The 72,089-nt window shown below is 35.9% G+C and overlaps 2 protein-coding genes across 2 annotated transcripts in view; both read right to left on the reverse strand.

Annotated features, from left to right (window-relative positions):
- Positions 1 to 541: 541 nt before the first annotated feature.
- LOC138697018 (gustatory receptor for sugar taste 64f-like) lies at positions 542 to 39,111 on the reverse strand. Its single transcript, XM_069822611.1, has 9 exons — positions 39,081 to 39,111; positions 37,244 to 37,496; positions 35,198 to 35,316; positions 32,070 to 32,255; positions 11,546 to 11,820; positions 9,881 to 10,035; positions 5,357 to 5,519; positions 1,520 to 1,609; positions 542 to 1,431 (listed from the first exon to the last, which is right to left on the reverse strand). The coding sequence occupies exons 1-9, from the start codon at positions 39,109 to 39,111 to the stop codon at positions 1,327 to 1,329; spliced, it is 1,377 nt and encodes a 458-aa protein (XP_069678712.1). The 3' UTR covers positions 542 to 1,326.
- A 21,860-nt stretch (positions 39,112 to 60,971) lies between these two features.
- Positions 60,972 to 72,089, reverse strand: part of LOC138697019 (gustatory receptor for sugar taste 64f-like) — a 19,532-nt gene continuing 8,414 nt past the window's right edge. Inside the window, exons 2-4 of the mRNA XM_069822612.1 lie at positions 68,435 to 68,732; positions 66,743 to 66,832; positions 60,972 to 61,088 (exon numbers count right to left, since the gene is read on the reverse strand). Coding sequence (XP_069678713.1) covers positions 60,972 to 61,088; positions 66,743 to 66,832; positions 68,435 to 68,732 — 505 coding nt within the window. The remainder of the gene's footprint in view (positions 61,089 to 66,742; positions 66,833 to 68,434; positions 68,733 to 72,089) is intronic.

Below are 72,089 nucleotides of genomic sequence, written 5' to 3' on the forward strand. Positions count from 1 at the left end.
AAGAATGATGTATAGTTGTAGTTATTATGGAATTTTTGTGAATATTCCTTCTTTACTCTTTATTATGTTATTAACGTTTAAAACACAACTGCAATATTAGGCTAAGAAATGGTGTTAGAACTTTTGTTTTACAGACAATATAGAAAATAACAAACAGAAAGAAGTTATATAAAAATAACGACATAAAATTTCACGTTCCGTTTGGAGTTTGTGCACATTTGTTTTCTTAATCCAACAGGTTGTCGACCTGGTTGGCGAGTTGGTATAGCGCTGGCCTTCTATGTTCAAGGTTGCGGGCTCGATCCCGGGCCAGGTCGATGGCATTTAGTAGATTTACTGGCATGTAAAAGAACTCCTGCGGGACAAAATTCCGGCACATCCGGCGACGCTGATATAACCTCTGCAGTTGCGAGCGTCGTTAAATAAAAAAACATAACATCCAACAGGTTCCTTATTCCTCCTAGCATACCTAGCGCTTAATGCCCGCGCATGACGTCAAGGTCATAAAAATGCGCTTGCTTTCACATCACTGTTGTGGACTAATACCTGACAATGCTCAACTTTACTGACAATGTTTAGAAAAGCATTTTCAGTCTTCACTCACTTTCTTAGGGACTTTTTTTTACCACTATAGTTAATGTGTTCTTGACTATAAATTCTGGCATTTTAAGCAACGTTTCTTCTATATTCGGAAGTATGTTTCCCTCTTTTTTGGAATACACACTAGTAAGCTTCTTCATTGTGAACTTATCCTTCTGCATTAAGCGGGTGAAGAGCTTTCCTCCAGTAGAGTCAACTGCTGGCTGTTGAGTGCAAAAACAACTGGAATCCTGCACTTTGGGTGTTTTTACGCTCAACGCCGTGTGCTTCAGGGTACTTAATTGTCACTTCGGTTATTTTTCTACTGAGACTGATGCATCTATGTGCGAAGTAGCCATTACAATGCTCAATTCATTTTCAGCCAAAATATGACAGTGTGTTTTTGCAATCAGCGATTCAATTATAAAGAATCTTTTTGTAGTCAAATCAGAATACGAAAATTCAGCTTTTTATTTGGATCCATACTAAATATTTATTTTGTTTAATTATTTTGACCACTAGTAAAAAAAAATAGCAGTGACATTTCCCGCACCATAAAGAAGGAATTGTTTCTAAACGTGAGGAACCTATAACGAGAAGGTATGTGTCATCTGTCATCTTCGTAGCACTCTTTGTAAGTTGCACCAGTAGTGGCGGAGTAATCAAGCTCCCATACGTCAGTGTATCTCGACGACTCTTGTAGACACTATCTAGTCGGGATTCTTTGAGATCTCATTCTGCTATTGGTTACTCCAGTTCCAGGCACAAAGCCGTGACGTTCTGAATTGTATCCTTCGAGGTGTTCCCAAACTGCACCAAAACGATCTCATAGGTGACAATGGTGCCAGCGAGCTGTAAGCAGAGCAGCAGATAAAAATATCACACTCAGTACTGAATCCGAACTCAGGCAGAATGAGATGTCTCATGAGGCATGACTCACGGTAAGCAACAGCGTCCGAGTCACGGGGAAGAAGTTGAGTCCCGTCAGCGCCACTGTGTCTGTGGTGGCCTGTGCTAGGAACCGGTGGACCTGCGGTGTAATTAAGTCAGCAATGAGGTGTTGCCTTAGCAGTAGCAATACTAGTACCGGTGGTTAATTTTAAAACTACACAATTGCTTTGCTCTTTCGGGGTACTTTCATGTAGCGTTTTTAGATAAGGTATGTTATTATTAAATAAATAAATAAAATAATAAATAAATAAAAATCAATTAATAAAATAAAATAAAATTAAATCAAATAATTCATTAAACAAGTAAATAAATAAGTAATTAAACAAGTAAATAAATAAATAAGTAAATAATAAATAAACAAGTAAATAAGTAAATAAAAAATAAAGAATAAAATAAATAAATAAAAATAACAAAAAATAAAATAAATTGAATAAATAAATAAAATTAATAAATAAATTAAATAATGAAATAAATTAAATGAAAGAAATTAAATTACATAAATTGAATAAATTAAATTGCATTAATAAAATAAAATAAATTAAAATAAATTCTATAAAATAAATAAAATAAAATAAATTAAATTAAATTAAATAAATAATATGAAATAAAACAAATAAATTATTTAATAGATAAATAAATAAATAAATAAATTTAAGGTAGATCACGTACTGTCATTGATCTGTTCGCAAAACATGACGGCATATCTTTCAATAGAAAAGGTGAAGTTTGGCTTTTACCAACACCTTAACACTATTTATCACATAGCATTTGCTGGAAATGTGTTCTGCCTGCAACCAGGCATGAGTAACACCACCTTAGATGGTCGTGAAAATGATAAAAAAAAATTCTATTTTTTTTCTACTCTCATTTTGAAAAGCGGGTCATCCTGAACAAGAATACATAGTAAAAAATACAATATATGAACACTGTTGAAAATTGACCAAATTGTGTATTGTATTCTCAAGAATATGTAGGCCTATAATGTATATGCCTCCATATGCGAATTCACCAAGAAATTTAAAATAAATATATGAAATATTTAGATATTAAACCTGGGGGTAATATGTTGAGGGCATCGACGTCAATCGTGTTAAACATGCAAAAAGACAAATGGAGAATCCACTAAGAATGACAGAATAGAAAAAAAAAGAAACAAAAAAAGGAAGAGAGAACATGAGGAGAGCCAGTAGAATGAAGAAAATAGTCCTGGAATGTTTTAAAACGGGGAGTGTGTTACACAAACGTGCAGTTTTCCGCAATCTAAGAGTATTTTTCTTTCATCTTTAGGTATACATAACATGTGAACTTTTAAACCTAGAAGTCTGAACTTTGCACACTCTTTTATGACTATACTATAATGCTGAAACTCTAGAATTTTTAATGTAGCTTAAAAATTGTGCTGGTTTATAAAAATTTTTTGTTGGATTAGTATTAATTTTTTAGTAATAACAATTTAAACAATTATTAAATTGTAATATAAAATATGACATAAAATAATTGAAAAAATCCTTCAATATCTTAGTTTATTAGGCTAATGGATTAATATAAATAAAAAACATTAGGTCATATTTACAATTGTAACGTGACTAGCGCTTTCGCCGTGTGTGGCATGATCAAGTCTAAAAGAGTAACATATATCAATATTATGAATATAAAAACATGAACAGTGTGCAAATATAATACGACCTTGAGAAATATATGACGAAGATTATAAAAGCATTGGTTAGAAACAATGTTATATAGCTGACTGCACAAACACAGAATTACGAGCAAATCCAATTATTTGGATGTACAATTATTTAAAAGATAGGTTTCAATATTTTGAATGTAAGTAATGAAAATTCTCACAAAGTCAGTGTATTAAAATTGCCAGATAGCATACGTTAAAATATGTCAGTAATTTTCCTGAAGCAATGGCTCTACTAGCACTTCTTTACAGTAATGGGAGCTGGTGTTGAGAAAGGACCAAGAACACAGAATTGTAGCATATGAAATGAAGTTCTTAAGATATGTTGAAAGTTGTACACTAATGGATGAGAAGAGAAATGACGACACAAGAAAAAAATTAAGTATAGGAAATTTAATTGGAGCAATATAAATCGAACCGCTATGTCTATGATTCGTAACAATCACTTGAGATATAGTAAGGAATCATCAAAATTTATCACCAAGGTAATTAGAGCATATGAAGGGTTCAGAGCCATAGTGGACCAAGCGCCATATATTAAAAGCAGAGAAAGCAAGAGTTAAAATTAAGTGAATACCATAATTTAATGAAACATAATAGCAAGTAATATAAAGTATGCACATTACAACTAAATGATATGTCAATTTTCATTAAACTATGTTATTCACTTAACTTTAACCCTTGCTTTCTCCGATTTTAATAAATGGCGCTTGGCCCACTATGGCTCTGAACCCTTCATATGATGCAAGTCTTTAGATACTTGTATTACATGCTCTCAACAACGACACTCTATCACAGATGGCTTTATGGTTTGAATCTAATGGTTTCTTCTTAATTAAGAAAAAACTATCAACATAACTTTCAGCCTAAATTATCTAATAGGCTAAATAAGGACGACAGACTCAGCTACACAACATTTCTAGGACTTTTTATAGACTCCAGTTTAACATGGGATAAGCACATCGAATACATATGCACAAAGGTATCAAGAGTTTTATATTTCTTAAAGAAGTTAACGACTTGCGTTTCTCAAAATTATTTAAGATGTGCCTACTTTTCTTTCTTTCAGTCGATAATCCGATATACCCTAATTTTCTGGGGAAATGGAACCAAAATTGGAAGCGTCTTGATTTTACAAAAGAAAGGCATTATAATTTTATGTAAATCAAACTATCTGGAACATTGTCGGCTACTTTTCAGACAATCATGGATTTTAACAATCATAAATTTGTATATATATATATATATATATATATATATATATATATATATATATATATAGAAATTAGAAATAGTGAACAAATTAATATTCCATATTGTAGATTACACAAGAGCAACACAAACATTTTAATTATGGGGATGAAATTATATAATAAGCTCCCAAGTCAATATTATAAATTACCAATCAATAGCTTCAAAACTAGATTTTACAATTGGTTATTAAATAATCCTTCTTAATCTGTTGCTGAGTTTTTCAACACAAATTTGCATGAAATTGTATTTTAATAAATAAGTTTAATTGCAATTTAGTTAGTTTTCTTTAATTTAAAATTTCAAATTATTTCATGTTTTCATTGTAGGCTATTATTTAAATTTTACTGTTTTTATTAGTGTTTTTTTTAAATGTATTTATATGTTTTTCAGTGTATTCTGACGAAGCCTAAAACTGTATGTCTAATGGCCAAATAAATTGAATTGAATTGAATTGTAAGAAGCCGGATTCAACGCCAATGGCACTTTCTTGACTGATGTTTCGTGAACAGTGGACCACAATCTAGTATATACAGTCGCGAAGCTCAATACGTAGTAAATGTGCAAACATTAGGTAGTTGCTCACCACTAGGATCGCTAATATCTCCTCATTATAGGCAATGCAAAATAGTACCGTCACAGTCTATTGTTCCTAGCACCCTCAAAACTCAAGCTTCGTGACTGTATATCAGCTTTGTCAGACACAGCCTAAACGGAGCGGAGCGCTCCACTATAACTCGTTGCGTGCCCCGGTGCTTCCACAGACATAAGCAAGTTCACGCTCCGACTGGACGTCTCTAGCACCACAACCGGTTTCGGAGCTTACAACTCTGACACTACTGCTGTATATAGTAGACTGTGAGTGTACCAAATTCTGTGTGCACTGACCTCTATGTCGTAGGCCTCAGTAGGCACGAAGTACAGCAGCTGCTTGGGGATCTGGCTCTGCTCGTACACCGTGGACATGAAGAGGGCCATCGCCACGGTGCGCATTGCTAGGTACCCGAACGAGTAGTAGAAGTACACGGTCGCTACGGCGCTCCTCGTCGTTCTGAGGTGCAATAATTAATATCGTCACCAAGTATGAATTTCTTAAGAATAAAATTAAACAATATAAATAAACTGTGATGCAGCATCCTGTACTACAGGGACATCATTTTATTTTTACTTCAATTTTTATTGTACCTGAGTTTTTGAATGTACTTCACTCCCACCCCTTCTACTAATGACGTTCAACCGTCCTCCACACAGATCCAAGACCGCATATACAGTCATAGTAGCCTTACGGTCAGAGTAAACAGTACGTTCCAAAAACATGTTCGCGTTTTCCAGTGACAAAATAACTTTCAATATTGAATCATTTTCGCACAGGTACTGTCGTCCATTTGCCTACGTCGCATTCCGGTTTCCCCCACCTCCTTATATTCGCCTCTCTGTAAAGACTAGTAGCTGGACTGTCTTAGCTCTTTTCTGAGAACATTAATTTCTGTTAGGAATTGGACGTCTACGTAATATTATACCGATACAATTGTTTAAAGTAACTTAAATAAAAGGACCTCGTTAAGTAATTAATTATCACGTGATTTCCTCCCTTTCTACGACCCTGCGACATAACCACTTGGACAGACAGTAGATAGCATGTCTGAGTAATTTTATCTTTTCGGATCGGGCAGAAGTGAAGATTGAATTTACAGTACGTAAGGTACTCTTTTATAGAGTAGGTACAGAATTATTTCAACATGAGTTTCTGATATGAAGTACGAACCTGGTAATTGGAATTACGTACAATAGTCTACAGTGCGATAATGTGTACATTAGAACTGAAGCCTGTATCGAAATGAACAGCCACCATTTTCAAAATGTGTTTAAATATCCATATTATGATTATTTTTCAATTTAACTTCATTCTCTATAGTGTACGCTAATGTGCTGTAGATAGTATAATATACACAGCATAATGAATACGTCCGCATGGACAGCTCAGTTCGTGAGTAAAAACACTTATTGTTAATACTGTACTGTATTTTGATTAAACAAAAACCTAATGAAAATTATCAAACTCAAAAGCGTGATATTGCCTAGTTTACGTAAATTGATGAAATATATTTCTTTCCTCCTATACCTTGTCAAGTGAATTGTTTCTATAATTTACGCCAGTATCATCGAACTCCAGTCGTGGAAGAGGGTAGCAAATGGTGTTTCTGATTGTCAATCGTTGATCCAAAGGTATAGCCAAGTTAATATTAGAAATGTTAGTAAAAATAAAATGATGTCCCTGTATATTGAGGGGCAGGCAGATGCAGCGCTGTGTGATATCTGTTTGGTAACTTAAAACTATATTAATATACTTATTCTTTGTTTTTTTTTTAGTCATAGCCTATTATGATAGAATGCTGGAAGATGGACTGATAAATCCGTGATTCATAAAAATCGGTCCTCTCTTTAAAATTTATGGCAAATATAATTAATCTCCAAGGTGCATGTATATCCGCTTAATGGCCAAACCATGGATAAATTATCTCATAGATAACATTTATCAAATGATAATTGTTTGTGTTTCTACAAAATAAAAAGTTAAATTTATCCTTATATAGTTATCTGTGGATAAGTTAGTTCCAAAATCTGCCAGTAGAGGACTAATACAAGGCTGTTCTTGAAATTGAACAGTTTATTGAATTAAAGGCTGATTAGTGTAAATAGCTTTGTTTGAATTTATTGGTGTTAAATTGTATTAATAAGTGATAATTTTCTAGTAAGTTAATATTCAAATTAAAATCATGTAGGGAATTATTTCATAAATTAAATTCAATCACTTTTTATATGGGCCTGATTACATATGTTTTCAGAGTCATTTGAGTGCATCCTAATGTGTCTATGACATTTGGTCATGAAATTTATTAAGGATGATCTTAGCTTCATGTCATGTGGGGATTGTAACATATTTATTGGTCGTACTAGGAATTAAAATGAAATTCTTTTTATGATTCTGTTGTTTTGTAAATTTGTAAACCATTCCCAATTATAATATTTGAAAGATCAATTTGCTCCTTAAACCATAAAGTTGTCAGTATGCGGGAAATTGGCTTAGACCTTCTACATTTTAGGGTAATATTAGGTTCAATTCTTTCTAAAATGTTGAGGACTGTGGTTTTTGATAAACGGTATCTTCCAAAAAAAGTTTGAATATAATTCGAAGGGGTTAGGGGAGAGTCGGGTAGTATCGGACATCGGGTAGTATCGGACAGCGCGTTTCTTTCATCTACCACCATACAGTATGGTAGTACCTGAATGACATGGTTACGTTCCTCTATGCGACATCACAGAAACGTAACCATGTCAATCAGGTACTATCATCGTGTGGTAGATGAAAGAATCTCACTGTCCGATATTACCCGATGTCCGATACTACACGACTCTCCCCTACATATAAAATACACACACACACACACACACACACACACACATAAATGTATATGTAACATATAATTGGGACTACATAACTAGCCCAACAATTTAGAATTAAATCATAAAATGAAATGATTACATTTCTTATCTTTCTCGGAATATTTTTGACTTAACATTTTTTTACTTGGTTATTTAACGACCGTATAGGTCAGTTTCTATCTGATCCTTTTCCAATTCACTGCGGGCTAAAGCAGGGAGATGCACTATCACCTTTACTTTTTAACTTCGCTTTAGAATATGCCATTAGGAAAGTTCAGGATAACAGGCAGGGTTTGGAATTGAACGGGCTACATCAGCTTCTTGTCTATGCAGATGACGTGAATATGTTAGGAGAAAATACACAAACGGTTAGGGAAAACACGGAAATTTTACTTGAAGCAAGTAAAGCGATCGGTTTGGAAGTAAATCCCGAAAAGACAAAGTATATGATTATGTCTCGTGACGGGAATATTGTACGAAATGGAAATATAAATATTGGAGATTTATCCTTCGAAGAGGTGGAAAAATTCAAATATCTTGGAGCAACAGTAACAAATGTAAATGACACTCGGGAGGAAATTAAACGCAGAATAAATATGGGAAATGCGTGTTATTATTCGGTTGAGAAGCTCTTATCATCCAGTCTGCTGTCCAAAAATCTGAAAGTTAGAATTTATAAAACAGTTATATTACCGGTTCTTCTATATGACTGTGAAACTTGGACTCTCACTCTGAGAGAGGAACATAGGTTAAGGGTGTTTGAGAATAAGGTGCTTAGGAAAATATTTGGGGCTAAGCGGGATGAAGTTACAGGAGAATGGAGAAAGTTACACAACACAGAACTGCACGCATTGTATTCTTCACCTGACATAATTAGGAACTTGAAATCCAGACGTTTGAGATGGGCAGGGCATGTAGCACGTATGGGCGAATCCAGAAATGCATATAGAGTGTTAGTTGGGAGACCGGAGGGAAAAAGACCTTTAGGGAGGCCGAGACGTAGATGGGAGGATAATATTAAAATGGATTTGAGGGAGGTGGGGTATGATGATAGAGACTGGCTTAATCTTGCACAGGATAGGGACCGATGGCGGGCTTATGTGAGGGCGGCAATGAACCTTCGGGTTCCTTAAAAGCCATTTGTAAGTAAGTAAGTAAGTATCAACTACGAGTTTATTTAGCGTCGATGAGATTGGTGATATCGAGATGATATTTGGCGAGATGAGGCCGAGGATTCGCCATAGATTACCTGACATTTGCCTTACGGTTGGGGAAGACCTCGGAAAAAACCCAACCAGGTAATTAGCTCAAGCGGGGATCGAACCCGCGCCCGAGCGCAACTCCGGATCGGTAGGCAAGCGCCTTAGCTGACTGAGCTACACCGGTGGGTCTTAACAATTATTCTTTCAAGTATTTGTGTAAGGTCTTCAAAAGATCTAAGATAATACACGGAAAAAACAAACACAACATTAACATGGTGCCTTGGCTAACAGCTGTTTCATATCCGCCATGTCGAATATTTGTTCTTACATAAATAGATGTACAACCATCTATGAGTGGATAATTTATCCAATGATTTAGCACGGGATAAAGTTATCTTGAGTTTCTGGAAACATTTTACAGTAATTTTAATATTTATCAATGGAATGGAAATTATCCAGAGTTGTAGAAACCGATCATTAGAGAAATTACTTGAATTTTAATGGATTGAACGTAGCTATGTATTTTAAGTTGTTATTACAATAACAATGTATGGTAATGATTTATTGTCCAAAATAACATGTAGAGACTATTTTGTCAACCGTGTATTGAAAGACAATAGCATAGCTGCCGATAGTGAAAATTGATCTTAGCGGCAAAGACATAAAACGTACTTACTATAAAATTTGTGTTTTCTATACTACCTTTACATGAGTAAATTTAACTGAAACAGTGGTTCTTAGAGTGTATCTTTTCTTTAAGACTTACTTCATAGTGTTGAGCAGTTGCTGGCAGATGTAAAAGAGATTGGTTCCGAAACAAAGGAGTGTGACACCGGAGACGCAGGAGTCGAGACGCCGTGTGAGGTGTGCCAGGTGGTTGAAATCCTCGCGCGCTGCACGCCAGAAAGACTCGGGCATCGCCTGCAACCAACCATCAACTGTTAATCTGCAAGACACGTTGCAGTGTCGTGTTCTTACCACATCAAGGGAGACCTACTTCAAAAGTCTAAAAAATACTCATCATTTAGAGACGAATTCACTTACGCCCATGCTTATTCCGTCTCATAAAAATTGAGACAACATAGATACCTTCACTAGTCAACACAATTAAATACGAACGTTTTAAAAGCTTTCTTTTCCTGTGTCAAACAATTTAAGACCAAGCGCGGAAAAAAATGACAACACAAAGTGTCTTATTCTACACGTGAGGACAAATAAAAATCGATATACTAGTTGGTCAGTTCATAATTCGTGTAATACACTATCGTTACATAGCAAATTAATCATTTGGGTACTTAGTTCATAAGAATTCAACTGTTTTTGTTTCTACGTGTTCGTATGGAACAAAGAAAATATTAAACAGCCCAAGGAATATCCCATGGAATTGGAGCCCTGACCGTGGTATTGTACAATCGCACAAGAAAATATTAGTAAATAATAAGTTTGTAAAGTAAAAAATGAAATTTACTTAACATACTGCTTCACCTACCGTTTCACTCCCCTCCAAATCTATTCCTGCTGTCTTCCATCATGCATTCATCTTGCTATAACTTTTTTCCTTCATAGTTCCATTCATATGTACGTATACATCATACCACTTATCTTTATGTAATCAATTTGCAAATTTGTTCACTTCTCATTTCTTTCATTGCTCTGCATTATTTCCCTCTTCCTTTCGCCCACACAGTCACACATTGTCAGTCAGTCACATAGTCTGTCAGTCAGTCACTCAGTGTGTCAGTAAGTCATTCAGTCAGTCAGTAAGTCATTCAGTCAGTCAGTAAGTAACTCAGTAAGTCAGTCACTCAGTCTGTCAGTAAATCATTCAGTCACTCAGTAAGTCATTCAGTCAGTTAGTAAGTCGCTCAGTAAGTCAGTCACTCAGTCTGTCAGTAAATCATTCAGTCAGTCAGTAAGTCATTCAGTCAGTCAGTAAGTCAGTCTGTCAGTCATTCAGTCAGTCAGTACGTCATTCAGTCAGTCACTCACTCACTCAGTCAGTCAGTAAGTCATTCAGACAGTCAGTAAGTCACTCAATAAGTCAGTCACTCAGTCAGTCAGTCAGTCAGTAAGTCACTCAGTCTGTCAGTCACTCAGTCAGTAACTCAGTCAGCAACTCAGTCACTCACTCGCTCAGTCAGTCAGTAACTCAGTCAGTCACTCAGTCAGTAGTCAGTTGCTCAGTCTGTCAGTTACTCAGTCAGTCAGTCACTCAGTCAGTCTGTCTGTCAGTCAGTCAGTCTGTCAGTCACTCAGTCACTCAGTCAGTCACTCAGTCTGTCAATCACTCAGTCAGTCTGTCTGTCTGTCTGTCTGTCTGTCTGTCTGTCTGTCAGTCAGTCATTCAAATCTATTCTAACTTCCCTTATGTCCACCGATTCATCCATTCATTTATCCATCCATCCCATTCAGTCAGTCAGTCAAATGTTACCTTGCGCCCCGCGTGCCGTAGGGTATTGTTGAGCTGCCTGAACCGGCTGGCCAGTGCGACGCTGATCAGCATCATGAACAGGTCCGCGAAGTTCCAGCAGAAGGTGCCCGCTACGTTGGACAGCGTGGCGAACACCGCAGCGGCAGTGCTGTACGGCACCACGTCGAACACATGCTTGTGGTTCTGCTTGTAGTAGCGCCGTGTTAAGTCTTCGGAGTCCGTCGCGCACTGCGCCGCGATGTTCCACGACGACACGTTGGCCAGCAGGTTCTCCACTGCGACAGCACGCATTGTATGAATACTAGCATATACAGTCACGAAGCTTGAATTGATCAGGTTGCTAGGAGCAATACACTGTGCAGGTACTATTTCGCATTGTCTGTAATGAGGCGACAGTAGCGATCCTAGTGGTCAGCAACTATCTATGGATGCATATTTATTACATACTGAGCTTCGTGACTATATATATTAGACTGTGGTACTACTGTACTCTATCCAGATGCCACATCTGTACCCCATTCTGTATTTCACTTGTGATGGACAGGAATGGTGTGTATGGGGAAGCCGATATTTTCAGAAAAAGGAATCGGATTTAAAATTATGAAAATCTTCAGTGGCCGCTGTCAATGACTCGTCCATTTTTAACCTGATGAATTGAACTATTGAACGTATTATTACTAAGTATAATGTGGATATTTCTCCTAACATAATCACTGGGTAAAGGTACTGAACATTTTTTTAAATTTTAAATATAATCTTACTTACTTACTGGCTTTTAAGGAACCCGGAGGTTCATTGCCGCCCTCACATAAGCCCGCCATTGGTCCCTATCCTGAGCAAGATTAATCCAGTCTCTACCATCATATCCCACCTTCCTCAAATCCATTTCAATATTATCTTCCCATCTACGTCTCGGCCTCCCCAAAGGTCTTTTTCCCTCCGGCATCCCAACTAACACTCTATATGCATTTCTGGATTCGCCCATACGTGCTACATGTCCTGCCCATCTCAAACGTCTGGATTTTATGTTCCTAATTATGTCAGGTGAATTACACAATGCGTGCAGCTATGCATTGTGTTACTTTCTCCATTCTCCTGTAACTTCATCCCTCTTAGCCCCAGATATTTTTCTAAGAACCTTATTCTCATACACCCTTAATCTCTGTTCCTCTCTCAAAGTGAGAGTCCAAGTTTCACAACCATACAGAACAACAGGTAATATAACTGTTTTATAAATTATAACTTTCACATTTTTTGACAGAAGACTAGATGACAAAAGCTTCTCAACCGAATAATAACAGGCATTTCCCATATTTATTCTGCGTTTAATTTCCTCCCGAGTGTCATTTACATTTGTTACTGTTGCTCCAAGATATGTGAATTTTTCCACCTCTTCGAAGGATAAATCTCCACTTTTTATATTTCCATTTCGTACAATATTCTGGTCACGAGATATAATCATATACTATTATTTTCGGGATTTACTTCCAACCCTATCGCTTTACTTGCTTCAACTAAAATTTCCGCGTTTTCCCTAATCGTTTGTGGATTTTCTCCTAACATATTCACGTCATCCGCATAAACAAGAAGCTGATGTAAACCTTTCAATTCCAAACCCTCTGTGTTTTCCTGAACTTTCCTAATGGCATATTCTAGATCAAAGTTAAAAAGTAAAGGTGATAGTGCATCTCCCTGCTTTAGCCCGCAGTGAATTGGAAAAGCATCAGATAGAAACTGGCCTATACGGACTCTGCTGTAAGTTTCAGTAAGACACATTTTAATTAATCGAACTAGTTTCTTGGGAAAAAATATAATCTATGAACTTAATTCAATGAAAAGTGTACGATATAGTCACAATTTTACATTGCAAATCCTAATGTAGTTCTCCTGTCTGTGAAGTACAGTACGATTATTTAGTTCTGACGTCGCCGGCGATGTGCGCCTGAGACAGGCAAATCCATTTAGTTACGCCAAGGGGTGTTTGGGTTCGTCACTAGCTTGCCTTCGGAGCGATCGGATGTCATGCGTGCGGTAGAGCACATGTTTCTAGTACAATTAAGTTGTACTGCATTTCTTTACCAATCGCTCACCCTTATCTCTACTTCGGAACTCTCTTCACTACTCCCATTACTTCCCCTCTTTCGCGTCGCCGAGCTGTCAGAACGAAATAATAGGTATGTGTCTCAAAATGGTGTGACGTCACAGCACATATTGATCTTTATGCAGAAACAGTCAACTTTATCCAAGGTCTGAATGTATTGTTTGCTGCATTTAATTGTCTACTATTCTGGTATCTAAACAAAGCGGTGGTTTTATAACAGTGGTTGCCGAACACAAAGATGGTGACGTAATAGAAATGGAAATCCGCGCACCACTATCGCAGAGAGAGAAGTGGAGTGGGTGTCTCCTTAGATAATGCAGTGAATGACAGTGCAGAGACGGGCTGAGACCAAAAGAAAAACAATATAATATTCTTCTACTTAATAGCTACGATACATGCACTTTATTCGTCTTAACTTCCCCCCCATGAATTTTTTTTTATTATTTATAAAACAAAATATATTTTCTTATTCATCATGAAAGAAAACGCGTACTTTACATCAGCAGACTTTCCAAATTAGGGGACGTACCAAGCTCATCATGAAGTTAGAAATGACACTACATCACTCGAAAAAACGCTGATGCATTTTACCCCCATTAAGCCATTTGATTTCAGTATAAAAAGTTGTATCTTGGTGTTCGTTTTCTATGTTCACCAAAGTTTTCGAAATTTGCTGTTTCAGAATTGATGATTTAGTTTTTCGATGCTATGGATATCCACATTCGTAACATGTTCCATATTTTACAATGTTATAATATTTGTTGGTAAATGATCCAATGCATATATATTTTACATCTTCACATAGCTTATTTCCATATTCCCTAATTTTTTGGGGCGACTAACTAAACCTTTCCTTTCTTCAGTCCTTCCAGGAGCCCCAGTTGTTACTACTGATATCAGTTTTCCTGAGATTATTATAATACAACGGAAAATAAATTACGAAAATGAAATTTGTAGTCATAAGCGTAACATCATTGAATATATGTATGCCTTCTTCCTAAAGATCCCACGCACCCCGGAGCCGTGTCTATAAGGCTACCATTTTGAATAATAATAATAATAATAATAATAATAATAATAATAATAATAATAATAATAATAATAATACTTTTTGTTTGTTTGTTTGTTTGTTTGTTTCTTTCTTTCTTTCTTTACCTTAGTTTAACCTCTCCATTTTAGGTTCATTTATACGACCCAAGTCACACGGGCCTTACTGTACAGGGCCGCGACCTGTCGGGAGAGGAATTAATCTATTGGATCACATACTGTACATACTTTTTTGACCACACAAGGACATGGAGGGCCTCCCCGGATGAGGGATCAGCTCAATGCCAGGGCCACCTCCGATACAACACAAACATTTAAGACATTACACAGCATTCACTCACACATATTAAAGGATTAAGGGAAGGATCGCCGTCCATGGCCGGACTTTCAAGAGGTACAATCCCGGAATTTGCCTGGAAATAACTGAGGAAACCATGAAAACCTCAGTTAGGATTGCCGGCCCCTGAGATCGAACCCCGGACCTCCCGAATGCAAGGCTAGCCCTCTACTCCGCCGCTTGGCCGCTCGGTATAATAATAATAATAATAATAATAATAATAATAATAATAATAATAATAATAATAATGTGATAAATTTGAAGTAAAAAATTAGTAGGCCTACTGAAAAAAAGTTTCTGTGACATATGAACTACATTCAATTCTTCCGTCCACATCTGTGGAGTAACGTTTAGCGCGTCTGGCTGCGAAACCAGGTTGCCCGGGTTCGAGTACCGGTCGGGGCAAGTTACCTGGTTGAGGTTTTTTTCCGGGGTTTTCCCTCAACCCAATATGAGCAAATGCTGGATAACTTTCGGTGCTGGACTCCAGACTCATTTTACCGGCATTATCATCTCATTCAGTCGCTAAATAACCTAAGATGTTGATAAAGCTTCGTAAAATAACCTACTAATAAAGAAACATTCCATGCAAGCCGGGGCCGTGTCTATGAGGCTACCATTATCGAATAATTAATAATAATAATAATAATAATAATACTAATAATAATAATAATAATAATAATATAAATATGAAGTAGAAAAAATTTGTAGGCCTACTGAATAAAGTTTCTGTGACTTATGAACTACATTAAATTCTTCCCTCCAGAAGAAATCTTTTGAAATCACTACTGTCCCCGAAATTTCAGTGATAAACCTGAGATACAAATTAAATTTACTTTAAATATTGTTTTAAGTGATCGTGCTTCATTTAATTTAGGATGCTTCCTGTTATTATTATTATTATTATTATTATTATTATTATTATTATTATTATTATTATTAATTTATTAGTCTATTAATTGTATTTTTTATTAATTGTGTTTATTATTAATTGCCACTATTGAGTGTAATTAATGTTATCACTGCCACCGGGTATATACCCATTTGCAGTGTGAATAAATACACATACATACATACATACATACATACATTCATGCATTACATACATACCTTAACCACTGCACCATCGATGGTTTGAGATGAGGTTTCGGCACATATTAACCACAAGAATATCTAGTATTACTTACAAAATTTATGAATAAGTTCAATTATTTTCATCGGTTATTTAACGACTTTGTATCAACTGTGAGGATGTAGGGTAAAGTTGCTTAATCCCGTGATACCCCTAATCTCGTGATACTTTTTTAAAAACTATGTCAGTCAAAGCTTTGTCTTTCGATCATAGCGCCAGACATATTTCTCGAAAGAGTGCCTACTTTTGAGACATCGGTGAACTTCATAGCAAAATACCCAATCCCGTGATAGTCAAGGAAAAAAAAACGTATCACGGAATTAGGGGTATCACGGCATTAGGCAACTTTACTCTATAGCGCGGTGAAAATGGTGATAGCGAGATGATATTTTGACAGGATGAAGAAGATTCGCCTGGATTCTATCTGATATCATAGTTCTGAAAATCTAAGCACGTGAACAGTCCAAGCGGGATTCAAACTACGCCCGACCACATCCTCATATCAGGAGACCAGCTTCTTACCTCGCAGCTACACCAATAGTTGAGGTTTATTTACAAAATAATTAATACTGATACTATAATACTACTAGTTCTACTACTACTTCTGCTACCTCTGTTTACAAGCAATAGTTTGCATTGAGGTAGGTACTAGAAATTCACTCCCTGGTCATGGTGTCAGCATAACGCTGTTACTGCTGATGACAAGATACATGATTTACAGAGACTCGAAGTCGCTTCTAGTGCTTTTGTTGTAGCAAATATTACCAAATTATCTGTAGGATTATATAACCTATTTTGTACAAAACCTCTATAGTGTTGGCATCTACGACCACAATTTCATATGTCCGCTATCTAGCGACGTCTAAATAAGTTCAAAAGATTTATGTTTGTGTGTCTTCAGTCAATGAAAGCTTAATCCTTTTTTATAAAATAGCAACATTTAAGTTTCTGAAGCTCTTTTACTGCTGAACGTGTCTGACCGTCACCTGCCGGCCAGAAAAGTAACTATGACATTCTTTCCGACTTGTTCGGACGTTCTGCTGTGTGAGTTTCCTGTGCCCTTCATTTCGTGTATAATTCTTTATTAATCCGATATTTTCTTGTGTTTTATCGCTGGACAGTAACTGTAAATACGTGTATATGTGGTTTGTTCAGTGTTACGTTCATAAACGGAGTTTGTAGGTTTGAACACTTAAAATGTTGAAGTACTTTTTTAATTTCGACTCCAGAAGCCATATTGTCGTAGTCATATGTTTGATGTTTCTTGGCTAGAAGCGCAGCGTTTACTGAATTTGAGTATTGTGATGGGTGGCATTAAGACTGAAACTTTTTAGGAATGGTTTGACGATTCTATTATGGTGAGTGTTAATATTTGCATTAACTTTGTACCTGTATGAAATGAGTGCTTTTAATTCAATTAGTAGACAAAGTATCAGTGTTAGCATGCAATACTTTCCCACTACCATGTCTGAAAGCTTTGACGTCGACGCCATTTTTAGTAATATCCATAATTCACTTGCTCCATTAAATCGTTTGCAGTAATGAGTCATAAAATTTGTTTCTCCGAGAAGATGGAACGGTACACCTGTGTTTAATTGTTAATGTACTGGTGACAAAGATTGTAATGAATACTAAGGAAAATGATAGGGATGAAGTTTACTACGTGAGTCTTAAATCGACATGAGTCCTTATTGCACGCACTTACCTGCAGTTTCATATTGTAACCGGTTTTTTTTTTTTTTTCGTAAGTAGTTATCATGTAAGCAACGATTGTAACGCTATACCGCCACATGGGATTCTACATACAGATCGTTCATTTCAAAACTTCCCAGTCTAAATAACTATATAATTTAAATAGGATTTTATTAAACACAAACACCTCAATTTAGATATTAAGGGAGAAGTTTAAAATAAGTCTTAATCCCATATTAGTTTTCACCCCCTTACCCCCAGCCACTCCAACTTTGATATTTCAAGTGGCACCCCATCTTGTGATACTTAAATTTAAAAAAGTATTCAATTTTTTACACACCTCATTCATTTGTTTCCGTATCGTTTGTTTTCTATCGTCGCCCGGCAACTGGATTGTTGTTATTGTCAGTTGATTGTAGGATGAAAACACAGTTTAGTGCAAATATTAAATTATATTCTCGTACATATATGAAGCTAAACTCTGATAATTTTGTATTCTCGTACACATACGAGGCTAAATTCTGATAATTTTGTATTCTCATACACATATAGAGCTCAATTATGATACACATCTACTGTGAATTTGTATGAAGCTAAACTCAGATAATGTTGTATCTTCGTACACATGAAACTGAACGCAATTGTTACATTAATCTGAATTACACAGTTTTTTGATTACGTCAATCACACTTCTTCTTAATTAAACAATTTATATTTCTGTGGGAAATGGAAACATTATTGACACGTACTTGAGCCTTTATTACATTTTTAATTTCATTGAAATTTCTCCATGTGTTTTCGTGAGCAGGATTACTTCATGCATATTACTTCGTTTGAGACAGTCAGTTTTTTTTTATGTCTGTTTGCAAATGCTAGGTTTTCAAAAATACGTTCTACTTTACATTTATCTTTATTTAAAAACTGCGTAAGTCTGATTTTTTACTATTACGCGATCAAGAAACTTTTAAAATCATGATAATGTTATGAAATTCTCCACAACTTGAATAAGAGATTCTCTTTTTATTTGGATCACTATTGTTGAAATTGTAAGCTTCAATTCTTCGTCATTGTCCGGATTATCCCTTCAGAGAGTATGATTCAAGAAATTCTATGAGAACTAAACACATGCATTGAGATCAAGTGGATATGGTAGCAAGAACAAATTATATATACAGTATTGGATCGAACCCTGACCTTTTGAAGACGCGTTATCTCAAAATTAATACCCCTTTCTTAGAGAAAAGGAAGAGAGTCTTTTGCAAGTAAACCGCTATAATGAAAGATACTGAATGTATCGGTGAACCTTGTGCCATCTTTGGTCCTTTACGTATAATATACAGTGCAACTCCACAAATAGACTCTCACTCTCGTATACTTCACGATACAACGCACCCTGTCCCGCGCTGCACGCCCAGTTGAACCAGCGAATAGGGATTATAAAGAATGGACACTTCCACTGCCATCGTGATCTAATACAGGCCGTAAGGCAGACCACGTGACTCGCTTAACAGCTGATTGCGAAGGGCGGTCTTTCAACCATATCTATTAGTTGCAGTACACGAAAAATAACATGTATTTCTCTGAAATGCAGTGTAATTGCGTCAGTAAAATTTTAAACAGTGATTGTGAGACACTTGAGACACAATTCACCTGCAACGTAAGGTATAATATTATTTTTGGTGTAAAAATTACGTTGTTGCAGGCAAATTTCGTATGTGTAATACCTGCCTTTATTTCGATTAAACATTGCGCCCTTATGTGGTTAAGTGAATTTTTGGTGTTATAAACAGTAAGTATGTGTAATAATATACACGTGAAAGTGAAACATTGACTGGGATGTAAAGTAAATTATGATTATGCCTAAGTGCAGCGTTACTGATGTTACTCTTGTCTAATCCATTATTGTTAGTTTACCGTATTTGTTTTATTAAATTTAAATTATTGCGCCCTTCTTATGTGTGAATAATCTACATTATAAATAATACGACGTTTGATAATATACACAATTTGAACTAAAGCGAGATACATATTAGTATATTGTGAAAAATTATACCTTATAGTTTTCATTACTGTTACAGTATCTAGTATTGTAATTAATTGAAATAAAGCACGCTCACTTCATTACGAAATTCTTGCACATTCATTTAAGCACGTTTCAACAATTTTCAGTTGCATCGCACGCATATTTTGATGTGTTGAAAATCTAGGTTATCTTTACTCTATCAGTACTTGCCTTATTTCTATATTCGCAATTATGCATCATAATTAAGCATAACGTATAACTTGTAAATGCAATTTGTCTACACTTCAATTGTATTTATTCGTTTCATACGGTACTCCAGTCTGATTAGTTTAATATGTTACCAGGCCTAAACTAGCGCTGAGGTAGTTCCCTTCGTATTCATATACCTTGCATATACTAATTAGTTCGGTTAGTTCAGGCTTTTATTATGCCTTGTTTAGAGGATTAAATGCATCTCCACAAAAAATAAATTCATCTGTTTTCAGTTCAGAAATTATCGGAACTATACCTCAGCGCTAGTAAGTAATATAACCGTATGTACATTTCATAGCAGGGAGTGTGATGAATTTTCTACCTTTAAGTAAGGAAGATAACCGTGTTCTGAAGTTTATCCTAAATATATTCTTCTTTATTAAATCTCAAAATAGCTTTAGTTCTCAACTTAAAATGTTGACGCAAATAGGTTATGTTAACATGCTGAATTCTCTTCACATAAAAATAACAGTTTTATAATCCTGCCACATTATACAACAAATAAATGGAACTTATGCACTCATTACATTGAATAACAATTTAATTGTTTTAATTATTTGTTCCCTACTATACTGGGTCGTATTTAATTCTGTTTATCTAACCTACCAGATGAAGTAACACACAACCGTACGTACCTACACTAATTTCATAGGAGGGACTGTGGTAAATTTTCTACCTACAAGTAAGGAAGAGAGATGTGCTAAATTAAAATCACAATATAAATAATTCTTCTTTATTAAATCTCAAAATAGCTTCCATTCAAAACTTAAAATTTTGATGCAAACAGGTTATGTTAACATGTAAAACTCCGTTCACAATAAAATAACACAGTTTTGTAATTATCTCTGCAACATATTATGCAGTAAGATGTGAACGTATCTTATACACACATTACACTAAATAAAATTGAGCACCGACACGCATTAAAGTAATATATTTCACTCAGCTCCGTGTACTCAAACAGAAAAGCCCGACCCATCGAGTGACGTCACACATCCTGCATTACGGCCTGGTCTAGATCACGATGGCAGTGACAATTCGCGTTGGTACCTTTGATGTAGCCGGACTGATTTCAATGACCTTCAAGCCAGCTACAGCGTCAGATTCTGCTTTCTCCCTAGAGTTGGCGCTGACATCACACCAGCTAGCAGTCGACACAGCGGAAATATAACATATACAATTAATACATCTAGGTACATTATGTACTCAAATAAAATAAATTGGATCCATAAAATAATAAATCCTTCATTAACTGCAATGTTTAGACTCTAGAGTTCCTTTATAATGAGAGTTGAGACGTTGACCCCAACAACAATTAAAATATGTAATGATTTGATAGCACTGAAAATGGAAAAACAAAACTCTTACGAGAAGTAAAACCATATACCTATATTATATTATTATACAAATATTAAACGAATTCGATACTTAATTTTATAATGTATTATATCTGAAAAATAATATATTAATATTACAACTAGTTTGTCACTGAGAAATAAGGAAAAGCTGTTAACTTTAATTTATTTGAAGCAAAGCGTTACTGGATTATGCAATAAGGTAGGCGATGTTTGGATCCTGTGCCTTAACTCTATTCTCAATTAATTATCTTAGCGTATGCTCGATTACACTAACCTCTAGCTCTTGAAAGTGGAACTAGCCGTGGCGCACAGAGAAACAAAACACAGGAAAATTCGCTCAGTGTCCATTCTTTATAATCCCTATTCGCTGGTTGAACCAGTGTAGTAGTGTGCAGATACTCGTACACGTTGGTAGCATGGCAGGGAACAGAAAATGTGTACTTATGTTGAAGCAGAAGTTACAAATAATATTGGAACGTTTTAAAAAAAGGTGAATCAATCAGAGCCATCGCTCAAGAATTTGACATTTCGATCAGAACAGTGTATGGGATAAAACAAAATTCATCTAAATACGAGGCATTCTGTAGTGACTATAAGAAGCTTTGTTATTATCAGTTGATTGTAGGATAAAAACACAGCTTATTTTCTTAATTTCCTAAATTTCATCAATAAGGGTGATTTATGTTCCTTCTTGAAGAGTATACACCATTTTAAAATAATTTAATACACAAGCACAACTATTACATTAAATGCACAATAAGGTTTTGTAGCTTTATTCTCTTCAGCTCTAACCAACAATAATCCAAGTTGCCAGGCGACGATAGAAAAGATGCGAAAACAAATGAATGAGGTGTATAAATAATTGAATGCTCTATCATGTTTAAGTATAAAAACATAGGGGTGCCATTTGAAATTTCAAAGTGGTGGTGGCTGGGGGTGGGAGGTGAAATCTAAAATGCAATTAAGCCTTGTTTAAGACTAACTCCTCATTATCGAAATTTACGTGTTTCTTTGTTGAAATTGAATTCAATTTAAATAACTAGTTATTTAGAGTGGAATGTTTTGAAATGAAAGCCCTGTATGTAGATATATTTAGAGAGTTTTTCCTCCAGAACTTTGTTTTATGTTTCAAATGTATCACGTATACTATACTTAATCATGAAGTTGTTTTGTTATATATTTTGCATATACTATAATATATTATTTAAAATTATGTACGTTAATTATTTATGTTTCGGTCCGCACGCCATAAAAACATTGTACAGCCCTTATGTTTACCAATGTCCGCAGTACTCCGTAGAAAGACAGAGTTCGTACCTCGTCTCGCACACGTACCATTGCTGTGTCTATTTGTGGAGTTCCACTGTATTATTTTGCACTCTGCTGGCCGTTTTTCGTCAGTCGAGTGAATTTAACTAATAAATGCCCCATAGTCTTGATGCCAGACTATTTCTATCATTAATTGCAGCAACAGACGTGGCAAACATAGTCTACCAGCGTATGAAAACATATTATAATCTAATCTTTACATTTCCGTCACAATAAAAATACTGTTTTCCTTCAGTTATTGTAATGTAAACATTATAAACATAATATATTTGCTGTAAACTTGATAGTAGACCGCAAGAAGACATTACTTAAGAACACGTTAACAATAGATATTGTATTAAATTGTACGTTCGCTAAGAGAAAATCCAGGGGGTGGGGCTGAATGCAGAAGGCTACATAAGTTACTGCTGTTTCTTTCCTTCCTTCCGCACAGAGGTAAACGCTACATAGTTGCCGGTTCTGTAACGACTTGGAGTGCACGTAGTTTGCATTATCTGTTTAGTTATCTCAGCATACATTAAAACTAGTGAAATATGTGGCGACCATGAGAGTCTGTTGAGAGTGAACAACATAGTGATGACAATATTAATAATAAAATGGTAATGTTCGTACTTCTCCTGTTGGAAGAGATCATTCATTAGAGAAACAAGCTGCACATATTATAAAAAATGTATAGTTATTTTTCACTGAAGAAATGTGATTGACCAATTGCTAAAACTGTTCCAAGATCATTAGTGAAGAAAATAATTTCTATCAATATAACATAGTTTAACACCCCTAAAAAGAAAACTCCTATTGTATTACAAACAGTTACGAAATTCAAGAAATGTGATGATTTCGGACGTGATATAATACGACGCACCATTTGCGAATGTTACAACAACCATATATCCCCGACATTGGACATCATTTTAAGTGCAGTGCAAGAAAAACCACAAAGCACAGATTGCGAATTGCTGTATTGGTAAAAAAAATATATTATATGTCTCAGTTGTTATAGGTTAGTCTATACTATTTTCAAATTTGTGAAATTCACAAATTTATTACGTTAACTGTATAAAAGAATAAAACTATTATTATATGACGGAAATAAATATACTGAATATATAATAATAATAATAATAATAATAATAATAATAATAATAATAATAATAATAATAATAATAATAATAATAATAATAATAATTAGGCTTCGTATTTCAGTTACCTATAAACTGGAATGAGGTTGCCTGATTCGAAGTATATGTGACGTCACAGCGCAGGTACAGGTACGTTCATATACAAAATAGTTACGCATCGTTTGCCCTCTTCCTCTTGAAAGTCAAAACCGGGACGCAGTCATAGTGAGTAGTCTTATCGATCACTGCTCTTACTAGTCGTATTATTTAAATAACTACATCTTTGTGGCTGATTGAAGGTTCATTGCAGAGGTAAAATGCCTTAGGTAAGACGCTCAAGCGTGTAAAATTGCAGGGCATAGTTGAGGATATTTGAACTAATATTTTCACTGCAAATATGGACAACATTACATATAAATTGTGTAAAATAAACGTAAACGTGAAAAAAAAAATAGTTCACTGAAAGACACTGACATACGAAAAGGCACAGAAAGTGTGTTGAATGTAATCCAAAAGAACCAGTATCATTAAAATCTGAAAATTATGAAGATAACTCGACGTTTAGCATGGATTTGTGTAGCCTACCATGATGTTCAGTGATAACATCCCAATTAAATTAAATAACCTACATTTTAGGGAATTGCTAGAGAATTACATAGAACATTAGTGGGTTTTCAGTGACGAGCGACGTATAATATTCTGATGAAACACGAAAAAATATCAGACAATAGGAATATCTTGTACTGCATCATGCACCAATACCGTCATGTGGCATTGAAATAATTTCTTACAATATAAAATCGTTTCAAGTTCTGTAACTTGCGAATGCGCGTTATTATTCACTGCAAAGATCACGACGAAAATGAACGTCACTGCTCAAGCATGTTTATTAGTATAGCTTCAGAATGTCGGCAGTTGACTGTACTCCACGAACACGCAGCGACGACCTGTTTGTTTATATCCTTATCCGTTGCATTACCTGTGTTCGGCGTACTATATACCCACTGTGTCTTTAACTTCATTCAGTCTTTCGGTAGCTGGAATACGAAGCATAATAATAATAATAATAATAATAATAATAATAATAATAATAATAATAATAATAATAATAATAATAATAATAATAATAACAATAATAATAGGATAACAAAAATAACAAATGTTATTAGTGAAAATAAACATAGATCGTAAGTCGGATGTTTAAGTGACACTCTAGTAGATGTTGCAACGCTGCTTCCTTAGACGCGTGTGTAAAAACCACTGCTTCGGCAGATTACTCACCTATTGGAGCCTTTCCCCTGGCTTTTCTCCGAGCGAACGTTCAATATGTTCAAAAGACACTTGTTTAGGCGTTAGACGCGTTTATCTACTGATCCAGAGCTGCACTCGGACATGGGTTCGATTTCCACTTGAACTGGTTACTTGGTTGGGTTTTTCCTTCGTTTTCCCAACTAAGAAGAAGAATGCCAGGTAATTACTGGCAATCATCTTGTCAAATATCATAGTCTATCTCCAATTACATCGTTGCTAAATAACCCAGTAGTTGATATAGCGTCGTTAAATATGACTGAACAGTTGCGTTCATAGTTTACTTAGTAAAAAGAAAAAAAAACATTAAAGTTCTGGAATATGTTGCCGTCTTACTTACTTAAAAATGGCTTTTAAGGAATCCGAAGGTTCATTGCTGCCCTCACATAAGTCCGCCATCGATCCCTATCCTGTGTAAGATTAACCCAGTCTCTATCATCATATTCCCTCAATCCATTTTAATATTATCCTCCCATCTACGCCTCGGCCTCCCCACATTTTAATTAATCGAACTAGTTTGTTGGGAATACCAAATTCAATAAGAATATTATATAAAACTTCTCCTGTATTGCAAATGTTAATAGCAAAAACAATCTCTCCTCCTTTGTAACGTGGCGACATAATTCTAAACAGAAAACAAGCAAGATTTTATTTCTCTTAATACATTGTAAACAGTACCGTCCTATTTGATAGCAGTTGGTAGAAATGCTCTTTGCCTGCGTATAAAACTCACGACTGTATTTTAAGAGCTTGTCGGGTGAGATAGTGTAGGCAAAGGGAAATATAGACTTTCTCTGTTTCCTAGAAATTAATTTTTATATCAAGAATTTTGGAACAGTTATAGTGAACCACTTAAGCCGTTTTAATACGAATTTGGTCTACGGTAAAATAATTATTATTTCTTCATTAGGCCTATTTGTATTGTATTTTTGGTCCAGAGAAAGAACTTATATTTTACGGAAACAGTAGCCTTTTATTCACTGATTTATAAGACTACAGTTGATCAGTATAGCTTAGCCAGAATTTTTTTAACGCTGTTTTGTTGCTATTTTCATCTGATTTCAAAGCTTCTCAAGTCGTATTTTACTTAATCTAGGGATTGAAGGACCTGTCGTTGTTACAAAAAATATACTTGTTAACTCTAAAGGAAACCATTGATTTGAGTGCAATCCATGAATCGAAAGTTAGCCTTATTTGGGTGAATATTAAATGACTGAATTTATGTAAATAGTTTGGATAATACCACTGATCACATAAATAACAGATTGGCCATTCGTATGTTATGATTTGGCAACATATAAAAGAAAATAACCACCAGGATCAATAATTTTTTTTGGCAACGACAGCTAGATGGCAGTGCTGCTGCTGCAAAGTATTACGGGTGGGGCCAGGAAAGCGGCCTGCCTGCGGTGTCGCTTGCGGGAATCGTCTATCCGTAAGCTTCCGCTTTCTATACTATACTCTGTAGAGTTTTAATTTTAAAAGTTTAGCAGCAGTAAAGACTTTTGTTTTTGAAACACTAACTTCCTGTGAAACACGTCTTAGAGATTTATTAGGAGAGCGTGTAAATGATACATTGATTTCATCAATTTTTTCTCCCGTCAATACTCTTCATTTTCGCTTAGGAATTGTAGCATTTATCGACCCTGTTGTCCTTGATTTGTTAACAAGACGTCTAACAGCTTCTCTACCTGAATTGGAGCACCCGGATATTTCACTTCAAATTGCCTACGCACCTCTCTACATGACTCTGTGTTTACATATGCATCATACATAAAAACTCTTTGTTCAAGCGTGAATTTTGCGTTTTGCATTGTTAACAAATTTTACACATACGTTGAATATTTATGCAACTATGTCAAGAAACTGCACTGTACGTGTTAAATACTGCAACATCTGGCTCACAACTGATAACTTGTCGACCGTGATGTCCTTGATTGTCGAGCGTGTCTCAACAACTGCGCGCACAAAGCGGCGTATCAGTACATGCCGCTTTCCTGGCCTCACCCGTAGGCGAACGCTCTGTACTTCATGCAATTCCATCAGAGTTATAACGCGACTTCTTTTGCAGTCACTAGATGACAGCATAGCAAAACTGGTAAAAGTTGTCTTGAAAGTCCGTTAGGTTGATCAATGTGTTACGTGTGATCAGGGGTATACTTCAAGAGGATTAACTATTATAATACTAATATATTTCCAAACATAATAAAGGAAATTAATTCTTGTTAAACATATGAGAAAGTATGAGTCAATTTTTCACTCGAAATTATTCAAATTAACTTTACAGGGAGTTATTCCTGAAAGCTTAATTTGCAAGTATGAGTCAAATTTATGAAACATGAATTTTAATTGAACTCGACAGTGGGCTCTTAACCCGAGAGAAGACGCATACGCGTTACAACATGAGGCGCATGCGATAAAAAAGACCGCGCTACTGAATATCTGTTATTAAGCTCAACTTATTGATTTTTGCGTGAACATTTTGTCTCGTGATATTATTTTTATTTTAAACACTAGCCGTACCCGTGCGCTCCGCTGCACCTGTTAGAAATAAATATAAAGTAATTACATAATTAAAATAGGACGTTTGATTCAGGGAACATTCGTGTTTGATAGAAGAATAAATCGTTTAATATGTTACTTAATTTAAATTGTATTTAAATAATTAAAATGCGATCATTTCTATCCAGAGAGCACTCATTTGGTGCAATGACAATTCCTTTAACATGTTTCCTATTTGTTATTACATGCAATCATAGTTTAATGAAGATTGACATATCATTTATTTTTAATGTGTAAACTTTATATTACTTGCTATATTATGTTTCCATTGAATTATGGTAATAACTTAATTTTAACCATTGTTTTCTACGTCTTCAGTAAATGGCGCTTGGCCCACTATGGTTCTGAACCCTTCAAATATCTTAAATAGTGATACAGCATATATACTGGTATTTAATTATATTTCATTCTTTCGAAAATGTAAGAATTCACGATCTCCTATGTACCATTGCCATGGAATGAATAAATGTGTTTTTTTTCCTACTCAAAAATGCTATATTTTACACATAGGATTATTGCAGGAACAACAACGCTATAATCTGAGGCGGCGGTGAAAATGTATTATATTGTTATTTTAAAAGTCTTGTATATCCTTAAATATCAGTCCTATCAAAATTTTGCACAAAATAAAAATTATCGGAAATCATTTTTAAAGAAACTTTGTTATGTAATATTTTTCACAAAAATCAATAAGAAGCGAGATATTTCGATTTATTTAATTCAGACCTCTTATAACCTCCCCTTTTAAATAACGTATTTTGAATGCCATATAGCCTAAAATCTAAGTTACGACGAACTTAATTTATATTCCAATTTTCATCGAAGTCCGTTCAACCATTATTGCGTGAAAAGGTAACAAACATCCAGACAGACAGACAAAAATGTCAAAAAAGTGATTTTCGGTTTCACGATGGTTAATTATACACGTTAACACCAATTATTTTTAGAAAATCGAAAATTACCAGAAAAATTTTGGCTATAGTTTTATTATTAGTATAGATTATAAAATGTTTTATACTACAACCTTGGAAAATTGCATTACATTTTTTTTCTGTTTCAAAGTTAATTTTCAGTATTTATTTTTTCCTTAACGTTATAATTTAAATTGTAGCAATACAATAGTTGAATTAAATCTCTAATACGAATAGGGAAAGTGTCATAGTGACTTTATAAAATAAAGTAACACAACAAGAAAAATGTTGCAGAAACGTATATTACAATATTATGTAGAAAATATGAAATAATATACGTAGTTAAATTTTTTGACCTACAGAATTTATTTGTTACGGTTTATAACTAATGAAATAATATGTTTTACATTAAAGAAGTTCAATCTAATGTTACGGAAATAATGTTAACAGAACTAATAAATTCACACAAATAATATATCAATATTTTATGAATAATGCAGAATCATTCTTCATATAAAACGCAAAATAGAAGAGTAAGCTGTTATTTATATAACATGAGGATTGTCCGACAACGCAGAAAGAACGAGCACGTAATTATAAGTACACAGTTGTGAGTACTGCAAGTACACAGAATTGTCAATAATGCTCTAATTAAGATTATGATGGAGTGGGGAAGTCACGCCATCACAATGCTGTCAGTTCAGTGCAACGCGTGTCTTAGTGGGATACGGGAGAATGCATTTTCATGTTGAAACATGAGCGAGCGCACGTAGTCAAAACAACGCGCTATAAAAAGAACAAGCATCTGTTTGTAATAGAGCAGAACTTGGATTATTTGAGGTGCACAAATTGTCAACAAGGCACTAATTAAGTATATGAAAGAGTGAGGAGGTCAGAGGTTTCTTGCCATTAAAGTAGTACAGATTTAAAACAAATTGCGGTCTCTTCCCCGCTATGCGCCTTCTCCGGGTTAAAGTGACTTTGATTATCCACCAGTAGCGCCAAATTTTTAAAAACATTGGGTGGGCTCAAACCACTTGATCATAATTTCCCCAAAGAATCTCATAAATCCTCCCTTTAATGATATTATTTTTCGTAATATTGTTCTTTGTAATTCTTGTAGTCAGTATAAGCTTCAGGGCTACGTTCCATTTGCTTGTAGGTAACATTCTTTCGGATTTAATGTGAATACCAATTTGTTCCTTCATACTAGTAACTACATACAAAAAAATCTCCGCATTTTCTTGTGAGTAGCTGTTCTGCAGAATTATCTATTTTTAGTAGTTAAATAGAACGTTACAATTGAAGACATTATTACAAAAACAACCCTTGGCAAAATTGCTATTTTTCCAGAGAACAATAAAAATAAATAGAACAACACATACCAGCTGTTTCCGTACAACTGGTGTTTATCCTTGTGGCTATTGCACCTGACATGTGTCATTTTTGGAGTCTATAAACATTTGAAATAGCAGCAAATGTGTCCTTAACTCAATTTCATTAAAAGTGACTAGGGCTGTTTTTGTAATAATGTCTTCAATTATATAAACATATTAACTTGGGGACTTGAATTATTTCTAACTATAAATTGATAACACGAACGTGGACTTCCTATTACGTAGCACGGAGTGATACAAATGTGTTTCTCCCTATAAATTCATCACAAAAATCTTCTAAATCTAACTTTTCAGCACTATCTTTATGTGGCACTAGGAGAGATGAATAAAGTGCACACCAACAATGCATCCTTAGTTATTGAAATTTTACTTATTGCAATTTACTGATTTCAATAAGCAAACATCACATATCATGTTCTTGTTTAGTCAACTGGCCGAAGACAGGTTTGTACCTCATAAATGACACCAATAGGCATCACTCATGAGGTAACTAAGCCAGGAAAGATTGGAAAAGAAAATGATGATGATGATGATGATGATGATAAATTAATAAGATGACAAATTATTGGATGGCCTCAGGTTCCACAGGCCCATATAAGTTAGTACCATTGTGTGAGATAATACACTAAACGATTGTCTTCCTCAGTGTTGGATCGGTCACGGATGTTCTAAGGAATTGCGCTCACGATAGCCTGACTTTATCCCACTGACCTTTTGTGGGGTATTGTAAAGAACAATGTCTAAATCGAATTTAAGACGGTGGCCCTGGACCAGATTAGACAGGGACAGAGTACTGTGGAATGGACTCCTAAACTAAAGACCAATAGAATATCTAAATATATAAATTGAACTGGTAATGGAAATTACGGGAAAACGGCTGGACAGATTTTAATAAATGATCTCTCATTTCGAAGCTTGGTACTCAAAGTTTTTCAGAAAAATGATAGTTTTCAGTGAAATGTCAATTTTTAAACATAATTTTCCTATTTTCCTAAATCCATCTGTCGTCAGTTTTGAGAACTAGATAATAGCATTCACGGCCGACTTGGTATTCCCTTCGCTTTTTTGTAAAGGAGAAGCGAAGCGAGCATCAAGTCGGCCATGTTGCATTTCAGAATAAAACAAAACTCATACTACAGTAAACAATATTACACGAAGGTCATGATCTGCAAGAATGCTGACATATTTAGAGCACAAATTAAATTGGTTATTAAAAACTTAACTTACTAAAAATAATTTACAGGTTCGATTCTGTGGTGTGTAATTTTCTCGGTAAAGCTGTGTATTGGATATTAAAAACTACTAAACTTGAGGTGGTTTGATGACATTACCATTAGAAATGAAATATTATTGTAGTTAATGCCATGATGTGACTATTTTTCATTAATTATACATATTAATGCTATATTGATGATATGAAAGTGAAACGTTGTGGGGTTATGTAAGTAGATGTAGAGAATAACTTAAATTAGATTTTGATTTCTATCTTTTACTGAGTGGCGGCTATATACTATATATATAGTATATGTTACTGAAAGCTATAAAACTTACGTAAGATAATACTATTATTAAAAATCAAATATTTTTATAATTATTAATCAAGTGGGGTTGGGTCTTTATAATATATTTAATGGCGGTGTGGTGTAGATATTTATATGCGTAGTTCTCTTCAATATTGGCTCGAGAGAGAGAGTATCTTTCATTATTATGGAAGCAAATAACTTTCCGAATGTCTGGTATTCTTCATTGAAAATAAATCTGAAAAATGTTTATTTGAACGTCTAATGAACTTAGTTTGCAACATTTGCTGCACAAGTCACTAGTTATTTTTTTATTTTGCGCCACTGTTAACTACACGAATAGTATAGCATTAAGCTACAATTTGAATGATCGCCGGCGTGGAACAAATTTCTTTCCCCCGTCCCCGCATTTCACGGTAGTGGAATCCAAAACTCACCGACACTGATGATTAAAATCACTGCCGCCATGCAGCGGATCTGACGTCTGAGATAAGAAGGATAGCCGTGACGCGCCTGCGCGCACTCCGTTCTGTGCCACAGCAACACGAGTCCAGGCCAATCACGAGCCACCTGCACGAATAGCACGCAGCACACCAGGCCTGTGAACGGGAACATCAGCGCTCCTGGCGACAAAAAGCAGTTGGCAGTTAGTGTATTGAACACACATCAAAACAGTCGTACATATTGTTGGGAACAAAATGTGGATGTAATAATAATAATAATAATAATAATAATAATAATAATAATAATAATAATAATAATAATAATAATAATAATAATGGTTTATTTAACCTGGCAGAGTTAAGGCCGTAAGGCCTTCTCTTACACTCAACCAGGATTAAAATTTGCTTACATAGTTGAACATAAAACTAGATCGGAATTAAGTAATTACATACTGATACAATTTAGGTATATAATGAGATCAAAAGAGGTAGTTACATAAAAATTTACCTCATGAAATAAAAATAAACATAATGGAATACATATTAATGTTGTTAGAATCAAATACGAATCACATAAAAACAGAAGCCGATAATTCAAAGAAAAAAATGTACACATTAAAAATAAAAATAAACACATTAATATACATATTAGTATTAGATTACAATTAAGTAGGATTTACATAATTAAACCAGAAACCGACAATTGAATAAAATGTACACAAAGATAGATTAATGATAAAAAACAACACAGTGGGATACATATTGGCGTTAAGTGATAAATAAACACGATTTACATGATTACATAATAAAAATAAGAAACAAAAAAAAATATATATATAAAAACAAATACAGTGGAACACATTCCATTAAATATTTGCAACGCGTTAGGTCTGGCAACTCATCATAAGATATTTTTTTCTAATTTACATTTAAAGGAAATTAAAGTTCGGCAGCCCTTGACTTCAGGCGGCAGAGAATTCCAGTGACGAAAAGTAGCAACAGTGAAAGATGAAGAATAAAGAGATGATGCGTGCAGTGGTATTTCTAGCGTGTTATCATATTGTGACCGAGTATTTAAGTTATGGTACTGAGAAAGACTGTGGAATCGGACAGATAAGTAAGAGGGAGTAGAGGTGTGCAAAATTCGGTATAAGAGAGAAAGGGAATGTAACTTTCTCCTCTCATTTAACCTGAGCCACAATAATTTATCGAAAGAAGGCGAAATGTGATCGCAGTAGCGGACATTACAAATGAAACGAACATACGCATTATGAACACGTTGCAGTTTCTGAGATAAATCCACTCTGAGATCACTGAATAAAGCGTCAAAATAATCGAAATGAGGCATAATAAGAGTCTGTACAAGCATCTGCTTTAATTTAGCTGGATAGTGGTACAATCTTTTTAATGAGTGAAGAGTGGAAAATACTTTCTTGCACGTGTGTTTGATATGCGTGTCCCAGGTAAGGTTAGATTCAAAATGAACTCCTAGGTTTTTTACAGTTGAACTGAATGGAATGATCGCTTTATTCAGAGTCACAGGAGGATATTCACTAAAAATAAATAAGATATGAGGTGTGACAGCTCTTGTCTTCACAGCTCGGGAAACAATCGCTGTGACAGTTAATAGCGATTTTGTCACAGTGTGATTTTTGTATTCGGTTGGTTCTTAGCAATTGTGAATGTTTCTCATCACGAATCGACAGATGTTTATCCCTCGTCTGAGATTTGATAGCCCGAGCGTCCAGTTAATACCCCAGCTGTTGTAGCTGGTTATAATATTATTATATTATATTATAGATTTATTAATTTGTTATACATAATATTTGTATTATTGACAATTAATGTTGAGGAGAAAAATTCGCTCCGGCGCCGGCGATCGAACCCGGGTCCTTGGTTCTACGTACCAAGCGCTCTGACCACTGAGCTACGCCGAATTCAATCCACAACACCGGATCGAATTCTCCTCCTTCAATGTTTCCCTTTATGGCCCGACTCCAAGTTCGGCATATATGTTGACGTATATGTCCAATGTCAACTGCCATTACACTAGGAGCGCACTCAGCTGAGTGACTTGTTTGGCCGGGATTCCTCAGTTACGTGCACAGTAATCTGTACAGACATATGTACTGCTAGCTATGAGAATGACAGTTGACACTGGACATACACGTCAACATATATGCCTAACATGAAGTCAGGCCATAAAGGGAAACATTGAGGGAGGAGAATTCGATCCGGTGCTGTGGATTGAATTCAGCTTAGCTCAGTGCTCAGAGTGCTTGGTACGTAGAACCAAGGACCCGGGTTCGATCCCCGGCGCCGGAGCGAATTTTTCTCCTCAAATAATCGGTAAATATTTTATAGCTATTTTTTCCATGTCACAGATGTTACACACATTTTATCACGGATGTTACAGATGAGTTAATGTTCTTCATTTTTCCAGTTTCGAAACAACTGTGACATTTCTAAGTCAAAATATTCACTTGAACTGTAAGATTAATTGCTATTAACCCAGAGTACTGAAAATAAATGGCAGAAATAATACACTACATAGTAAAACGTTCCTTGATCCTGGACCTCTGGAATCAACAGTGCAGACTCTCAAAATATTTCTTCAACAATAGCTCCTTGAAAAACAAACCTTAAGAGTTGATCTCTCTATCAGTAAGTGCTGCAAATTTTAGGGAAACAAAACAGTACCTGTTACCGAGCCAAGACCACGTAGATTCAATGCTCATTAAGCTTTTAAAATATATTTCTTTTGAAAGAAAACAATAGCATATTTAAATTTAGAGTCTTATCTATGTCTTACACTAATAATGAACAAATATTTCTGAAAAATACTTTTTCACTGGAATTCCCAGTTTGCCTGGAATGGCTGCATAGTTATTATTGCAGTATTTATTGAAATGCCTTGCAATGTTATAATGGGAGACACATGATAAATGTTTATTGCAAATAAGACACTTAATAGTATCGCAATATACAATGCAGAAGGTACTCTTTTTCCCATTCAACATAAAAGTTATGTCTTGATACTGAAGACGAGGTTCTCGCACACTTAATTGCGTCTCGTATTGCAATGAATTTTAGCTACGTTTAGTTCTGCTGTATCAGCTTACCTGAGGTACTGAATGAGAATCCAACAGTTATGTACCAAGCGATGGTGAACCCAATTGTCGTTAGCAGCATCAAAATTACAGCAAAGGAGTATAGAACACGGTAACTCTTCCATGTAAACCTGCAGCAGAAAGAGAATTCGTTTATACAGTGTGTATTTCAAACTATAGTACATAGGGAATTAACATTACCATAAGAAATCCATGTGTAAAAAATTGAAATAGAATTTCATCCTCCATGAACAGCGGAAGTACGTTCCGAAGGGCGCTCCAAAAAATATTTCACGCCATTTCGCGTAATGGAGGACAGAATAGTGAGGAGGATGGACTTAGCGAGGGAGAAGAGTGCTAAATAGTGAGTGGAAGAAAGTTGGGGTTGGCAAAAGTGATAGAATAGGAATATGGAAGAAAGTGTTAAGTGTAAGAGTGTAGTAAGATATACATACAAACAATGAATAAGAGAAAATTAAAATGAAAAAACATCTGAACAAATGTGAAGTAGAAGAGAGAAATTGGAAGTGTAATTAAGGGAATTAAATATTTCATATATTTCAGTGTTGTGGGTTGGGAGTAGTATCAGGGGTACTATAGCTGTAGGAGTATAATAGAAATAAATTTATGGAAAGAGGCAATAAAATAGGAAATTTAGGAATGAAGCGAAGAAAAAGGGATAAATACGTAAATAAAAATAAACAGAGAGAAATGTAAACAATTAATTCAGGAAAAAATAGCTGGAAGAAAATGGTTAAGAGTAGGTAGATTTGAGAGTAGAGAAGAAAATGAATAAAAAATGTGAATTATTAAGGAAAAGAATATTCAATATTTAATACGAAAGCGATAAATGGGAGGAGACAGTGTAGGTATGAGCACAGTCTAGTATATACAGTCACGAAATTCAATACGTAGTAAATATGCATCCATAAATAGTTGCTAACCACTATGATCGCTAATATCGCTTCATTACATGCCATGCGAAATAGTACCGGCACAGTTTATTGTTCCTAGCACCCTCACAACTCAAGCTTCGTGACTGTATATACTAGATTGTGGTATGAGTGAGAATAGAAGAGGATAGATAGGGAAGGATATATAACAATTCAGTGAAAACAGGAGAATAGGAATAATCAAGAAGTATATATATATATATATATTAATAGAAAAGAATGGTATGCGTTAAAGTGATGGTGGATCGAAAAGCAGAAATGTGATGGTCCATCATAACTGTGAATTCTAAACTTGGCTGACAAATATCATATCATATATTATTTCACGACATTACATGCAAATTTGAATTCGCAGATCCCTACTTTCCCTATCTTAAAATACTTGCCGAGGACCCCTCCACAATTCTTTAAATTTTTTCGATTGAATTCTATGACAGCCGGTATAATTTTCGAATTGGTCAGGATTCGAATCACGAAAGTCTTAGTTAACAATCTACCGTGCTCTGGAGAGAACAAGGCTCTGAAATCAGCTACAAGGGTCGGTCGGTTTTTTTGCCACTACTCTACTTCGTCATAAATGTACATGTTGTATGTTTCATAACAATTCAGCTTTAACATATTGCAACCATGCCTATTTTCTTGAATTGCTGTTTAAAAGAGATGCAATAGTAAAAAAAAAATGAAATCAACTGTTTTTCACCCAAATATGTAGATAAACTTCCTTTCTCTTGGTTGTTTATAAGTCCAAAAAGTCGCATATGTGGAATAATTTTTGGACAATTTCAGTTAAAACAGCAGCTATCGTATGTTGTAACTTTTACTAAGGCTTCTCATTGTTATGAAAGTAAATTTTCCATTCTCACATCAGAAATAGCCCTGCGAATTTTTGCTCTGTATCTAGGTGTGACGAAGTACGCGGACTATTTCCTTTTTTAGTAACCATATAATTCATTCTTCGTACTTTCAGTTTTTAATAGCTCATTCACTAAACAACGTTCTGCTTGTTATTTTATTTAATGAACTTGCCTAAAGACTTTTGTTACATATGTCACATTTATACTGAATCGTCAAACAAGACTCTCCATGCTTCCTTTGAGATACTAACCTGACATGTAAGCAGTGCTTGCTGGTAATTCCTTGCACGGGGAATAGTCCGAAACACTGTGCCACAAGTAGTACTGGAATCATGGCCCTGTGCATAGAGTTCACATCGTCTTCTGTTCTCGAAGTCTCTTTTCCTAAACCCGTCGCCATGATCTTGAGACTGTCCTCCTTTAGGACTCTCACACTGTCCCCATGGAAGCCGCTCACCGTGATATCCCTAATGTCCTTCACTTTGTCACTGTTTCCGATTCGACCTACGAAAAGCCAGAGCGCATCTAACGAGACATCGGGTGTTAAAGCACTTAAGAGTTACACTGCACAGCACATAGACATAAAAATAAACAAAGGTACATTCATATAAGAATTTTAGTAGCGAAAAAATGTCAAGTCTGTGAGAGAATATAAACAGAACGTAGTATTTAGTACGTACATCGTAAAACAAAATTAATGCTTCAGCTACATTATCTACCAAAAATTAATTGGGCACTGTTTTTTTTAAATTCGTAAGGTTTGGATTTTTTTCTGGGTACTCCTGTTTCCTTACGTTAGGTATCAGCATCATTCTGTCCGATCGCCATTTCATTATCATTCCATAGTATTCCCCGAACGCCGGCTAGTCAGCACAGAGAGGGTTGATTTAGGGATGAATGGGTTGCCTACCCGAAACTTGGATATGCAACGAACCTTAGTGTAGTCAGCCGGTGTAGATTGGGGAATACGTCTAGCTCGAAGATAAGCGCTAGAGATGAACAAAACTAATTGCCGCTCTCGCTCGCTGTGTTGGTTGCATTTGTCTTTCGAGTCTCGTCTCGTCTCGTCTCGTCTCGTCTCGTCTCGTCTCGTCTCGTCTCGTCTCGTCTCGTCTCGTCTCGTCTCGTCTCGTCTCGTCTCGTCTCGTAACTCTTGTTCGCTTCGAGTCTCGCTCATCATTCTCGAAATAGAATTTGTTCGACGTGGAAAGATTTCGTAACGTTGAATAACATATATAATTGAAATAAATAACAATAGGGATGTTTAATTTATACAAAAAGACAAAAGAAAACAGTATCATAATTATCAAAATGTTCTGGTTCTACTATCAGATATTACCTATGTTTATATAAATAAAATGAATCTAAAATAAATTTGAATTTCTAAGAAACATAAAACGTAGGGTTAAATAAAACGTTTTGTTTTACTTGACCTCAAACATACGAAAAAGTGTTCCCTAGTCTTTTAATAAGGGCCTAGTAATTAAATAAAAATTGAGGAACGGATTACTACACTGAAAGGTAGAGATGATGTTTGAAATAGCCTACTTGATTGTTTATACATACATAACAGTTGCCAAAATAGATAAAATTTCAGTCTGGTATAAACAACTGTGACGATTCAAGGCAGCTTGACATTCGAGAGTTGATCACTCCCGAAGTCCCAATGTTTTGAACGTTTGATTACAAGCATTAACAACAGGCAATACTGTCGTGCAGGTTTTAGGCTTTGCGGGCGCTGTTAGTCTTGCATTCTCGCTTGTTATTCATCTCTACTAAGCGCAATAGATCTACAGGTCGTAATGGCCCCCAATTAAATTTAATTCAGTTCATTACTGTTATGAAATTTGCAAAAAAAGTGTCAGTCACGTGAGTATTTGCATATAGAGTACAATGCTAGTTCTATCCATTGGGAACATTGTGATTAATTTTGGTTAAAATATTGTGCAAGCTTAGCAAATTGTGAAGTGGAAGAAACAGACTTTAAATATAATCGTAATTTTATATGTTTTCAAATTTACATTATTAGTGCCTCCGCTGAAAATCTTAGTTTCACAGTAACGTTTCAATTACAGAAGCCATAAATACCTTTTGTTAGTCTGTTGAAACTCAGCAACATGTCCGAAAAATTTTTTAACGCCCCAGATTGTAGCACTAATGAACGTTTCTTTCATCAGTACTGCTGCACTGTAACATCTGTACTCATATATCTCGGAAATTAATGACATGAAAGCATCGTTGTTATAGAAACGCTGTTTCGAGCGGCTTTTGTTATTGAACCCTGGCGAAGCTATTTTTTAGTCGATTCCTGTCACCGTCTTCGGCTGCTACCCCGTATTAACACTGTGACAAATACGTTGTTTGTGCTAACACAGTATACAAGAAAGTGGACTCTTAATGAGGCCACAGGACGGGAATCCCACTACCGTCTTGCAATTATATTCGCTGCTTGTAAGATATTGGAAATCATCGCTTCTACCATGTAATTTCAATAACACAGAGTTCTCAAGGATATAGCGTTCCTTGCTTATAAATTATCAAATGTCTCAAGATATATACATACACGAGAAATAATAATGTAAAACAATAAACATGAACATTCATTCCAATTTAATTCACAAAGAACTGGCTGTCAATCGAAGATTTTGAAGTACATAGGTATAGCAGAACTTCAGTCTTCCAATGCTTAAGCAAAATTGTTTTCATTAGATGTGTTTAATAGAATAAAAGATTGTGTTAGTATTGAAATTTATACAGAGAAAGGCCACGGCGAGATCTGAGTTCAGAAAATAACATTGGGAATATAGCTGTCTTTGTATATAATTCAAATAAGTTATATACGTCTTTTCTAACGTATATAAAATGGCAGAAGTAAATTTATTTTATTTATTTGGTTACTGGTTATACAAACTATATGAACTATGATCTAGACGGCAGTGACAGTCGTCATACCAACTTTAACAGGATTTTAATACGCAACATTGTTTCATAATATGTTTGTCAGATGGCGCTGGAAATATGACAGTCTACTGACTATGCTTTCATACTTATATTTACTTTTACTTTATTTTATTTCATATAGTTTATAGAGTTTTTACTAAAAATTATTGTATGGATCATGTACGCAAAATCTTTAGCGGACCCATCCCGTATTTTGGACTCGTCTTACACCTCGTACAAAAAACACTGAAATCGTCCGCTAAAACCCTATATTAATGTTTGTACTTTTCTACCCGTTTCCATACTTCACACGTTAAGAAACCAACAATGGTCTTGTTAATGTCTTTACATTAGTATTGGTAGGTTAATAGGACTACCGTCTATTTAAGAAATGTTAATAACGTTTTGATTCTGGTTTTGCTTAATATTCATCTTTTCCTCTCAACGTCCCTTCCACGTCAACACAGAGCCATGAACTAACATCATCATCATCATCATCATCATCATCATCTGCGATTAATATGTTAGAACAGGCCTGCACAAGGTTTGCGCTCTCCGAGCCGGCTCCGCTCATGAGCGAAATGCAGATATTAGCTGCGCTCCGTAGAAGGGTGGACGGGAAGAAGGGGTGATCTCGTACAGAATATAAAGAAAAGGAAGTACTAGTACGAGTGTTTATGAAATGAATTCCCGTTCTGTGTTTGCAAAACTATCTTGGACTATTATTAATTAAGAAAGAAATATTTATTTTACAGAAATAATAGAAATTCTATAGCTACTTAAATGTACAATATCATTTTTTTATATTTTTATTTATCAGTACATCAACACGAGGTTTCATGCTGTTGGCAGTTGAGAGGAAAAGTAGCCTACTGATCGTAATGAAACATCAGTGACATGTTCGATGTCTGCCTTTATTAAAGTTGATTATAAAAAACAGTTGCTCACAAATATAAATGTTGAGCCAAACATAGCAATCAATTTCACAGCCAGCCTGTGTAGTCGTGGATATTATTGCTAACGTTTAGTCTTGTAAAACTCAACCAGGCTAGTACTATTATTCAAACAATCTTTAGCCCTTAGATCACATTGAAAATCAATAAGTTCGAGCTGTAAATCGTTAAATGTTAAATGTTATGTTCCGTTTTTTAGATTCCTCCATACTGTACTGTAGCAGTAGGTAAACAACGTGAAACAGTTACTGAGAATAGGCCTACGCACTGCACTCCACTAGATAGCCGAGTGGTCGTTTCCCTCTCCTCTACCTATAGCAAGTCTATGTAATTCTGACGTATCTTCTTCTCCGTTTCGGCGAGCGGTAAATACTGCTCTCCCGATCCGAAGGAGCGCGCGCGCTCGTTGAGCGCTGTTTGTGCAGGTATGTGTTAGAGCGTTCAAATGAAAGAAAGAAATTAAAATTACTATTTTTCGCCACGGTTCTTTACACACTTCTGCCATTGTGACACAAGGTAATGGATATACAAAATCCCTGTTGCTTTTAGGTGAATAAGTTTTTAACATCATTTTACAGCAACCCTTCTTTCCGTGGAAAAGTGTTTCACTCAGGCTTTTTAATCCTAAAAAATGAAAATAGCATGAAATGAAATATAGACTGTAAGGGAGGTGTAGTAGTGTTTCTCTTCGAAATCTTTGCAACTCGTCCCATGGGGGAGACTCTGCTAATTCCGCAATATTAAGAAGTAAACATATAAAATTTTTATCAAAGTGTTTATTGAAAAATATTATTAAGCTATGTAGACATGGACGAAACCTTTCATTACCAAATGAGATAAAGAGACCTATTCAAATGCAGATATATTTCGTTGTACATACATTACAGTTGAAAAAGAACAACTCGGGTAATTCCGCAACAGTGCGGATAAATCTGCAATAGGACTTGGCTAATTCCGCAGTAGTAAATAATTATGAAATACATTATGAAAGTAACATAAAAGGAACGATTTATATGTAACAATGCTCACTCTCTTCACAGCTGTGTAGCAAAACACGAAAAACAGCCAACTTTCGATGTTTCACTGTATTGCCGACAGAGGTGTCGACCAATATCCTTGATTTTTTTTTCTACAGCACTGCAGAGGACATGCCTCCTGTTGACAGCCTCTCAAATCTTACGTTCACACTATTGTAAAGCCGAAATAAAATCATATATGCACTACTGCGGAATTACCCGTATTGCGGATTTAGCCGAGTTTCCCCTGTAGGTGAGAATCGAGTATTATCATAAAGTACAATCTTGTCAAAAGGTATGGGCGTTTATTTTTGTACACCCGTGAATGTCTATACAGAGCCGTCCACACCTGTGGAGTAACGGTTAACCCCTTGTAACCCAAATTAAATTTACAAGCAATCCATGTTGAAACAAATAGCTGTAATAGGACCAATTCAGTGACCAAGTTACGGGAGTGGCAACATTTGAAACAAAACTATATTGATGAAAATGTATTGAAATAGAAGTTATGCAGAAAAATTTACCTTCATATGTAACACACAAGTATATAAATGCTATAAAGTTAATTATTGCCATATGGTATCTATAGGTAAGAAAGGGCTAACGCGTCTGGCCGCGAAACCAGCAGGTGGCCCGAGTTCGGTTCCCGGTCGGGGCAAGTTACCTGGTTGAGGTTTTTCTGAGGTTTTCCCTCAACCCAATATGAACAAATGCTGGGTAACTTTCGGTGCTGGACCCCGGATTCATTTCACCGGCATTATCACCTTCATCTCATTCAGACACTAAATAACCTAATATGTTGATAAAGCGTCGTAAAATAACCTACTAAAATAAAAAAAAATATAGAGAGAGAGCTGGGCATTGGTCATTGTCTATGGTCCATAAATTCCATAACAATAGACCTTGATAGTCGACTAAAAAATAACATGATTTTTCCTGCATTTCCTTGCAGCTCGAACTTTTTAGAGCGAAGAGATCCTGTGTGTTTCCACCCTATATTAGACCGACTGGAGTGTGGCTCAAAATGTTGACACCAGGACTCATTCACCTGTCACAGTGCGATGCAAGAACAAATCACATTTTCTCCTGATATCGTCTGAGGTTGTGTTGGCGGATTCTCACCGTCTGCTCAGCAGTTAGGGTGTGGCATCCACTGCTCACAAACTATGCGTTGCTGCAGGCGTTTGTGGAGAAATTTATATGTAATTAATTACATCCCTATCTAATTCAGTAATAATCTGAGTTCGCTTATTGCTATTCTCCTTTTTTCGGATAAGAGCATCAAAATTTGGAATAAAATTTGGCATGACAGCCTTGAACGCTAAGGCTAGTCATGGATTGTCCTGTAGAGATGTCCGTGGAACGAAGCCGCTAACACCAATTCTGTACAGTGGATTTTCCTTGGCAAAAATCTCCATAACTACAACCATTATGCTATGGATTTCAGCAGATGTACACTCATCTCCAGTAAAAAAAACTAATTAATGCACGTTGTTTAGTTTTGGACGCTTCTGTCGCGCACCATTCGCTTTTCTTGTTTCATGTATTTAGAGTAGCAATGAGGGGTATGCCAACCACAACCACACCTATTACGAGGAAATGTATAACCATTTGTTGCCAATACCCCTAATGCGGGCTCCGGCCGTGGCTTCTGTTGAACATAGCAAGTCTCGACCGAATTTCATTTGAACTAACTACCGGTATATGCATCATATCTAACGCGTCTCAAAGTGAGAGTCCAAGTTTCACAATCATACAGAACAACCGGTAATATAATTGTTTTATAAATTCTAAGAAAATAACGATGTTATAAAGTAAAAATGAGAGAATTGAGATTTGAACGATGATTCGATATGGTGGCAGGAAACGTACACAAGATGAAGTAAAACAATTAAACAATCCAGATCGACTTCCTATTTATCAGTCTACTGTAGTAGAATACGAAACAAATTCAATGAAAATGGACATGTGAGAGATGTCCATAGATCTGCTAGATCATCATCAACTACTGAAGAATTGGAGCTAGACATTTGAAGAGTCCACTGCAAGAATGATGGCTGTCACTTTTTTTTTGTCGAAAATGAACCAAGACTGTCAATGCATAGCTTAAGACATATAGAATGTACATATAGTTGTATGGCATTAACACTGATAGTCATTGTCCAGTAATGATCGGAAAATCTCAGTTAAGCTTTGAGCGCTAAACATTTCAAACTTTCAATCGCTTCTCCTGCAAAGTGTATTCCAAATGACATCCATCATCCCTGCAGGACTCTTCATTTGATAACAGTGAAAGATAATCCACATTCTTCACTTACTGAATTACAATCTACATTTGATGTATTAAGAACAACCATCCGGAGACTGCTGGTGTCGTAATAAATATCCTTTTAAAGTGCAGCCCTTGCAGGAGCTAATGGAAGATGACAGAGACAGAAGATTGCAATTCTGTGAGGCAATGACCACCTCTGCGATACAGACCCCAATTTTGTATCAAACTTGCTTTTCTCTGGTATGTACGAGGATCATTTCATAAACAATTCACACAGTTTTTTATACAGCCCTTCAATATAGTCTCCCTGCTTCTCACTGACTGAATCTCAACCTCTGGGAAACTTTAATATTCTCTCCAAGTCTCCACTTGTGTTCGTCTGTAGAATGCTTCGGGTAACTGTGGCAGAAAGCTGTTCCAGAGAAGCAAAACGACTTTCACGCATATATTATGTTCTTTCAATTTTGGGAACAAATCGAAGTCTGGTGAACTCATTTTCGGACTGTAGGTAGCATGAGGTAACACTTCCCATCCGTATTTTCGTAGCTTTTGGGTTGCAACATTCTCGATGTGCGGGCAAGCATTGTCATGGATAATCAGTGGCCCAGCCTCGTGCGACTGAGGTCGGTTTTTGTGCATTTTTCTGCGCAGATTTTGCAAGAAGTTATGACAATACACTGCTGTGACACTGGTTCCACATGGGACTCTGTCTGTAATGATGATTTCTTGGTGAGCTTAAGCAAAGATCATTTACCTCGCCTTTGATTGAGATCGTCGAAATCTCTTTGGTCGTGGGGAGCCGAACCTCTCCACTCGTTGGACTGTGATTTCAACTTCGGCTCAAAGTCTCTAATTTAAGTTTTATCAACAGCGACAATTCGACGCAAAGATGCTTGACCTTCAACGTCGAATCTTTGTTTCAGTAAGGTTGCAATGTCCAGGCGTTTCTGTTTTTGTTCAGCAGTCGAGCAGTCGAGGACCCATAGCGCAGAAACTTTTCTATTCTTCAAATCGTTTGCCAGAATAAGAAAAACTGACGTTGGCAGAGTCCCCGTGGCTTCAGAAATTTCCCCACATGTCGCACGACGATCTTCTTCTAGAGCAGCGGTCATCGGCACAGTTCACTCTCGGGTTAGCCTCTCTGATCCACGGATAAAGACATTGCATTGGCGTGCATTCGTGGCTGATGGCGGGTATGCTTTCTACCTCTACCTTTTATACGACGGAGCATATTGCTTTTCACTCGTTACCCTTTACCCATTTCAGCGAGTGCTGACGACTACTTTTCTAGACCATCTGCCACAAGTTTCACACTTCGTTTTCTTGTTGATATTTTCGGTCTCTCTAGTCTCTGATCGTCGTGTATGCTCATACGACCACCATGAAAACGATAAGCCCAACGACACACTTTGCTACTGTCCACTGTGAACTCACCACAAACTTCACTTAAAGCAATGTGGATTTCTGTAGGGGTTTTTATAACGTAACGTTTCTGTCTTAATGTACTCGTATGACCTTTGAACTTCAACAGTAGCAGTACCCGAGACATATGCTTCTCGTTGTTTAAGCACATAGTAGGCTATAGATGAAACAAAAGACGTGCTTCTTCATCAAGGTTTCAACTGCAAACTGACGTAATTTTCACTGTTGTCGCTTCACTCAATCTGCGGTACTGGCAACCTGTGCATTTTTTTATCAAATGACCCTCGTAGGTTATAATTGTTAGGCCTATAAGTTACAGTTCAACTTCACGATAATTCTCGTCTTAAGACTGGTTTACAATAAACCGGGAACGGAAACGGTAACAGAACGGAAATAATTTTAAAATAAATGTATTTAAATGTGAGCATTCACAATAGTTAACTGTAAACGCTTACATTTAAATACATATATTTTAACAATATTTCCGTTCTCGTTCTTGTCGTCGTTTTCGTTCCCGGTTTATTGTGGAGCAGCCTTTACCGAGCGTTTTGGCTCAGTTGCTTGAGTTTGAGACTAGTATTCGGGAGATCCCGGGTTCAAACACCGGGACCGGGCAAACTGATTGAGGTTTTTTCGTGGTACCCTCGTGGTCTGCTACACTATATTTCCAGTAATAAAGGCAAAAAAAATAGATCCAAACTCTCAGACAATGGTATTTCAATAATCCGCCGTCGTAATAGTTTCAAAATTGTACACGAGATAGCGTCTGTGAAGTGAAGTATCCGGCAAGGAGATAGATGGTGCTTCATTCGGGGGTTTAACCCAGATATGCCTACTGTCCTATTAAAAGGACAGTTGTCAGTGTTTCAAATTACCCTCTCTACAGCCAACGCATTTACTTTTTCACAGGTGTCACTATTACTGGTCTTAATTATAGGGTTGCTAGGTGTGTTAAGACTGGTAATTAGAGTTCTGGTCACCGTTGAGTTTGAGATGTGGACGTGAGAATTGTTCGTTTATTTCAGCTATGGCATCCGAGACGCAAATCAGATAAAAATGTTAAATATTTTTACAGTTCGGAATTATTTTACAAATTGTTGTAGATCAAATGACTCCTAATAAACATAAATATAACGTCAAACCACAATGTTTTCGAAATATCTATTCATTGCGACATGACAATGACGAAAACTTGTGTGTCCTTTTAAAAGGACAGTAGGCATATCCCCATATATTTTTAAATTGTTTCGCTTTTTCAATTTTAGTGGATTTTCTCTGCATGAAATGCTATCTACGTTTGAAAATTATGCTACGGGCGAAATTTCATCTCAAATACAGACATATCATTATAATACAGTCTACAAATGCCACACAGAGTTCGTGTGCACTCAAAATTGGTTTCTGGCGTCTTGTCAGCCCACTGAGGTGTGTGGATATGAAGGGAAAAGTTGAGACAGTGTCGGGTGTAGTTACTGGGTAGCTAGTCGGCAGAGCGTTGGTGCGCTAAGCCAAAGGTCCCGGGATCGATACCCGGCTCTCAAAAAAATTTTCCTTTGAAATTATTCAAGTCTGCTTCACAGGAAGATATACCTGAAAGCCAGATTTGCACAGCAAGATCTGTTTACAAGTGGAGGACTATGACGTTCTGGAAGGAGGTATTGAACGGACATAAGTTTCTATTGTTTTTCATTTAGTAGTTTTGGACGAGGTGTTATTTTCTATCTAAATTGTCATTATCATAACAATGTAGATTTTAGAAAATGAACTGAAACCTGACTTTCGACATTGTCACAGCAATTGCATCGTTATATATGTATCGTCACTTCTCTCCCAATATAACCTCCTCCTCGAAACTTCAACACTCTTTTCGCCTATTACTTATTTTTACGTATCAATAGCAATACGGTACTATTCAATGACGAATGCATTTCAGAGTTAAAACGAATTTAGCCACAGTGCATCATTCTTCAGAATAATATTAGTAGTAATAATAAACTATAATAAAATAACAACGTAATAATAATAATAATAATAATAATAATAATAATAATAATAATAACAATTATAATTGTAAATTACAACAATTATATTGTTTCCTTTTATGTAAGCATGCTATACAATTATTCCTCAAAATATATGCTCATATGCCTACTGTCCTTTTAAAAGGACACCTGTTTCTAGCTCAACCAGTTACAACTAGAATGTTTCGACACCATACAAATACTCCAGTTATATACTGCATTAAATGAGATTTGAAAAATACACAAAAATATTTCAGGCATATCTGGGTTAAGTCAGGAGTCAAAAGCGAAAGCTTGGATTCCATATTGTAATCATTCAAAGAATTAGGATGCTGGCTGACTGGCCCAGCTGTGGCGATAGATAGCGTGTTGGTAAAAGAACACCTCGGTTGTCCGTTCGGGGTTTAAGCACAGCTTAGTATATACAGTCACGAAGCTCAATACGTAGTAATTATGCATCCATAGATAGTTGCTAACCACTAGGATCGCTACTATGGGCTCAATACAGACAATGCGAAATAGTACCAGCACAATCTATTGTTCCTAGCACCTTCACAACTCAAGCTTCGTGACTGTATGTACTATTGTGGTTTAAATGTCCAGCCAACGCTGCATGTCGAAAGTACGAAAGTGTCTTTGGCGCAGTCGTTTCGAAATTCCGGACTCCGCTAACTTCTCGTGCGTAAACGTTTCACTAGTACGTAAAAGTATCACTTCCTGTCCTAGTTACGTAAATAACAATACTTACGATTTAGTCAGTTATTCTGTGTTCTTATGTAGTATAGCCTGTTACTACTGCGGATGTTTCTACTTGGTTGACAGGTAAATTGTAACAGATTTTATAAGAAGTAAAAAAGTGTACATCCCTTCTGTATTTAGGCTCTCTAGCCAAAACGTAGTATAGTCTACTACTAACCGGTTTAATGAATTCGGTAATTACAGCTTTCCCCATTTTGACATGAAAGCCTGAGATAATATACATCATGATATAGATTTATGACGTGTTTAACACTGCAATTAATTTTTCGCGTGTGATGGTAGTTCGTGTACAAAGCAGATTATTGACTTTGACCTTGACCTCGTGATACAGAGAAACAAACAACAGTCGTCTTGCAGATGTAAACACCTGTCGGACGTCAAGTATTAATTAATCGATATAAAAGGGATTTGCAGGCGATTTTCAGTTGTTCCAAACAGAGCATAAGTAAAGTAATGCGGAATGTATCTGTATGTCTGACATTTCTTTACTGGGACACAATTAACACGGTTTTAATAAGGCTTCTATTTTCTTATTTTAAACGATATTAAGATTAAGTATAGGGGTTGTTAATAATCATTTTCGAGAAAGGTTTTTACAGGTATAAAATTTCTTAATATTAACGAAATAGTTGGCATGTCATCTGTCAGTAAATAACAATTTATCCGGACTGTTGGACAGATTTTGTTTGTATTCATTCGGAAATTATGTACACGGAATATAATTACTTCTACTAGAACAATTGTCTCTATTTAAGTCATCATACAAAATGGCGAATCAATTATAGTCAGATCTTACTGCTTTCTTTGTGATCTTATTTGTTACGAACCGGTAAATATAACGGGATATACAGTGTGTCTCCATTAAGTTAACCTTTGTGCAAGAGAATAATTGAATACTTCCCCGCAATAAGGATATATCTGAATAGAGAAATAGTGTACCATAGACTTACGTAACAGATTAATTATTGAATAATTTCAAGGGAAAAATTGTTCCGGGGCCGGGTATCGATCCCGGGACCTCTGGTTGAATGTACCAGCGCTCTACCACTGAGCTATCCGGGAACGTTCAACCAGAGGTCCCGGGATCGATACCCGGCCCCGGAACAATTTTTCCCTTGAAATTATTCAAATCTGCTTTACAGGGAGCTTCACCTGAAAGACTAGATTTGCAGATTAATTATTGATTAATATTTTTACTTATATTGAAACTAACATCTGTCCATTCTTATTATTACCATTAATTTCTCTACATAGAATACAAAACCTCTAATGGCAAAATTTCATTACAGTAATATTTTTATTATATAGTATTTTTTCTTCCTATAACATAGTTCTAGTAAACTTATATTAAATTAATTCTCATCGTTTTACTAGCTATCTCAACTTAATTATAATTGATTGAATTAAATTAGCTCATAAATTAAGTTATTACTTTATCTAAATTTAAATAAACATGTGCTAGTCGTTATAACTTAACAGAAGAATATTGTTGGAAAATCTTTTAAGTGGAGTGTAAATATTCGTAATTTAAATATGTATTGTATTGATTAAGGCTGGTTGAGTGGAAGAGAAGGCCTTATGGCCTTAACTCTGCCAGCGAAAATAAAGCATTCTATTCTATTATTCCGGGGGATATTCAATTGTTATTTACATAATTAAACCGGCCCTGAGAAAATATTCGAGCATAAACCAATTTTAGAGACATAAAGATCTATATACGAATTAGTATGACCATTCCACTAGTGTACCTCTTCACCAATGGGGTGAGAGAATCCGTTTAATTTTACCCAGTCAGGGGTATCTGTCACCCCTATATTGTCGTTTTAATTTATCGATTTTTTTTGTCGCTACTACTTCTCAATTGTTCCTTCCTAGGTAAACAATTTTAATTAAATTGTTCTGTTTGATTTTATCAACCATGTCCTTCAGTAATAATCGTGCTTTAATTTCACTGTGTTTATAATAAAAAGGTGTTACATATCGTTTCGGAATTGCATGTAGGTTGTGTGACCAACAAGAAATCTGTGACAAAAACCATTTGATACGCTGTCCTGTCTTATCAAAAAGCACTATAACTGTGAGATACTGGAAAGCCAGAAATAAAATGAATATATAAGCATTGTTATGTTCATACCGTTCGAATAAATAAACAATAAAAATGTCAATCACTAGAAACAAAAGTAATGGAAATGAGGGAAAATATGTGAGGAGCGCTAAAATAGTTATACACGGCCAAAATATAGAACAGGTACAAACTTTAAATACCTTGGGTGCAGTTTAACTAATTATAAATTGAACCTAGACTGGGAAGAAAATATACAGAAATACAGGATGTTTCCGAGGTGGTGTTACAAATTTTCAGGGTTGATGGCGAAGGGCACATGTATCAATTTGAGATAAGGAACCCTGGTCCGGAAATGACCGAGTCGAAAGTTACAAGCAAAAATAGTTCTGTGGAAATGAAATAATTTTATTCCTCTGTACACCTTATTTATGTGAATTTATGTGTAGCCTACATCTTACAAATACTGTATTCATCTGACATTGTTTACGTTGTCTACTTACAGTATTCCATTCAGTGCGCTGTCTAATGGATGGAGACAGAAAACTACACTAAAGCAATTCAGATAGCGTAATGTGTAACGGACATGATCGGTCCTGATATGCACGTCTGTAGACAGCAGTGTATGTATACAAGTTGCAGTGTCCAGTCGATCAGTACTTGTGAAATGGAGGAGTACACGAGAGCGGAATAAGCAGACCTGATTTTCGAATACGGATGAGCCAATGGGAACAGTAGACAAGCTCACAGATTGTATCGGGACAAGTACCCACGTAGGAGATATCCGGCCCATACCATCTTTCCTCGACTTTTCCAAAAGTTAAAGGAAGGAGGGCACGTGGTGCCAAATTACAATTCCATTTCCACACAACTATTTTTGCTTATAACTTTCGACTCGGTCATTTCCGGACCATGGTTCCTTATCTCAAATTCATACATGCCCTTCGCCATCATCCCTGAAAGTTTGTAACACCACCTCGGAACCACCCTGTACAACAGAGCAAATGGACTAATAAGGAAACTTTTTGGAAGACACATGTCCAAGGATGTTAAAATAAGATCTCACAATGTTTTGTGAAAATCCACGCTGCTATATGGTAGTGAGACGTGGACTTTCAGAGCGGATGATAAAAGGCGTTTATAAAGAACACAAATGAGGTTCCTCAGATCAGTTGTAAAAGTTACAGTCCTAGATAAAATTAAAAGCAAAGAGGTAAGGGATAACTTAAAAACAAAAAATGTTGTAGACGAAATTAATGATTATCAAGAAACATTGACTGCATCATGTAGATCGAATGCTCTTAGACAACCAAGGAAAGCATATAGCCTACTGTATTTATCATCCTGTGGGAAAGCTTGACCTGGTTAGTCTCGGAACGAGACAGCAATACCCAGCCTTGATAAGAAGAAGAAGAAGAAGAAGAAGAAGAAGAAGAAGAAGAAGAAGAAGAAGAAGAAGGAAAAAAGTCAATATTTGCATTGTTGATTCCTTGGTTCTGTCTGTATTTGGCTGTGGTATAGACACTAGATAGTTCCGTTTATATTTTTATATAAATACATAGTCTTACTCTGAAAATTGGCCTATTGTATTCCCTACCGATCAAATAAATATAGACTCTAACACGACGTTAGTAAAGTAAATATTCTATTTAGTAATACTATGCGTTCCTATTTTATTTTTATTCATAACATTCGTTTTTTTTTCTGAAAATATCCTAAATAAGTACTACTAGAACTTTCAGTTTTTCTAAATAATTATATTACCCCAGAAAAGTTGCTTTTGAACTTCTTGGTGATATGAAAATCTATGTAGTTGAAGATAAATCATAAATGGTAACGTAGTTCAAAACACAATAGAAACAGAATTGTTACGAAACGTATGTAACGTACGAGGAAGTGTGCCTTGCTTGTATTTACTGTAAATTCTAAAAATCGCGAAAGAATGAATTCAGACTTCATAATACAAATAGCAACAACTTTTTCCAAGAAGCCAATACATACCTATTTTTTATTCAGATATAAGGTCGGCATAACATTTTTTTCTCCCGCCTAATCGTTCCGACACCCTCTCAACACAGCAGGTAGAGAAGTTGCCGCATATTCAAGGCGTTCTGTAGAGAAATTCAGCAAGGCAGTGTTTCTTGTTGTTCGATAAATCGAGATGGACGGAGTGGCTGTAGAGTAGACCTAAATTCCCTAGAAACACATTATATTGTTTCTTTTTCTGGGGCTAATGACTATGCTCTGAAACAACTTCGGTTATATTCTGATGAAGGCCTTCTTTACTTCACAATTCAAAAAATAACTTTGCCGCATTTTTTCCAGGGGTATGAAATTAAACAAACACGGGTCTTATTATCTTGCGCCTTACATTGTGGCTTAGCAAGCCGTATCTCAGTCTTTCACAAATGGAGTTCGGGTTCGATAAAAGGGATCAAACAAGAAGAAACTATAAGATATTTGGGTGTATCATTCAATGAGGAAATAAAATTTGATCGAGAAGTCTGAAAAATGATTTGGAAAATTTAGTATCCACTTCCATGCTCCGCCCAGATCAAAAGCTCAACACTGTTAACCAGTATATATGGCCTCAATTGATCTACCCATTACAAATGGCTCATATCCATCAGTTACCAGGAACATTCTTAGAAGATATTGACAAGTTAATCCGTAGTTCTGTTAAACAAATGCTTATGTTGCCATCTGATAGACCTACTAGTATGTTATATGCAAGGAAAAAGTGCAGAGGTTTGGGACTAGTCAGAGCATCATGGGAAGCGTTCTTGCAACACTGCAACATCTGCATCAGTTTAATATTAAATGAAAATCCTTATGTAAATAGTATGCGACCTTTGATGTCTGAACTTAATTCTTCCTGTCAACATCTAAGTCTCCCTTGTCCAATTGAACTTCGTAAAACTGTGACTAGGTAGTTAAGAGAGGAATTAAGAAATATAGAATTCGAATCATGGAAAGTAATGCCTGGAAGAGGCAGAGGTGTAGAATTGTACAGTCAAGTACCTAAAGCCAATGCCTGGAGTTTTAATAAGTCTGGACTATCTACATCTGAATGAGTAACCTGCCTTAAAATGAACGCCAATTTAGCAGCAGTTAGAGAAGTAGCTGGTCGCTCTTTGGACGGATCCCGGTGCAGACATGGATGCCCGGAGACTGAAACCCTTGCCCACGTCCAAGGTCATTGTAACAGAGGTTTACTCCTCCGAAATGCCAGACACCATCATGTTCGAGCCTTATTGCAGCTGCTTTGAAAAAAAAGTCTTGGACAGTAGAAGAGGAAGTTTTTTGCCTTGCTACTAATGGCTCCTCTAGACGTATTGACATCATAGCGTATTCCCAGACTTCCAAGAAAGGTTATATAATTGATCCTACCATAAGGATTGAAACGGGGAGTAGCCAGCCGGAGGATGTCAATCAAGAAAAGATCAACATTTATCTGCCAACAGTTGATTAATTCAAAGCAAAATACCAGCTTGAAGACATTGAGGTGATTGGTCTTCTTATTGGAGCTCGTGGTGTGATTCCCAAGTTCTTTGAAAGCTTCAGGAAGACATTTGAACGACCACAGATACTTACTACTGACATCATAACTTCAGTTTTGAAACGCTCTTGCCGAATTCTGAGTCATCATATTCACTCTGTTTAATTTCTTTTTCTTCACTTTATAATTCATATATGTTTATTTTAATTTTATGTCAACAAATTTGTGTAAACATTTCTCTTTCTTCTCTTTCTCTTTCTTTCCCTTAGTTTATTCTCTCCCTTTTAGGTTCATTTACACGACCCATGCCACACGGGCCATGTAAACATTTAATATTGTAAAATTCATGTAGGAGAGTATACTGATGCCTTGTGTGCTACATCCAATGGGAGGCAGTTAACAATTTAATTTAATTTAATTTAATTTTTTGGTGTGTGATTTGTGTTTAATGTAAATTTGGTGCTGAGCAGGACTTCTCGGAGTATCTTCGTTTTCGAGTCATTGTCATATTTGCAGTACTTTTTACAGTCTTAACTATCTCTTGTGTGACGTGGCCTTGTGATTATTTTCGAGGTACTAGTCAAGGTTCGCCGATTAAGGTATACACCGAATCTAGTAATGTCAGATTTCTTCAAAATTTTGGCAAATAATGTTTTTGCCTCATCTGAAAGCTCATTTCCTTTAGTTAAAAAATATAACATGTACCCAGTTAATAATTATTTGGTCATTTATAATATAAACGCACCAGCACTTTAAATGTGGATCTAGAGAAGAATGAAGCGTCTGAAGTGGACAGACAGAATAAGAAATGAAGTTGTATTGGAAAGAGTGGGTGAAGAGAGAATGATGCTGAAACTAATCAGAAAGAGAAACAGGAATTGGTTGGGTGACTGGTTGAGAAGAAACTGCCTACTGAAGGTTGTACTGGAAGGGATGGTGAGCGGAAGATTAGTTCGGGGCAGAAGAAGATATCAGATGTTAGGCGACATTAAGATATGTGGATCATATGCGGAGACTAAGAGGAAGGCAGAAAATAAGAAAGATTGGAGAATGCTGGTTTTGCACTGAGAAACCTGTCTATGGGCAGAACACTTATATATGTATACTTTCTATACCTTACGACATCTTCAGTGTCTGTCATATAAACATTTGTCCTAATCTCAATATTTTCTGAATTACACTAATTTGAAGTTTTTGTAAAATACCATTATTATTTATTTATTTATTTATTTATTTATTTATTTATTTATTTATTTATTTATTTATTTATTTATTTATTTATTTAACCTGGAAGAGATAAGGCCACCAGGCTTTCTCTTCCCCTCTACCAGGGGATTAAAACTACAATATTAACAATACAATTACAATTATAATCACAATTGATATTAAATTTACAGATACAATAAAAATCAAAATATTAAAAGATTAACTGATTAATAAAAGCTAGACAGTTTATTGTAAAAGTTAAGAAGAGAGAAGCATTTCTTTTATTAATTAAGTACAAATTAAACCTACTCTACGCAGTAAGAAAATGCTTAATAAGTTTGCTTTTGAACGCTACTAATTCCGACAGTCTCTGATGTCACTGGGTAGGGTATTCCACAAGCGCGAGAGCGAGATTGTGTATGATGATGAATACGATGTCTTATGTGTTTGTATGGATAGTATGCGGCTATTTTGCGTGCGTGTGAAGAGATTATGATATAATGACAGGTAACTGAAAAGGGGGGCAAGGTAGGTAGGTGTAGAGGTGTGAAGGACTTAGAAAAGGACAACAAGAGAATGAACATTTCTATGTTCGTTCAGCCGTAACCAGTTTAGAGTTTGGAAAAATGGGGTAATGTGGTCAGCGCGACGGACATCGCAGACGAAGCGAACACAAGAATTATGAACACGTTGTAATTTTTGCGACTGGTTGACATTGCGGTCAGTTAGTAGAAAATCACAATAATCGAAGTGGGGCATTACTAGTTTTTCCACTAGTATTTTGTTGAGTGATAGCAGAAGGAATTTTCGAATGCTGTTTAAGGAATGTAGTATGGAAAGCACTTTTTTTGGTAATATGGGTTACTTGGTTATTCCAGTTTAAATACGTATCGAAGTAAACTCCAAGGTTTCTAACACAGGAAGCAAAAGGGATTATTGTGTCGTTTAACTTGACTGGAAGAGCAGGAGTAATATTGCATAATAGACGTTGATGTCCCAATGGATTGCTTGTGATTTTCTTGCATTAAGAGTCAAACCAAACTTTCTGGCCCATGCAGATATAGATTCAAGGTCCTCGTTAAGATTTTTTATTGCGTCATTGAGTGAGTCAGGAGTTGTATGGATATAGATTTGTAAATCGTCTGCGTAGAGGTGATGCTTACAGTGCTGTAGAGTCGAAGGGATGTCATTTACGTAAGTATTATTGAATGTTAAGAGTAAAAGAATGTTAGAGATAAAGAATGAACTATTCAGGAGTATCATTTCTTTAATTATCTAGTATTCTGAAGCTAAATATTTGTTGTGAATTCCATAGTTGATTCGTACAGATTTTTTTAAACTTAAAAATTACATTTTCTTACGCATTTATCACAACAATTGTTACAAATCCTGTAAATTCTTCAAGACTATACATTAGGATGCATAATGAAACCGTAAAGAATCAAGTTCCTAAAATCGTATGATTTGTAACAATTTTTGTGATAAATTCGTGAGAATAATGTCATTTTTAGTTAAAAATTGAAAAATAAAATCTGTGCAAAACAATTAACAACAGATTGTTAGCTTCAGAACACAAGCCAATTAAATAAATGACACTTCTGAATAGTTCATTCTGTATTTGTAATATTTTTTTACCCTTAAACTAAAGAAAAAGATATTTTACTATAAACTTCAAATTAATGTAACTTTGAAAATATTGAGATTAGAACTTTTTTGCTCAGAATGTCTTCGGAAATAAGCTCCGTAAGGGACGGAAAATCCTCGTGAATCACCCTGTATTCCTCGCTGTAGTGATTTACGGGCCTAACTCCTAGCGCCGAAATGTCAAGTCTGAGAGGTATTTGTTACATAAAAAGATGTTTATTTTTACGTCTTCTATCATCCCTGAGATGTTGTAAACGAACTTTTTTTACCACCATGTACTTATTGCACACTACGTCGTTATTAAACATTCAAAGGAAAATTTTCCGTTAAGTCTGTTCTTTTATTCTATTTTATTCCCTAATCGTTGTATAGTCCCTGTACGTTGGTTTTCATTAAATAGCATTCATGATGTCATCAATACAAAAGAAAGGTTTCCTTCACATTTTTTCCACCCTTCATCTATCGTGTTATGTTGTCTGAATATTCCATGCTTGCCAGTCCACCAGAAGTTTGAGCCACCACAAATTTTCCAAAAACAAATAATGCATTGTTTGCGAGTAATACTGTAGATAACAGTTGGTTAGGTAACAATTTAAAACACTTCTATACTTCCCGAACACAATATCCGATGCAGTATGCTGCCGGCTTATCGCCATATCGTTGTCCCATAGATTCTCAAATGAACTTTTCTGTATATGAATTTATTTAATTAATTATTACATTTCGGAAATAATTGTATTTCCTATTTGTTTAACAGGTACACTAATGCAATGCTTGAGTAATAGCAGAACTCTGAAGACACAGCTTTACAAAGGAACAAAGAGATGTCTCGTGTGCTTCCCTCGTGAGGTGTCAACAGGGTCAGGCAAAGACGACATTTGACGATCGATTCATATCGGGAATGAAACAATTCCTGTCAAAATACTTCATCACAAACCCTGTTCGCACTGTTTGTCTTTCGTTTCTTGTCCTTTCCTGCATCTATTCAACAAAGTTAATTGACGTTATTTTCCTCTCCACTCGCAGTTTCCCAATCCTCTTTCTTCTTCCCTCTCTTCTTCATTCTCCTCTTTCTTGTTCCCTCTCCTCTCTCCTCTTCATTCTGTTCTTCCTTCTTTCCTCTCCTCTATCTTCATTTCCTCTTCTTCCCTCTCTTCTTCATTCTCCTTTTTCTTTCCTCTTCTTTCCTAAATTTTCCTCTTTTCCCTCTCTTTTTTCTTCTTTATTTTCCTCCTCTTCATTCTCCTCTTTCTTCTTCATTCTCTTTTTTCTTCTTCATGCTCCTCTTTCTTCTTCATTCTCTTCTTTCTTCTTCATGCTCCTCTTACTTGTTCCCTCTCCTGTCTCTTCTCCATTCTGTTATTCCTTCTTACCTTCATTTCCTCTTCTATCTCTTCATCATTCTCCTTTTTCTTTCCTCTCCTTTCCTACACTTTCCTCTTTTCCCTCTCTTCTCTCTTCTTTATTTTCCTCTTCTTCATTCTCCTCTTTCATCTTCATTCTCCTCTTTCTTGTTCCCTCTCCTCTTTCTTGTTCCCTCTCCTCTCTGTTCTTCATTCTGTTATTCCTTCTTATCTTCATTTCTTCTTCTTCCCTCTCTTCTTCATTCTCCTTTTTCTTTCCTCTCCTCTCCTACATTTTCCTCTTTTCCCTCTCTTCTTTCTTCTTTATTTTCCTTTTCTTCATTCTCCTCTTTCTTCTTCATTCTCCTCTTGTTCCCTCTCCTGTCTCTTCTCCATTCTGTTATTCCTTCTCATCTTCATTTCCTCTTCTTCGCTCTCTTCTTCATTCTCCTTTTTTTCTTTCCTCTCCTCTTCTACATTTCCTCTTTTCCCTTTCTTCTCTCTTCTTTATTTTCCTCTTCTTCATTCTCCTCTTTCTTCTTCATTCTCTTCTTCCTTCATTCCTCTCACCTTCATTTTCCTCTTTTTCCCTCCCTTCTCTCTTCTTTATTTTTCTTTTCTTCATTCTTCTCTTTCTTCTTCATTCTCTTCCTGCTTTCCTCTCCTCTTAATTTTCCTCTTTTTCTCTTCTTTATTTTCCTCTTCTTCATTCTCTTTCTTCAGTCTTCTCTCTTCTACATTCTCCTCTTCCTTCTTCCTTCTACTCTTTCTTCTTCCCTCTCCTCTTTCTTCTTCCCTCTTTTTCTTCTTCCCTCCTCTCTCTTCTCCATTCTCCTCTTCTTTCCTCTCCTCTTTCTTCCCTCTCTTTATTCTTCATTCTCCTCTTTCGTCTTCATTCTCCTCTTTCTTTTTCATTCTCCTCTTTCTTCTTCTTTCTACTCTTTCTTCTTCCCTCTACTCTCTCTTCTCCATTCTCCTTTTCTTTCTTCTCCTTTTTCTTCCCTCTCTTTATTCTTCATTCTCCTCTTTCGTCTTCATGCTCCTCTTTCTTCTTCCGTCTCCTCTTTCTTCTTCATTCTCTTTCGTCTTTTTTCTCCTTTTTGCCTCTCCTTCATTCTTCTCTTTCTACTTCCTTCCTATATTTATTCTTCTTCTCTCCTACATTTTTTCTTTCTTCCTCTCTATCTTCTTTCTCCCTTATTCTTATCTCACCTTTACCTCTTTCTTCTCCCCTGTTCTCTTCCCTCTTACCTCTCTTCTTACCTTCCCCTTTCCCTCTTTCCTCTTCTCTTTATTTTTTCCATTCATATTTGTTTTTTCACTTCTTTCCCTTTCTCCCTCTACTTTTCTTTTCCCTCTCCATTCTTCTCGACCCTCTTACTTCTTACCTTTCCTATTACCTCTTCCCTTTCCTCTTCCATTTACTCTTTTCTCTTCCCTTTCTACTTTCCTTTTCCCTTTCCTCTTCTATTTTCTTTTCCCTGTCCTCTTTCCTCTCCTGTTTTCTCTTTCCCCTCCTCTTTCATCTTCAATATCCTCTTTCATCTTCTCTGCCTTCTTTTCTCTTCCTACTCTTTCCTATTACGTCTGGCCTTTCCTTTTGCATCTCTTCTTTTCTATTTCTTCTCCTCTTTCCTATTCTATTTATTCCTTCTTCCCTCTCCCCTCTAATCTTTCGTCTTTCATCACTCTCCTCTCACGTCTTTCCTCTAATTTTATATATTCCCTCTCCTCTTACTTATTCCCTCTTCCTTCTTCACTCTCTTGTCTTATCTCTTGGTTTTCTCTCTCTTTTATCATTCCTCTCCTCTTACCTCTCCTGCTTCCTCTTCTCTTATTTTTCCCTCTTTCCTCTTCTCTCGCCTCTCATATTCCGTCCTTCCCTCTCTCTTTCTTCATTCCTCTTCTCTTTCCTCGTCCCTTGCCTCTTATCCCTTTCCTTCCTCTTTTTTGTTTCGTATCCTTCCTCTGGCTTCTTTCCTACCTTTACCTTTTTTCTCTTCCTGTCATCTTTTATCTGAGCTATTTTCCCTTGATCTTCCCTTTCTTTTTCTCTGTATTCTTGTTCCACGTTGTTTTTCCTGTCACATGTTTAGTAAGAACTTATCTTCGTTTTGTCAAGTTTATTTATATACCCTTGACAACTGTGGTCATATCGCATCTTTAGAATCTGTACGTATACCAGTAGGCCGTTTTTTTACTATTCTTCAGTTTATTTTCTATTGTGTATTGTAGATGGCTTTGTGTTCATGTGGCTGATTATAGATTTTGATTAATTTTTATAATATGGGCGATTGAGGCGGTGTAAATATCCAATCCGGCATTTGCCTTCGTGACTGAGATAAACTACGAAAAACCTGTCAGATTGTTCGGCCACGATTTGAATCCGGGACCTCCCGAATACGAGTCTCAAACGCTACCATCTCATCTAACTTGCTCACTAAGAACTTATTGTATCCTTTCGTTCCGCAATCTTGGTTTTCTTAGCTTTTTGTTAAGTGTTTTTTACACTTTCTTTCTTTTGCTTTTCTTTTACATCTTTTTTTTTATTTAGATTCCTTTTACTTTTTTTCATTTCTTCACTTTCCGTCTATCGTTTTTCTTTGCCCTGCTTCTTTTTCTCTTTAGGTTTCTTTCCAGACAGGAAGTATTAATCTCATAGGCCTAATCATTAGTCACCCTGCTCCACACAACATTGTCGACCTCATCTTGTGCAAAACTGAGGATTGATGTATGGATTGACGTCACAGGATGGATTGCATAAAATGGAAACGGTACTCTTGTTTCATTGTTTTATTAACTACCAATCCATACAGGTTTTCAAAGGATTCAAACTCTGTTCCTAAAGTTGTGATCTTGTCAGGTAGAGGCAGAATTCTGTCATGTTGGGTGAACTGCTCTCAGATGTCGTTCCGAACTGCACCAGCACAACTTCATACGTCACGATAGTTCCCGCCAACTGAAAAAAAAAAAAAGAGACGCTTATATGATTAGTTGAATCGTGTACAGGCTGATCATAATTGTATTATTGCTTTGTAGATAATAGAGCTGATGAAATTAAATGAATATCACAGAGACTTACTGTCTGAAACGTATCCAGTACGGTAGTTGATATTTAATTGAATTTGTATGTTAAATAAGGTCTGAAATATTTTCTTTGTTAATTCAGTTCAGCAAAATGTATTATCGAAGTTTTATATCGTTGAATGGTGTGAAACCCTAACAAAAGGAAACTGAATTCTGACCCGCCTCTGAACTACACGTACTGATTCCATTATCACAAATGAATCGTAAATTAAGATATTTTGTGAAATGAAATGCTTGAATTGAGCCATCTGACTTTGCTTAAAATTCCCTCGAGCAAAAAGAAAAGGTGAAACCGTTGCTTACGAGATTATATATAAGCTGCCGCATAGCACGATCGAGAGTGGGTCTCGGAGCGTCATGACAATTTCTGCCGCTAGGTTCGCCTCGCAGTTCTGTTAAATGATGGATAGTTCCCTTACCAAGCATTGTGTATCGTGAAAATTCTTTTATTAAATTTGCATTACTGATCGAGTACGCAGATTATAAACATGCCAAGCATATTACAGTCTTGAGGTTTATTGATGACTTGTTAAATATCAGTATGCAGATTTTGAGCGCCGTTTAATGGAAATTACAATTTTGTGTCCCGAAGGTCTGGATTTGTTCAATTAAAATTTTTTCTTTCAAACTACATTCTTCTGGTTCATTTATTTTGACAAGTTGATTGTTTTCATTTCCGTGTTTTTCCTTCACATTTCGTTCCTTCTAATTTGTTTTAATTGCAGAAAGTTAACTACCGGAGTTTTATACTTGCAGACATAATTATTATCATTATCATTATTATTATTATTATTATTATTATTATTATTATCATCATCATTATTATTAGACTAGTATAGTTCTTAGTTTGTCTTGCCTTAAGACAATGAGTAGCGTTATTCGAGGAAAAGAGTATGATTAAAAATCATTTATAATGCGAAATATTCCACGACAATGGTTAATTAATTACTGCTGAATATTGATACATATACGATTTGCATTATTCAGGATACAACATACGCAGCAATGCGATTTTAATGTTGCGCATGCCGAGTTTAGTATAATGTATTCCCCCTCATCCTCCAAGCCAAATGGAATATTATTACGACATTACGAGTAATAAATAAATAATTACTACAAATATTCGTTGTGATAAACTACAGCTATCACCGCATGGTGTACCGAAGATTTTTCTTTATATTTTCATTAAATTGACATGTCATGAATGACGACAGAAAACAGCTGAGGGGAGCGAGATGCAGACATTACTAAAAGAGAAATGAGCATAGAGGAGAGCTCATGCGCATGTGCCTATGGGCGGCCAAAAAAAATCGTCCCTGAGAATCCTCAGATATTTGTTTATGTTTTGGGAAATCGTCAAATACGGAAACCATTTCTAATCACATATATTGCAGACTAAAATCCTAATTTAATCTAATTCTAACTCGTAACTTAAAAACTGTTCACACACAATAAAATACAACAGCATTTGCTATCACTATCCACTACAGATTAGCAGGCCTATTAGATATTTATTTCACCACTGAAAGTGTGCAAGAAAAATCGCACAATTGTACTAATCACGTATTGTGACTCCAGTTTGCATTAGTCAAAATCATAACAATTCAATGTCAATATATTTTTAAAAAAGAAAGGAAAAAGTTAGGCCCACTTACAAATGATTAAATTATGAATTCAGGGAAATGGAAGATACCTTAAATGACTGGAAATGAATAATAATAGTAATAATAATAATAATAATAATAATAATAATAATAATAATAATAATAATAATATTTATTTATTTAAATTTAAATATACAGAATAAAGAATATAATTAAATAATCATATAATAATTAAATAGAAAAAAATAATACAATCAATATAAAAAGGAGATACAGTAGGTAATATTAACAAAATTTGAGACCGAATGAGCAGCGCTCGTGTTCGGTTGCAGTTCAGATATAATATTAATAGGCCTATAAGAGAATATAACATAAAATAAAATAGAAAATAAAATTAAAGTTACAGTTACAGAAATTATATAATACAATATTAATATAAGAGAAATATAGAAAAAAAAATGAAATAGGAACTAAAATTTAAATTTGTGCGGCAATGGAATTATATAATATAATATTAACACTAGAGAAGAATAATATCGCACGCGAAAAGTAGGGCAATTTATATATATATATATATATATATATATATATATATTTCACAATTATAGAATACAAATATAATATAGGTTGTTTAATTCATACTCATAGGCTATAAATTTAATAATATTAATAATAATAATATAATAATAATAATAATAATAATAATAAATAAATAAATAAATACGTGAAAAGAGTAGACTACAGTGTCATGTAAAATGTATTTTCGTTCATTATTTACGAGAAAGTACGGTGTATGAATTGAACAACAGGAAGGTAGTACCTTAGTTTATAATATGTAATATATTTTAATATTAAGAATGACAGCCATTCATTTTAATATAATTGAGACGTAGAAGTTTTGAAATTACGTTTATTGACCAAAAAATATTGTACGAAGCATTTAATAAGCAACGGCGAGTCTTTCAAATGTCCCAAATGTCGATATCATTCGAGTGTTTTGCTATGAATATCTATAACCGAACAGCGCTCTGAGCGGCGGAATTGGCATTACGCGGGAACCACTTTAGACCCGTATTTCAAGCGCTATGCGCCAACTTGTATAACCTCGCAAGCAACGGGTGAAACACGCGCCTGATAATTCAGCTGTTAGTTTCTGCTTGTACAAGCTGATTGCTTTCTGATCCGCTATTGTCAGCGTTACCGCTGTGTGTCGGTCGGCTGCTGACTGGGTCACTCAGTTATAGAAAACTATATGAACGATTGTTGGAGTTTAATTTAAATGAAAGCCAGATAGAGCATTTGTAATCAATGACAGAGTTGAAAAAAGACATAATTTAAGGGTATATGTACGTGAACGAACAAAAATATTATCAGAAAATGCAGGCTCTATATTTCTAAAATTTTTTCAGGAAATGAACTCACAATTGGGCAAAAATTACAAGGTACCACAACAAGACTTATTAGAACTTCAATATCTGAAAAATTATAAAAAAGTTTGCTAATAATATTTTTCAAATCAGTTTTATCCGAGTATTAAAAAAATTCTGCAGTTATATCATTTGGTGACAACTTTAATATTTTTCCTGCATGTAATAAACACTTATTTCTGAAAAGTAGACTACTCTCAGACATGTACAGTTGCTTATTTTAATACAGTTAATTCTTTATTTGTTATATATAAAATACATTAAAAATTTACATGTTTTTTGACCTAATTTTTCTATTTTTAAAGAAATGGGCATTATTGTAGTCTACCTTCTGCATAAATGCATATTAAATCAGTGTACAAAATTTCAGAATTCTCTCTCTAATGGTTGTGAAGTTATGAAATAATATGTGTAAAATTTTTCAAATTTTGAAAAATTTAATATAAAGTAAAAAGTGAATTTTTAAAAATATCATCAGTAACCTTTTTCATACTTTTATCAGATATTTAAGTTCTAATAAGTCTTGTTGTGGTACCTTGTAATTTTTGTTCAATTGTGGGTTCATTTCCTTATAAAATTTTAGAAATTTAGAGCCTGCATTATCTGATAATATTTGTGGTCGTTCACGTACATATGCCCTTAAGGAAACAGTTACAAATGTTTACCAAGTGATAGTGATACTGCTAGATGTTACTGGAATTGAAGCGGTGAGATCAATAACCATTCAAGTTCACTTGTGGTTATTCTTTTTTTGCAAATTTGAAATGAAATTTTGGATATTATCACAAGTGTTACGACTTTAAAAGTTGGTATACTACTTTGTCTTGATCTCTAAAACAACCAGAATTATTGCGCACAATAAATAATAATTAGGTAAGAAATAAAAAAAAGTTTTTTTTTTTTTCCATTTTTCTCGAAACTTGTGTAAATGGACTTGAATGGTTATTGATCTCACCGCTTCAATTGTGTCAAATTATATCTGACTTGCTGGCGCTATTGAAAGTTTAGGCATTCTCCAGTTTTTAAAGTAGGATTTCAATCTGACAATAAACAGACACAAGCGGGGAGTCCCGTAACATCGCGCTTATTCCGTCATATCCCGGCCACTTAGTCACTCGTAATGAGTGCACCTCTGCACATTAGTGTGTTGGACATTGTGCCACTGTCACACATCTGTGACACAGTGCATGAGGGTTGGCCACTAAAGGGAAACTAAGAGGTGGAACTTAAACTGAGAGGATTCAATCCGTCATCGGAATTGGAATCCGGTGTAACTTAGTGGATAGAGCGTCAGCATGTAGCGCTGAAAACCCGGGTTCGAATCCCGGTGACAAAGAGAATTTTTCTCCGTTTCACTTATCCTTCATCATATAACGCAGAATTCCTGCACGGAAATATCATATACACTTCGGTACATCGTAATAATACTCCAAATATATTTATGCTCGACCATGCCGAAATGTAGTAATTATACACATGGTAGCAGCCCTTTAATGGACCTCATTAAAGTACACCTATTCATTAAAGTTCAGGTTTTCCACCAATCACAAAGCAATATGAAAGCGTAAGTATCGATTATTCTAGGATATGCAATCGAAAGACAACTAGCGAAACGTCACTTAGGCTGGAAATCCAATATTGTCGCAGAAGGTTATGTTCTGTTACTATAATAATTAGCGTTAATTGTAATTAATATTCAAATAAATTCAATTTGTCATCTCGTTTTTTAATGTCTAAATCAATTTCCAGGTTATATCAAGATTAATGTTCATTTTACTCTCTAGATTATATCAAGGTCAATGACATTTGTTCCTCGGAAAAATCAATACTTTCCCCTCTGCGCATATCTCACAATTTACGAGATATTGCACAAGGTCACTTCCGCTCCCCAGTCAGATAAGAATAATATGAATACTTATGAATAATTTGAAGTTAGAAATACGGTCGAGCATAAAAAGTCGTATGAAACTTGCCTATAATGGTAATTAAGACGCTCGTATGAAAATGATGAAACTCGCTTGCGCTCGTTTCATAAACATACTCGCGTCTTAATTACTACCATTATAGGCTCGTTGCATTATGTACTCATACTATTTCGTCACACGTCAAATGGCAATTTCTCCCGTAGTAATACACTAGGTCTCTGAGCAGTTACATTTACGTTGTCTTGCTAGGCTTAGTTTAGCTACTGCAGTTCTCGGTGGTTTTGTGGTGACCATGCCAGACGTTGAATCCCGAGGTCGCGGATTCAAACACAGCAGAGAATTTTGGACATTTGCGGTCTACAAAATCCTAAGCATGACTTTCTCCTAGAAATTTGTAACATTTGGAGTCTCTTATTGTAGATTTACGACATGTAAAAGAATCCTGTACTTGATAGAGGGCTGCAAGAATATTTTCGGCAGTCTTTTCTCGCCAACGTTTATTTTCGACGCCGAATAACCTCCTCAGTCGAAAGCTTTGTTACTTAAATTACTACTAATTCAGATACTTACTGTGAGCAAAACGGTTCTCGTTACAGGAAAGAAGTTAAGTCCAGTAAGAGAGATATTGTCAGTTGCAACTTGGACCAAGAACCTGTGAATCTGGAAAGAAAATATAATATATCAATGTTTTCAGAGAAAGTAAGCAGAGGTTTAAATATCAGCTAGAAAACAAAATAAATTCGTTAAATGCATATCAGACTTCTCAAGTTGTATAATTTAATCACGCCATCTTATACATACTAGGACTAGGATTTATCATTCTGATATGAAAGCTATATATGAAAAGAATAAAGAAATATGAATTCGGTACGTTTAATCAGTTGACCATGTTTAGAAATGAGCAGGCTTTGGTAATTTGTAAAACAACCGAATATCAGGCTTCGACTTAGCAATCATAAATAATGTTCTCTTGTTTTACAGTTTTACAGATTGTTAGGGGCTGTTCATTTGAAAGTACGAGTACATGACCCACTATTTATTTGTTTATGTTATATTTATATATTAATTAACTTATTTACATACAAGTATACATTTAATTTATTAATTAGGTTAAATTAATATAGGTTATATGGGAAAAATAGAGAAGGTAAACATGCGAATTCTAAATAAGGCAGTAGGACAAGTGGACGGCTTAAAATATTACTTTTGGTATACTGCAAGCAGTAACATGAACTGCTGCAAAAAATCAAAACGAGGATAGAAATAGCAATGGAAGCTTTTAATTATAAAAGAAGCATCTCCTGTAAGACTCTGGAAAAATAACTAAATAAGATACTAATGAAGTGCTTTGTGTGGAGTATGATATTGAATGGGGCAGAAGAATGGACATTACTACAAATTGAAGAGATGTGAATAGAAGCTTTTGAAATGTGTATATTGAGAATAGAGGATGTGAAATGGACGGAGAAAAAAAATGGTGTGTTGGAAAGAGTGGGTGAAGAAAGAATAATGCTGAAACTAATCAGGAAGAGAATAAGAAATTGCTTGAATCACTGGCTGAGGAGAAGCTCTCTGCTGAAGAATGTACTAGAAGGAATAGTGAACGGGAGAATAATTCGGGGCAGAAGAAGATATCAGATGATAGACGATTTTTAATTTTTGTAGGTTATTTTACGACGCTTTGTCAACAAATTAGGTTATTTAGCGTCTGAATGAGATGAAGGTGATAATGCCGGTGAAGTGAGTCCGGGGTCCAGCACCGAAAGTTACCCAGCATTTGCTCATCTTGGGTTGAGGGAAAACCCCGGAAAAAACCTCAACCAGGTTACTTGCCCCGACCGGAAATCGAACCCGGGCCACCTGGTTTCGCGGCCAGACGCGCTGACCGTTACTCCACAGGTGTGGACTTGATAGACGATATTAAGATATATGGATAATATGCGGAGACAAAGAGGAAGAGAGAAAATAGGAAAGATTGGAGAATGCTGGGTTTGTGGTGTAATACCTGCTCTTGAACAGAAAGCAATGATTGAATGAATAATAGTTATATAGAAAAGTATACGTCTGAAAAGATATTTCTGGCACATTCCTGGAACATCAAGCTCGTGTTCATCAAAATAAGAGAATAATATACTAAAAAGAAGACTCATTGACTGAATTAGTCCTTCATTATTTTTCTACAGAGTTCTTATGGCAATGCTAATTTCTGTGTCGTGTACCCAGAAAAGCACGCGGTACATCTTTTCTCCATAGGGTTCTCACCTCGATCTGGTAGTTATGAGCCGGCACTGAATACAGCACATTCCTGGCAACACGACTCTCGTCATGGACACTTGCAGCATAGAGAGCCATTGCCACTGTGCGCAGGATGAGGTAGCTAAAGGAGACGTAGAAGTACGTCATCTGCACTGCGCTTCCAGAATGACTGTAACGAGAATCAGACACTTGAACAACCCAGCCGTCGTTAATATACTGTGACAGCCGGGAGTCGATCGCGCGTCCCACAGAGGGCGGGGAGAGCGAGAGACGAGCGGCGCGGCGGGGGAGGTTGCTCGCGCATCTGGTGCATGGGTATTTGCGGTGTGGTACGAAGCAAAGGGGATGCAAAACTGCAGGTGCTGCGCTGGCGAGGTGAAGGGGGGAACGAAACCTCCCGAACAGAATCATCCAGGAAAAGAAGCAGCGAGAACAGAAGTCTGTAGAAGCAGAAACTTCGAGGCTCGAAGGTTCGCGAAGTGTGGTTTAAATAATACAAAGCCAGCAGCCTTCGAAGAGAGCCAGTTCAGTACTGGACAGCGAGTTCAGCTTGTGAATCAGCAGCGCCCAGGAGTCTAGGGTTCGACACGCGAGTGAACTTGAGCGGCGTCCAGGCGGAAGCAACGCAGTTGGAAGTCTTGAGTTCGAGTGCAATGGACTGTCTCCGGAAGTCTTGATTTCGAGTGCAGTTGACTGTTTCTGGAAGTCTTGGGTTCGATATACTGTGAACTTGGGTGATGAAGCTAGAAGAACTAGCTAAGGCAAACGAACTGTGAACTGAGAACTGACAGTTTTGTGTTGTAAATAGTGCTTTGTGAACATTAGTTGAGATTAGGAGTACATTGTTGTTCTCAATAATCCAAGTGAATTGTCATTGTTATCTGCGGAGTGCAATAACGAATACTGTGTTGCTGTGTGTAGTGAAATACCCATTGTTGACGGGAGTGTTTAAATTCAGTTATAGAAAGCCATTGTTGTTGTAATAAAAGTAACATTATTGTGTTGAATTAAAAGTCACAATACGAATATTCAGAACGGACGAATTTCATGACCCAAAAAGCTATCAAAAGTAAAATTTATCAGGTTTTCGTTGAGCTACAGGTGTTATTACGTGTGCTCCCTGTGCTATGTGACACACGTCGAGATAATAATCCATCTCTTCTCACCACACACGCCGGAGTATTACCCCGTCAATCGTAGCTGCAACCGCTGTCATCCTGTTCCTCAGAGCTTCTAAATTGAAGAGTCCACTGCAAGAATGATGGATGTCACTTTCTTGTCGAAAATGAACCAAGACTGTCAATGCATAGCTTAAGACATATAGAATGTACATAGAGAGTTACATGGCATTAACACTGATAGTCATTGTCCAGTAATGATCGGAAAATCACAGTTAAACTTTGAGCGCTAAGCATTTCAATCTTTCAATTGCTTCGCAACTCAAGCTTTCAGGTATAACTCCCTGTAAAGTTAATTTGAATAATTTCGAGGGAAAAATTGTTCCGGGGCCGGGTATCGAACCCGGGACCTTTGGTTAAACGTACCAATTGCTTCTCCTGCAAAATGTATTCCAAATTACATCCATAATTCTTGCAGTGGACTCTTCAATTTGGTGCGAAGGGTGATACATACGGGGGATCCCGACTGCGCGCAGACCCAAAATTTTACCTGCCCTGAAGTGGTCAACTGCGCGCGCGGTCACTTTTCGAAATAGGTCAACTGCGCTCGGAGGAAAGCATAAATTAAGTTGGCACTACAGCATTTTCTTTCCCATTTTCAGAGACTTAGGACTCTCTATGACTGCCAAGCTACACCAGTCATACAATCTACAATCCTACCATTCCATATTACCTCCAAAAGTACCAGCTAGAAGAGCTTGAAATAATCGGACTTCTGATTGGAGCAAGAGGTACCGCTACTCTCTTCATGAAAGATGTGTTTAAGAGGCTTGGAATACCTACATCTATTATTCCGATTGTAACTTTAGCTGCATTGAAAGGATCAATTGCTCTCCTGAAGCATCACCTATATTCGAAATGAAACCAAGTTCATTAGCATTCTTTACTTTTTTGTAACACTTGCCTCTCTAAAACTAGGTATATTTCCACCAATCACAAAATGTATTTGCAGCTATGTACTTGGAGTTTCATTGTCAAAACAAAATTAATGGTTCACTGAACTTGTAAACATTTCTAAGCCACCGGCGTGGCTCAGTCGGTTAAGGAGCTTGCCTGCCGACCTGAAGTTGCGCTCGGGCGCGGGTTCGATCCCCGCTTGGGCTGATCACCTGGTTGGGTTTTTTCCGAGGTATTTCTCAACCGTAAGGTGAATGCCAGGTAATCTATGGCGAATCCTCGGCCTCATCTCGTCAAATACCATCTCGCTATCACCAATCTCACCGACGCTAAATAACCTCGTAGTCGATACAGCGTCGTTAAATAACCAACTGAAAAAAAAACATTTCTATGGTTAAGTAGTCTTTGTCCCTTGTGGCAGCTCACGAATAGTGAGAAGATTTCTAAATTCTTGCTTAAAAATGGTTTGTCATATACCCATGCCCATAATGGGGCACTCGTCAAGGCATTTAAAAAGACACGGAAACTATTTTCATTTCTCATGATAATAATAAGAAACGCTTTTAAAAAATTCAAAAGTGTCATTGTTCCATTTCTGTACTTTAAAATCAATTCCTTTATATACTGCACATGTTTTTCACGTTTATTGTTAGATCGGTGAGGCCTATCAGTAGCATTCATTTTAATGTAGGTGCTGGTCTGAGTTTGAATGATAGCGTCAACAAAATGATAGGATGTGCACTGTGAAAATTAATGCCGAAAGCCCTGTGGAATGCCTCAAGCATTCGTTGTTCTTTTAGAACTTATAGTATTGGAAACCCACATTCTGAATCTATGAAGTTCGTTGTCAAATAATCAGCAAAACATGTAACATTTTCACTGTCGGATTTAATGCTCATTAAATCTTCAACAAAATCATCCCCAACTTTGTAGGGAGAGAAAAAAGCCAAACCATACACCGAGTGTAACCATTTACCTATATCAGCGTTATTTTCTTCATAAACGGAAGGTAGTCCTAACGCCTGAATTTTCCTCCACTGGGCATGCGTCAAATGAAATCTACAACTCACTGCTATTTATGAAAAGGCCACACCTGACTAACTGCTTTGCATATAACTACTTCGAAATCAGACACAATGATTGACGGTTGAAACTTAATATTCATATCATCACAAGCATTTACGCTTTTTTTTTTCGTACATAACTGCTGTTTCGTTTGGCAACAAACAAAATACTAAGGGGTTGTACTGACCATTGTTTGAAACATGAATTGTAAATAACTGATAAAATATTTTACAGCAGTAGTCGAAGGTACCGTTTTGTTACAATCACAAAAACTAATGATAATAGTGCTACCAAGTCGCAAATAAAATACTCTCGCGCAGTCGACCTGTTTACAGCATACCTCATCTCGCGCAGTCGACCTGTTTGCTGAAGTGATGCTGAACTGCTCTCGCGCAGTTGGACAAACAGTAAAGCTTTTCGCGCGCAGTCGGTACACACCCGACATTTAAACATTATCTTTCATGTAACTCTATAAAAAGAAGACACAAGGGATCAGATCTGGTGACATCGGAGGCGTCCGT

This window comes from Periplaneta americana, chromosome 3, assembly GCF_040183065.1.
Source record: "Periplaneta americana isolate PAMFEO1 chromosome 3, P.americana_PAMFEO1_priV1, whole genome shotgun sequence".
Taxonomy (NCBI): Eukaryota; Metazoa; Arthropoda; class Insecta; order Blattodea; family Blattidae; genus Periplaneta; species Periplaneta americana.

What these genes read in the sequence shown, in the direction of transcription:
- LOC138697018 (XM_069822611.1), bottom strand. Translation starts at nt 39,111, where the DNA reads ATGTTGCTGAGTTTCAACAGACTAACAAAAG. An exon ending in ATTCTCATTCAGTACCTCAG is followed by an intron (nt 32,256 to 35,197) that starts GTAAGCTGATAC and finishes TTTTGTCGCCAG; the next exon opens with GAGCGCTGATGTTCCCGTTC. An exon ending in TACGGCACGCGGGGCGCAAG is followed by an intron (nt 10,036 to 11,545) that starts GTAACATTTGAC and finishes GGTTGGTTGCAG; the next exon opens with GCGATGCCCGAGTCTTTCTG.